The sequence below is a fragment of the Lycium barbarum genome, chromosome 7, assembly GCF_019175385.1.
Source record: "Lycium barbarum isolate Lr01 chromosome 7, ASM1917538v2, whole genome shotgun sequence".
Classification (NCBI taxonomy): Eukaryota; Viridiplantae; Streptophyta; class Magnoliopsida; order Solanales; family Solanaceae; genus Lycium; species Lycium barbarum.
In genome coordinates, this window is record NC_083343.1 from 5,505,830 (window position 1) to 5,566,777 (window position 60,948).

General features: G+C 36.0%; 3 long non-coding RNA genes and 1 other non-coding gene across 15 annotated transcripts; all 4 read right to left on the reverse strand.

The window, feature by feature from the left end:
- Nucleotides 1-23,648: 23,648 nt before the first annotated feature.
- Nucleotides 23,649-23,751, reverse strand: LOC132604677 (U6 spliceosomal RNA). Its single transcript, XR_009568792.1, has one exon. It is a non-coding gene; the product is annotated as a U6 spliceosomal RNA (small nuclear RNA).
- Nucleotides 23,752-27,606: 3,855 nt separating this feature from the next.
- Nucleotides 27,607-46,623, reverse strand: LOC132602994 (uncharacterized). Of its 12 annotated transcripts, none has more exons than XR_009567930.1 (6): nucleotides 43,353-46,623; nucleotides 33,308-40,977; nucleotides 31,608-31,707; nucleotides 31,278-31,347; nucleotides 28,060-31,141; nucleotides 27,607-27,960 (listed from the first exon to the last, which is right to left on the reverse strand). It is a non-coding gene; the product is annotated as an uncharacterized LOC132602994 (long non-coding RNA). The 12 variants fall into 12 exon arrangements; XR_009567931.1 differs by having other exon boundaries at nucleotides 28,060-28,644; nucleotides 30,035-30,099; nucleotides 30,799-31,707; XR_009567923.1 differs by having other exon boundaries at nucleotides 28,060-31,707; nucleotides 33,308-35,199; nucleotides 35,837-40,977.
- A 3,783-nt stretch (nucleotides 46,624-50,406) lies between these two features.
- On the reverse strand, nucleotides 50,407-53,477 carry LOC132602996 (uncharacterized). Its single transcript, XR_009567932.1, has 2 exons — nucleotides 52,985-53,477; nucleotides 50,407-50,762 (listed from the first exon to the last, which is right to left on the reverse strand). It is a non-coding gene; the product is annotated as an uncharacterized LOC132602996 (long non-coding RNA).
- A 2,238-nt stretch (nucleotides 53,478-55,715) lies between these two features.
- LOC132602997 (uncharacterized) lies at nucleotides 55,716-59,591 on the reverse strand. The gene is made up of 2 exons (XR_009567933.1): nucleotides 57,196-59,591; nucleotides 55,716-56,379 (listed from the first exon to the last, which is right to left on the reverse strand). It is a non-coding gene; the product is annotated as an uncharacterized LOC132602997 (long non-coding RNA).
- Between the last annotated feature and the right edge of the window lie 1,357 nt (nucleotides 59,592-60,948).

Genomic DNA, 60,948 nt, shown 5'->3' on the forward strand with positions numbered 1-60,948 from the left:
CAGATTCGAATGGAGTTCAAATTGGAATTCAACTCACAGAAATGGAGAATTATACATTGTGGAGTAGAGCTATGAAGCTGGTTTTGTTGACTAAGAACAAAATTGGCTTCATCGATGGATCAATTACTCGAGAAACGTATGGATCAGATTTTGTGAATTATTGGGAGCAAAGCAATGCAATGGTTATCTCTTGGATAATGAGCAATGTGAATAAAGGATTACTAAGTGGAATTTTGTTCCGATCAGATGCGAAGGCTGTTTGGGAAGATTTGCGAGAAAGATTTGATAAAGTTAATTTTTCGCAGATCTATCATCTTCATAAAGAAATTGCTACTTTGGTTCAAGGTGTGCAACCTGTCTCAGTGTATTACTCCAAGCTGAAAGATCTCTGGGATGAGTTTGACTCCATAATTCCACATTCATGTTGCGATTGTCCAAAATCTAAGGAATACACTGATCATCTTCAAAAGCAAAGGTTGCTCCAATTCCTAATGGGATTGAATGATGGATATAGCCATGCTAGAAGTCAAATACTCATGAAGACCACATCACCAAATGTGAATCAGGCTTATGCTTTAATTGTTCAGGATGAGAGTCAAAAATCTATATCATCAGGAGGTTATAATCTGGGAGGTAAAAGTGCAGATCCAACAACACTATTCACTGCTAAAGGAGGAATACAGAAGGGCAGAAAGTTTCCTTCTTATCTGTTCTGTGACCATTGCCAAATAAAAGGACACACCAGGGACAACTGCTATAAGCTGATGTTGTGTGAATTCTGCAATCAGAAGGGTCACATAAATGAGACATGCTTCAAGCTTAAGGGCTATCCAGCTGATTACAAAGGAAAGAAGAAAGTGAGTGCTTTGGCTGGCAATGTAGCATAAGTTAGGGGACATACTGAACTGCCCCAAGGTAGCAATCCTATGCAGTTTTTCACAATTGAACAATACAATCAGATCTTGCAGTTACTGAAGCAAGGCAAAATTGGAGAATCAAGTGGACACAGAACAGGACCTAGTGTGAACATGGCAGGTAATGCATTGTACATTGATAAACCTGATTGCACCTGGATCATAGACACAGGTGCAACCAATCACATGGTTGGAAATGAAAACTTACTAGCACATGTTACTAAAGTAGGTAATGAAGCTGGTTCAGTGCAACTCCCTACTGGAGAAACTGCAAAAGTGTCAAAAATTGGTGATTGTGAGTTGGAAGGAGGTGCACTCATCCAACATGTTCTTTGTATACCAACATTCAAATTTAATCTCTTGTCTGTCTCTAAGATCACAAAAGCTCTGAATTGTTGTGTTTTGTTTTTCCCTGATTTTTGCATATTTCAGGATCTCCAATCTGGGAGAATCAGGGGATTGGTAGAAAGTTGGAAGGGTTGTATGTTCTGCTAGACATGAAACAAGATATTCCCAAAATAAGCAAATCCTTGGTGGCACATAATGCTCCTGATGGACACTTGTGGCATAAAAGGATGGGTCATGTCCCAATGAAAGTTTTAAGGAAGTTAGGTTGTTTCAAAAATAAGTCTCAGTTTTATCTAGCTGATTGTGAAATATGTCCCTTAGCTAGACAAACTAGAGTACCATTTCCTGTTAGTACTAGCAGATCCTCTACTGTTTTCCATTTAATTCATATGGATGTTTGGGGTCCCTATGGGACCCCTACTCATGATGGAATGAAGTACTTTCTTACTTTGGTGGATGATCACACAAGATGGACATGGATTTTCCTTTTGAGGTTAAAGTCTGATGTAGTTATGCTTCTCAAGAATTTTATCAATATGATTCATACACAATTTGACAGTAAAATCAAGTGTTTTAGGTCTGACAATGGTTCAGAGTTTGTCAATCATGCTTGTGTTGATCTGTTCAAGTCATATGACATTATTCATCAGCTGTCTTGCCCATATACCCCCAACAAAATGGGGTGGTAGAGAGGAGACATAGGCACATTTTAGAAACTGCTAGAGCCATAAAATTTCAAGGTAGTTTACCTACTCAGTTCTGGGGTGAGTGCATAGAGAGTGTTGTCTATGTTTTGAACAGAATTCCTTCAAGTGTTTTGAACAATAAATCCCCATATGAGATGATGTATCATAAGGAACCTGATATTTCTCACTTCAGGGTAATTGGTTGTGAGTGTTTTGCCACTGCTTTACCTAAAAGGGACAAGTTTAGTCCCGGAGCTATTAGATCTGTATTGTTGGGATATAGTCCACACCAGAAGGGTTACAAGTTGTTTGATCTGACTAATGAGACCATTTTTATTAGCAGGGATGTTCATTTTAATGAGCATATTTTTCCATTTCACAAACCTGGTTTGGTGCAGGATCTATTTTTCAAGGATAATTTACTGGTTCATGTTGATGAACCAATTGTGGATACGACTTCCATTCCTTATACTTCTGAATCAGATGATATTAATTTTTCAAACATACATGATCATGTTGTTGCTGATGGCCATGATGATATTCCAGCAGCACCAGCAGATGTTACATACATTCCTGTTGATGTTCCCACTGTACCAGGATCATCATCTCTTGAAGCTTTGCTTGACCCTACCCCTTATTCTAAATCTGAGAGGGCCATTAAACCCCCCCATTTGGATGAAGGACTATGTACAGTCTAAGCATCCTATAGAAGCCAATCAATGCACGTATCCCATCTCTAATGCCATTTTCTATGATCATTTACTTGCTCACTATCAGGGGTTTACCTCTAAGCTTTCATCAGACACTGAACCACAATCATACAGTGCAGCAACTCAGGATCCTAGATGGGTATTCGCTATGCAAGATGAAATTGATGCACTAGTTCTCAACAATACTTGGACCATTATGCCCTTTCCTAAAGGGAAGAAAGCCATAGGATGCAAATGGGTCTACAAAATCAAGTATAAGGCAAGTGGAGAGGTTGACAAATTCAAGGCTCGGTTGGTTGCCAAAGGTTATAATCAAAAGGAAGGCTTGGATTATCAAGAAACATTTTCACCTGTGGTGAAAATGGTTACAGTCAGATCTGTCATATCTGTTGCTGCTGCTAAGGGGTGGACCATCTATCAAATGGATGTGAACAACGCCTTTTTACAAGGCAATTTAAATGAGGAGGTGTATATGAAAATTCCTCCAGGTTTCAGTAATTCTGGTGACAAGAACAAGGTGTGCAAGCTGCTCAAGTCCCTATATGGACTCAAGCAAGCTTCACGGCAGTGGAACATTAAACTCACCTCAGCACTGCTCAGCTCTGGTTTTTCTCAGAGTCCTTATGACTACTCACTGTTCATCAAAAGAATGCATGGTCAAATGGTTTTGGTTCTAGTTTATGTGGATGACCTGCTTCTCACTGGTGATGATCGTACACTCATTCAGGAAACCAAGTCTATTCTGCAGCAGAATTTTAAGATCAAAGATTTGGGCACCTTGCGATACTTCCTTGGCATAGAATTTGCCAGGAGTTCTGAGGGCATCTTAATGCATCAGCGGAAGTATGTTTTAGAATTGATTGCTGATTTGGGCTTAGCTGGCTCTAAACCTGTTGCATCTCCCATGGAACTCAATGTCAAGTTCACTAGTGTTGCTTTTGATAAGTACATTGGAGTCTCTTCTGATAAAATTCTTCCTGATCCTACTTCCTATCAAAGACTTATAGGGAGACTCCTTTATCTAACAGTTACTCGAGTTGATATTGCTTTTGTTGTCCAATGCTTTAGTCAGTTTATGCAAAGTCCAAAACAGTCACATATGGAGGCTGCTCTTAGGGTGGTTAGATATCTTAAACACTGTCCTGGTCTTGGCATCATGCTTCATGCTTCTTTCAATCTACATCTTGAGGTGTTTTGCGACGCTGATTGGGCTGCTTGCCCCAACACCCGCAGGTCCGTTACAGGTTATTTGGCCAAGTTTGGTGGTTCCTTAATCTCTTGGAAATCCAAGAAGCAGGTCACCATCTCCAGAAGCTCTGCTGAAGCAGAATACAGGAGCCTGGCATCCGCTGTTGCTGAAATTGTTTGGCTTGTTGGGCTGTTAAGTGATTTGGTTATTTCATTACATCAGCCTGTTCCAGTTTTTTGTGACAGCAAATCTGCCATACAAATAGCTGCTAACCCCGTTTTTCATGAGCGCACCAAACATATCGACATTGATTGTCATTTCATTCGAGAGAAGATTCAACAGGGCTTGCTTACTCCTTATTGTTTAGCTTCCTCAGATCAACAAGTCGATATTTTGACTAAGGGACTTAGCAGGGTTCAACACAACTACCTTTTGTCTAAGCTAGGCTTGAAGAATATCTTCACTATGCCTAGCTTGAAGGGGGGTGAAGAGATCCTTGATGACAACTCAGCAGCTGCCAGCTCATGACAGCTCAGTTACTTGAGTTAGATATTTTAGAGTTAGTTGTACAGCTGTTAGAATTAGTTAGAATTGAGTCGGTTAGCAGTAAGAGCAGTTAGTCTATATAAGTTGATTGTATCTCATTTTTTATTCCTGAGCCTGATAATCAATAGAAAACAGATTTCTTCCTCTACAAGTTGTTATTCTCACTTGCTTCTAAATCAGTTTGATAGATTGTTTAAGTTCCCTGTGTGGAACTTATTACTTATGACCACCCCAACCTAGATTAGGAGATTGTTAGATCGGAACACATATTTGTAATAAGAATTGTGATACAAATATTAATAATATAGTAATAAATAAAATCTGACTTGGAAAAGGATACTGTTCGTATCGATTTGCTTATGAGTTGCATCAATGACCACGATTGTTGTAGCCTATCAATTGGTGATGTTGGCTATTATCTATTGATTTGCACTTATTTTAATGACAATTTCTGAGTATTCATTATCAACTAGTGAGTTGCCTCTTTTACTTAACTTTTAACACCAAATATCGCACACAACAACAAATGTTCCAAATTTTAACACCATCTATTGAGTGTTAAATTTATATGTTCACAGCACTCATTACCCAATGTCAGAGAGTATTTGACATGCATATTCACATTTAAAAAGAAGAAGTCTATGTGTTATTCTTTGGCTAATCTAGCCTGCTCTGTCCCTCGGGACTAAATAGGGGCAGGCTATTATAGATGCAAATTATAATAGCCTCTATAATTGCAGGGAAGAGTCTAGAGGGGTTATGTGGCACATTTTAAAAAATTTAAATGGTATATTTTTAAAAAAATAACCAGCTGAATCGTCTCATTCGCACCTCCTAATTGCAGGGAAGAGTCTAGGGGGTTATGTGGCACATTTTGAGCAAAATAAGTCTTTGATTGTGTGTGGGTTTGGATTCAAGTGATGGTCTGATATTCAGAAACAGTGAACAGCACGTGGGAACATGTTCCCCATTTATTTTCTTGTGATACTTTTGAGGTAAATTGTAATTTACGAGGTAACATTTCACTAGGAATATACTCTCTTTCTATCGTAATTTACGTGTCACTTTTCACTTTTTGAGATTCAAAAATTACATAAATTTTAATAAATATTTTAAGTTATATTTTATAATAAATTGATATGAAAAAAATTATAACTTACATTACCTTTCATGTAATTTTTAAATATATAAATTTTAATATTAAAATATTAAATTAATCTAATTTAACTTAAAAATTTCCTCAAATTCACTCTAAAAAAGCAAAAAGTGTTGCATAAATTAAAACGGAGCGAGTATATTTTTCTAGTTGGCAGGTCCTTTTCTTTTCTAAATAGCACAGTAAAAGTGGTATTTGAGGCTTTAAATGATACAAGTCTTGATTAAAGGGTTTAAGTAGAATACACGAACAAGTTTGAAGAATTTGTCGACGACTTCACCGTAGTTTGATTGACCAAATACTTTTGAAGAGTACTAATCAGTGTTTAGTTAATTAATTTGAAAAATACATGTCTCAATATTAGAGCATCAATTTGAATCCAGCATAGGTTCCAAACTACTTCCCAAAAAAAGTTTTTTCAATCTGGAAAATATTTTTTACTACTATTCAAAACACTTTACTTTTCCCTTAAAATTTGATTTAACACTTTAATTTTTGTAATATATATATATATATATATGTATTAAAAGTTTTTTTAACTTCTCAAAAGCTTGACCAAATAAACTATTAATATAGTTTGAACTCAAATAATTAACATATTACAACTTTATTGTTTATTTATTATAACTACTTTCTTGAAAATAACGTGTCTAATTTTGTGAAATAATACAGTAGTAGACAACTTGATCTTCATATTCAAGGGAACATGACCCACATCACCACATGTGATTTTTGAAACATAAGAAAGTACCATAAATGGAAAATACAACAACTAATGAAACGCGTCCTTTCTCTCTCTTTGTTTTAACAGGCTTTGGGCCATTTGGTTCAAAGAAACTTATTCAAAATTGGAGTTTTGATTGAGAACCCGTTTGGATTGACTTATAAGTTGCTTATAAGCTGTTTTTAGCTTTTTTGAGTGTTTGACTGACCAGCTTAAAGTTATTTTGTGCTTAAAATAAGCTCAAAAAAAATAATTGGGCTCATTTGACTTAGCTTATCTAAAGCAGCTGGCTTATCAGCTGAAAACAACTTATAAATAAAAAAAAATAAAAAATTAGACTATCCTAACTTATTTTTTTTAGCTTATAAGCTGTTTGCAACTTATAGACATAAGCCCATCCAAACAGGCTCTCAATAGTGAAGTGCGTTTTCAGCCGCCTAAATCTTTACTAAGCGTGGGAGTTCGAAATTTAAAAATCAGATAAAAGTGTTATCTATTTTATCGATGTGAGACTCATTGACCACCCCCAACCTAGGTTAGGAAATTGTTATATCACAACACATATTTGTAATGAGAATTGTGATACAAATATTAATAATATATATATATATATATAAACATCTGAATTGGAAAAGGATACTATTCGTATCGATTTGCTTATTAGTTGCTTCAATGACCATGATTGTCGTAGACTATCAATTAGTCATGTTGGCTATTATCTATTAACGAGATGGCTTATGTCCGTGTTGCGCACCGACCTAACACTTCAGATTATAGTGTATTTATGTATATGTAATTGTGTTTAGATAGTGATAATATATATATATATATATATATATATATATATATATATATATATACTATGTATAAAATACGATTAATATAGCATTGTAGTTTGTGCTCCGTATCTAAAACTATATTTTATTCGTGTTTGCTACGAAAATTTATTAATATTTTTTAAAAGAGAAGACTTGTTTAAAAGAAAACTATTTTCCTCTCTTTGAGATAAAATAATAGCAATATTTAAGCATCAGTTGATACTTTCAATTTTAATTCGATTAATTTAAAAGTGTAAAATACTTATTATTTTTTATCAAATTTTGATTTGGAAAATTCTAATTTAAATTATTAAATTAATTTTACATGTTTGAAACGAAACAAAGTAGAAATTAATTTTCTATTTAAACGAAGAAATGCTATTTTTTAATTTTTGGTAAATATTCTCGGTTTAACTCATTTTACTTGTCATGTTGTCTTTTGCATGGTTTTTTAAGGAAACGTGAATTAGAATTATAATTTGACTAATTTACCTTATTCATTATTTGATCTTCATTTGATATTAATCTCTTTTCACATTTATCAGAGTAAGAATAAAAATAAAAAAGTAATTAAATTGTATCTTATTTTTTAAATATATATATTATAAGTATATTTATTTTAGTAAACATAACAAATAAATGACATGGCGGAATAGCAAATACAACAATTAAATATTTTGAAGAAAAGTAATAATATGAGGTCCATATTTTTCGCTGTGTAATAATTTCATTTGCTCTCACTAATGGGTAAATATGCATGTGACAATGAATTCACTATTATTGATTTGATGGGGATACTTTGGGAATTACATGAATATTGTTTGATTTTTTAGTATATGGGGTGCACGTGGTTTTTTTTTTTTTTTTTACGTTGCCTTTTTTTTTTGCTGCACAATAATTTCATTTGCTCCCACTAATGGGTTGATACGCATGTGACAATGAATCCATCATTATTGATTTAATTGTTTGATTTTCTAAGCACTTTTTTTTAACATTGTTTTTTTTTTTAATATGTGATTCATTTTTTTTTTATTAATATTGCTTGATTTTGTTAATATGGGATTCACTTTTTTTTTCGCGTGAGTTTGGATGTGTGGTGGGTTCCACTTTTTTTTTCTTTTTTTCTTTTTTTTTTTAATATTGGTTGGTGTTTAATATGGGGCCATGAAGAACTTCTATTTTTTAATTTTTAGTAAATATTTTTTGTTTAACTCATTTTACTTGTCATGTTGTTTTTTACACAGTTTTTTAAGGAAACGTCAATTAGAATTATAATTTCGCTAATTTAGCTTATTAATTATTTGATCTCCATTTAATATGATTTTTTCTTTTATGACATTAATCTCTTTTCACATTTATTAGAGTAAGGAAAAAATGAAAAAGTAATTAAATTCTATCTTATTTCAATATATAAATATTTTAAGTATGTTGCTATACAATAATTTCATTTGCTCGCACTAATGGGTTGATACGCATGTGCCAATGAGTCTATCATTATTGATTTAATTGTTTGATTTTCTAAGCATTTGTTTTTTAACATTGTTTGTTTTATTAATATGGGATTCACTTTTTTTTTTAAAATATTGTTGATTCTGTTAATATGGGGTCCACTTTTTTTCCCGTGAGTTTGGATGTGGTGGGTTCCACTTTTTTTTCTTCTATTTTTTTTTAATACTGGTTGGTGTTTAATATGGGGCTCACATTTTTTTTAACATTGTTTGTTTTTTTAATATGGATTTACTTTTTTTTTTTTTTAATATTGCTTGATTTTGTTAATATGGGGTCCACTTTTTTTTCCCGTGAGTTTGGATGTGGTGGGTTCCACTTTTTTTTTTTTTAATACTGGTTGGTGTTTAATATGGGGCCGACAATTTTTTTTTAATATTAGTTGTTGTTTAATATATACGGGGCCCACAATTTTTTTTTGCTTGATTCTGTTAATATGGGATTCACTTTTTTTTTCTCGTGAGTTTGGATGTGGTGGGTTCAACTTTTATTTCTTTTTTTTTTTTTTTAATACTGGTTGGTGTTTAATATGGGGCCCATAATTTTTTTTTTAACATTGTTTGTTTTTTTAATATGGGATTCACTTTTCACTTTTTTTTTAATATTACTTGATTTTGTTAATATGGGGTCCACCTTTTTTTCCCGTGAGTTTGGATGTGGTGGGTCCCACTTTTTTTTTAATACTGGTTGGTGTTTAATATGGGGCCTACAATTATTTTTTTAATATTAGATGTTGTTTAATATATATGGGGTTCACTTTTTTTTTTACCGTGAGTTTGGATGTGGTGGGTTCAACTTTTTATTGTTCTCCTTTTTTTTTTAAGACTGGTTAGTGTTTACTATGGGGCCCACAATTTTTATTTTTTTTAACATTGTTTGTTTTTTAATATGAGATTCACTTTTTTTTTTTTTAATATTGCTTGATTTTGTTAATATGGGATCCACTTTTTTTTTCCTGTGAGTTTGGATGTGGTGGTTTCCATTTTTTTTTAAATTTTAAATACTGGTTGGTGTTTAATATGGGGCCCACAATTTTTTTTTAAAATATTAGTTGTTGTTTAATATATATGGGGCTCACAATTTTTTTTTACATTTTTTTTATGGGCCTGTTTAATATGGGGCCCAAAGTTTTTTTTAAGGGCCCACAACGGATGACGAAAAAGGACCACAACAGATGACCAAAAAAGGCCCGAACTGGTGCTTCTATATAGTAGTAATTTGAACCTCTTTTAATGACAATTTCTAAGTATTTTATTATCAACTAGTGAGTTGCTGGTATAAAATAAAGACTAACTTAATTCATAAAATACAAAAGGTACTAAATGATGAAATAGGCAAGACAGTACGTAACTATTGCTTTGTATTAATATTACTTATACTCCACTTAACATTGCATATGTGCTTCCTATTTATAGGAGCAACATACAAAGGATAAGTCACCAAGTAGACTTGGTGACTAATCCATAAAACTTACATGTATGAATTCCAAGATGAGCACAAGATAGTTAATGCACATCCACTACTTGGGATATTTACAACACTCCCCCTTGGATGTCCATTAATAGATGATGTACCTCGTTAAAACCTTATTGGAAAAAAACCTCGTGGGAAAAAGTCCCAAGGGAGGGAAAAAAAGAGTACACATATCTAGTAATACGCTTTGCGGGCTGCCTCATTAAAAACCTTGCCAAGAAAACCCAATGGGACAAAAACCTTGGCGTAGGGGAAAAGAGTGCAGCGCGTATTCTACTCCCCCTGATCAAGACCACGATTCAGATGTTGGAGTCTTCGCATTCCAATCTTGAATATCATCTTCTCAAGAGTTGAAGTTGGCAAAGATTTGGTGAACAAATCTGCAGGATTGTCACTTGAACGGATTTGTTGTACATCAATATCACCATTCTTCTGGAGATCATGTGTGAAGAATAACTTTGGTGAAATGTGTTTCGTTCTATCTCCTTTTATGAAGCCCCTTTTTAGTTGAGCTATGCATGCAGCATTGTCTTCATATAATATCGTGGATATTTTGGTATCACATTTCAAGCCACATCTTTCTCTGATGAAATGTATCACTGATCGTAACCACACACATTCTCTGCTTGCTTCATGTATAGCTATTATCTCAGCATGATTTGATGAAGTAACTACAATAGACTGCTTTGTAGATCACCACGATATGGCAGTACCTCCGCACGTAAACAGATAGCCCGTTTGAGATCGAGCTTTATGTGGATCAGATAAATAACCTGCATCTGCATAACCAACTAGATATGTACTACTATTGTTAGCATAAAACAGACCCATATCGCTAGTTCCTTTCAGATATCGCAATATATGCTTAATCCCGTTCCAATGTCTCCGTGTAGGAGAAGAGCTATATCTTGCTAGCAAATTAACATAAAACGCTATGTCAGGTCTTGTAGCATTAGCAAGATACATAAGTGCACCTATTGCACTAAGATATGGTACTTCAGGACCAAGTAGCTCTTCGTTTTCTTCCTGAGGTCGGAACGGATCTTTGCTCACTTCAAGTGAGCGAACAACCATAGGAGTACTTAAAGGATGCGCATTGTCCATGTAAAACCGTTTTAAAACTTTCTCAGTATAGGCAGATTGATGGATAAAGATCCCTTTTGCGAAATGTTCAATTTGTAGACCAAGACAGAGTTTTGTCTTTCCGAGATCTTTCATCTCAAATTCTTCCTTCAAATATTCAATCGCCTTTTGGAGCTCTTCTGGTGTTCCAATGAGATTTATGTCATCAACATAAACAGCAAGTATAATGAATCCTGATTTTGTTTTCTTAATAAAAACACATGGACAAATGGCATCATTTATCAAGTACTCATTAAGGCGATTATACCACATGCGCCCTGATTGTTTTAAACCATATAATGATCTTTGTAATCTGATTGAATACATTTCCCGAGACTTTAAACCAAATGCTTCAGGCATTTTATATCCTTCAGGAATTTTCATATAAATTTCATTATCAAGTGAGCCATAAAGATAAGCTGTAACAACATCCATCAGATGTATTTCAAGGGTTTCATATACAGCTAAACCGATGAGGTATCGAAATGTTATAGCATCCATAACTGGAGAATACGTTTCTTCATAGTCGACGCCGGGTCTTTGAGAGAATCCTTGTGCAACAAGACGTGCTTTGTATCGCACAATTTCATTTCTCTCATTTCTTTTCCGTACAAAGACTCATTTGTGGCCAACTAGTTTTACACCATTAGGCGTTTGGACTACAGGTCCAAAAACCTCACGTTTAGCAAGTGAATTCAATTCTGATTGAACTGCTTCTTACCATTTTGGCCAATCATATCTTCGTCGACATTCTTCAACAGATTGAGATTCCTGATCCTCACTGCCTTTCATAATATTTAGTGCAACATTATATGCAAAAACACTATTCACCACAATTTTCGAACGATTCAAATTGACCTCATCACCAGTAAAACTTAATGATAGTTCTTTACTCATTGGAGTCTCGGGTTTGCTGATTTCTTCAGGAATATCAGGATTAATCAGGATTAATCAGATCTTGAATCTCTTCATGAGATCCTTTCATAGTGTCATTCTGATCATTGTATGTATTTCTTTTTCTAGGATTTTTATCCTTGGAGCCCAATGGCCTACCACGCTTCAGGCGTGGATGAGATTCAGAGGCTATGACACTAGTAGATTGTCCCTTTGGAATATCAATTCGAATAGGCACATTCTCTGCAGGGATATGCGACTTAGTTATTCTTTTCAAATCAGTAAATCCGTCTGGCATTTGATTTGCTATTTTCTGCAAGTGGATGATCTTCTGGATCTGCTGCTCACATATAGGGGCACGTGGATCAAAATGAGATAGTGATGAAACTTTCCACGCAATTTCTATTTTGGTTTCTTGTTTTCTCTCTCCCCCTAATTGTGGGAAATTTGTTTCATCAAATCGACAATCTGCAAATCGTGCAGTGAATAAATCTCCCGTTAATGGTTCAAGGTAGCGAATAATAGAGGGTGATTCAAACCCAACATATATTCCTAACCTTCTTTTGGGGCCCATCTTAGTGCGTTGTGGTGGTGCTACTGGCACATACACAGCACAACCAAAGATTCGGAGATGAGCAATATTTGGTTCATGACCAAATACTAATTGTGACGGGGAGTATTTATTATAATGAGTCGGTCTGAGGCGAATAAGGGATGCTGCATGTAAGATAGCATGACCCCAAACGGTAGTAGGCAACCGTGTTTTCATAAGTAATGGTCTTGCTATCAATTGCAAACACTTAATAAATGACTCAGCAAGACCATTTTGGGTATGAACATAAGCTACAGGATGTTCAACCTTTATCCCAACTGATAAACAATAATCATCAAAAGCTTGGGATGTAAATTCTCCAGCATTATCAAGACGTATAGCCTTAATAGGATAATCTGGGAACTGTGCCCTTAAGCGTATTATTTGTGCCAATAATTTCGCAAACGCCAGGTTGCGAGACGATATGAGGCATACATGAGACCACCTCGAAGACGCATCTATTAGAGCCATAAAATATCTGAATGACCCACAAGATGGGTGAATAGGTCCACATATATCCCCATGTATACGCTCTAGAAAAGCAGGGGGTTCAACGTCAACTTTCTATTGTGATGGCCTAATAATCAATTTGCCCTGATGACAAGCGACACATGAAAATTCACTACTTTTAAGAATCTTTAGGTTCTTAAGTGGATGCCCATTTGAATTTTCAATAATTCGTCTCATCATTATTGATCCAGGATGACCCATTCGGTCGTGCCAAAGCACAAAAGTTCCTGAATCGTTAAACTTCTGGTTTACGATTGAGTGTGCTTCAATTGTACTAATTTCTGCATAGTACAGGCCAGAAGACAAAGTTGGTAATTTCTCCAAAACATATTTCTGGCCGGAGACATTGTTTGTAATAATAAGATATTCATCATTTGTTTCATTTAATGTCTCGACGTGATACCCATTACGGCGAATATCTTTGAAACTCAACAAATTTCTTGGAGATCTAGAAGAGAATAATGCATCTTCTATAACAAGTTTCGTCCCCTTAGGTAAAAATATAGTAGCTCTTCCGGAGCCTTCAATTAATTTTGAATTTCCAGAAATTGTACTAACATTTCCCCTTTTCTTAAGCAAGTGAGAAAAGTATTTCTCATCTTTGAATATGGCATGCGTTGTCCCACTATCAATCACACAAATATCTTCACGATTGGTCATTGATCCAAATAATATTTGAGGATTTTCCATATATTCTTCAAAACGAAAGAATAGATAAAGTAAACATCGAAGTAGATATTATGATTAGGCAAAGCATTACACATACTTTATTACATATATTACTATTAAACAAAGCATTACACACACTTCATTTACATAACTATGGAAACATAACCACATTAGCTAATAGAAACGACATGTATGAAATATCTAAGTTATTACAGATCCATCACCGATCAGATGATCTATTTTCCCTTCAGGCTGTTCAAAGAAATCTGCCACATCTAGATGCATGAGTTCAACATTATCTTCAGAAATGAAATTTGCTTCGGCATTCTTTTCGGCCTTTTTGAGGGAGGCCTAATATAGCTCAACTAGGTGCTTTGGCGTACGACAGGTACGTGACCAGTGCCCCTTTTGTTACACTTCGGAAAAATCCTCCATTGTTGTCCAAGTGAATGGACCCGCGAGGAGTACGAGTATCCGATGTTTTCATGAGTAAGAAATAACGTTTGACGACCCTAAGTAAGATTTCAAAGGCAATTGCAATGAAAGGTAGGTTATGCTCCACAATGACTAATTATAGGTTTTGAAAATGTGAAAAGTTGCAGGTTTGCATTTTGGCCATTTGGTCGTAAAATGAAATACGGACCGTAAAGTGGTATACGGTCCGTAAACTGCCATGTCGTATTTCAGCTTCCAAAAACTTCAAATTTCTGCCAAATGATCAAATGGTTAAATACGACCTGAAATACGGACTGTAAAGTGGTTTACGGCCCGTAAACTGTGTCCGTAAATCACCACGTCTCAGCTTGAGTTTCTGGTTCTCTTATGATTAAACACGACCACAAAGGACGGACCGTAAATCGGAATATGGACCGTAAACCAAATTTACGACCACTGTGTTGTTCACTCCAGACCAGATTTTAAGTCATTAAATAAGGGATCCAAGTTTATTATTTCATTTCCACATTTCATCCCTTCTCTCTAAAACATCTCTCTACATTTATTCCACAAGATTTCAAGGATTATTATTCATCAACAACACAAATCAAGTGAATCAAGTGTAAGGAAACCCATTAAGATTATTCAAGTCAAGAAAATCTTATTGAAGGAAAACTAGGGTTTTTGCTCAAGTGAAGTATTTCGACCAAGGCTCGTTCCTACAACCTCTAAGGTAAGATTTATGGTATTTATATGTGGTTCAAGGTAGTTGAGAGTTAAAATGCTTGGACATTAGATGAGTATAGAAATATGGGTTATGGATGATGAATAGTGACATTTTGAGAGATAGTTTGAATTGAACCATGATTCTTGTTGTGTTGTGATATGAATGTGTTATAAATGATGTTAAGATCATGAAAATGGGCATTGTATATGAATGAACGAATTCAGGTGATATGACCATGAATATGGGTGAATTGGGGGCGAATTAAGAAATCTAGATAATGTGGTTAATGTAAATGATTAATGGCCATTGTTATGGTATTGTGAATGTATTGTTGACGTTTGGGAGTTGATATACGTTATGGAGGAATGTAGTATAAATAAAGGAGATGTTGTCCGATTTTCTCTAGCTTTAGTCATATATGCTAGCTATCGATTCTAATGATAGTATGACTTCAATGAAGATAGAAACTCTAGCATTGGAGGAGAACGCGCAAGTGTAGAGTAGTTGAACGGAAAAGGTATGTAAGGCTAACCCTTCTTTCATAAGGCATGTTTCTTTGGCCGAACGCCTAAATCTTCTATAAGTCTATGATGTCTTTCAAATGATTTGATCTTCCGAGCTAGTAAGCTCACGATTCTTGATACGCTACGATCGTACTAGTTTCTCGTATAACGAGTAAGCCTATAAAGACAGATGTGACGAATGACGATAACAGTGATAATGATATCGATGACGATGATGCTTATGAGCTAGTATGTGTATGTATCTATGTATGAATATTATGGAACCCCGAGCTTATGAGGCCGGGTATGATATGTAAATAAGTATGTATACGATTACGAAACGCGCGCACACCTCTGCAGATGGTACGGACAACCCTGACGCCTTGGTAGGGCCAGGTAGATGTAACCCTGAGGCCTTGGTAGGGCCAGGTATGAGTAACCTTGAGCCTTGGTTGTCCAAGTATGTATGAAACATCGATCCTACGTGGTCGGGTATGCTATGTAAATGCTATGTACATGATATGAATACGAATATGATATGGCTATGTATATAAATGTGAATGAGGGGCATGTATGCGAATACGAGCACAAATATGGTACGGGTACTATTATGAATACGGATAATGATGTATGTACACAAACACGTATTAGAAATGGAAAGTTCCTAAGAAAGGCAAGTAAGTGCATATAACGATGATATTGTCATCTCCCATTCTATGTTATTTCTTATGTTGCTATCTATGCTTCTATATTGATATTGATCATGCTTTACATACTCAGTACATTCTTCGTAATGACGTCGTTTTGTTTATGGACGCTGCGTCATGCCCGCAGGTGCACAGGGAGACAGGCTTGATCCATAGCCGTTTTCTCAGAGATTACATAGCAGAGCTCCATTTCATTCAGAGCCATAACTTTTGGGTACTTATTCTTTTGTGTACATAATTATGGGCATAGCGGGGTCCTGTCCCGCTTATGTGATATGTTATACTCTTCTTAGAGGCTCGTAGACATGTGTGTGTGGTTAGATGTGTTTGGCCTTGTCGGCCTATATTTTGTATACCATTTTGTTAGCCTCGTCGGCCCGTGTATATTGATGTGGCATAGATGCCTGTGATGATATAAAGAGGTTGTTGTCCAAAGGGGACTAGTATGATTGATGGATAGAAATGTATGTTTTTACTATGTGGCTCCCCTAGATGTTATGTGAAAGTATGTCAAGGGGTGCCCGGGTGGGATAGCACCGGGTGCTCGTCGCGGCCCCCTAGTCGGGTCGTGACACCTTTCCTCCACATCGGAAGCATTTATTTTCTGAATTTTTCTTTTGCACAGCTTCATGCTTTTCATCCTTCATTTTACACTGCTGGTGGTGAAGGGTATTATTTGGTGCAAGACGAGAATCATGATTAAAATTCCTTCCTCGACCACGACCATGACCACGACTGGGGCTACGACCTCTTCCACGCCTAGAATGACAAAAATTTGCCTCATTCACTTCAGGGAATGGGGCAGTACCAGTGGGTCGACTTTCATGATTTTTCATTAATAATTCGTTATGTTGTTCAGCAACTAAAAGATGTGCAATGAGTTTACAATATTTCTTGAACCTCATTTCTCGGTACTGCTGCTGCAGGAGCATACTCGAGGCAGGAAAAGTGGAGAATGTTTTCTCCAGCATATCATGCTTAGTAACATTTTGACCACATAATTTTAACTGAGAAATAATTTTAAACATTGCAGAGTTATATGCCTTAATAGATTTAAGATCTTGTAGCCTTAAATGGAGCCAATCATAATTTGCTTGCGGTAGTATGACCATCTTCAGGTGATCATATCTATCTCTCAGATCATTCCATAGCGTAAGAGGATCTTTAACCGTGAGATATTCCATTTTCAAATTCTCATCAAGATGATGGCGGAAGAATATCATTGCCTTGACACGGTCTTGGTTTGATGTCTCATTTTTATCTTTGATGGTGTTTGCCAGACCCATCGCATTAAGGTGAATCTCGGCATCAAGAATCCAAGACATATCTATTGCCGGATATATCTAAGGCTACAAATTCACGTTTAGTAAGATTTGCTATTAGTAAAGGGAAAAAGAAAGTCAATACCTTCGAGACCTTTAAAGTATTTGCTCGAGATAACAGAGTCTCGTGCTGATAACGTTGTATAAAATAAAGACTAAGTTAATTCATAAAGTACAAAAGGTACTAAATGATGAAATAGGTAAGATAGTACGTAACTATTGCTTTGTATTAATATTACTTCTGTCACACCCCATTTTAACCCGGTTGGATTTAAGGAGTATGACGTATTGGTGATTCCTGTTTATTTGTGTTAAGGAGTCGCCACCTAATTAATTTAACGGTGAATTAGGACACCTAGATATTAGCTAAGGCAAAGTTAGAACTAAACCTCAATTAATAGTCTGCTAAACCAGTGTGATTCTAGGTAAGGGCTCTATATTATCCTAAAGGGAAGGGGTTAGGCATTCTTTAGAATCCGTTAACTTACGGTTATCCGACCAAACTTAGATTAATTAATTAGGGCTAAAGATGCAAATATAATATTTAAGAAAATAATTTGGTAAGTTATTGCTAATGTTTAGGAAGATAAAATGTAATAATGTTATTTAAAATAATGCTTATAGATATTACTAAGGTTTAAAATGAGAAATATTAGCTAGAATAAGACGAATAGAAAATATGTTAATTTATAGAGGAAGGAAATTTCAAATGACGTTTGGCAAAAGAAGGTTTGAAATGTTAAGTAACACTTAAAAAATATGTTGATATAATTTTAGATACTAATACCGTTTAAAATAAAACTTGTAAAAGATAATTTGCATATGAGTAATAGTTTTAATAGAAGATTTCGCAAATTTAAACTTTGAATAAGATAGTGTGATATGAATATGTAGAAAAATCTAGACTATTCTTTAAATGAAAAAGCAAAAGGAAGTGAGTTTTCTTTCTCTTTCAAACATTATTTAATTATGCCTGGTTAAAATATATAATTGGGCGAACCTTGAAACCAATATTCATAAAATATGCTTGAGTTTATTATGTGTATTAGTGACGTTTTGAAATGTATGTGATAGTAAGCATAAATTGTGGTTCCTTTGGCCAAATGATGTAGTCATGCTATTTCGAAAATCAATTACTCAAATAAATATTATAGATACAATGAATAGTTTTAAACATAGAAGTGAATGTGATTTGTGAAATTAACTACCCATTACTAGACTAAAACCCCTAATGTCTAAAGTTTCTCTTAATTAACAAGCACAAATGTTAGTCATACAATATAAGTTAAGTGCACGTAGAAATAAATAAGAAAATAGAATAGGTATAAGATAAATGGGCTTGGCCCATTTGGATTGCAGTGATCCGTTTGCACTGGGCTCCAGCCCAATAATAATGTTTGTTGTCGCGGTACTGTTGTTGTTCACATTTATTGGGCTTAAGCCCAAATTTTATTTCCTGGTTTGGCTGCGGATTGGCTGACTCAAGAAGAGAAATTGCGTTGAGCTTTTAACCCAACATCAAACGTGAAGGAGGACGAGTCCCGAATTGGGACTCCATTTCTCGATGTGTACATGTAAAGAAAAAAATGAAGATCAGTGACCAGGAAATGCATGCAAATAACGAACTCTAAAAAAAAGAGACAAAGAAAGATATGCACTGTTGCGTGGCAGATCTGTTATAAGCTAATGGATCCTTAATATGACTTCAAAAGTAAAAGAGAAAACACAGGGGGCACACGACTAATGTCCAGACTAAGAAGTATAAAAATTAGGCAACTATCACTAATAGTACACTGAAATTGAACCCATAACATCATAAACCGGATTAGCATTCAAATTGGTGGAAATTTAAAGAAAAGCAACCTTAAAAGAAAGAAAAGACCTGGATAGCTAATTACTTCGACTACAAGTTCAGTTCCAAACAAGCATACGTGACACGAGACAAATACTAACGACCGAAGCAGGATATTACATTCAATTAGGGTGGGGGCTGGAAACAGAGGAATCACGCAGGGGTTCTCAGCCTCAAATACAGTAATTAGGCTCAGAATGAAGTAGAAATTTAGTTCCAAATCCGGACAGAAATTACATTTTTTAAAAAAAGTGCAGCAGTTCACGGCCCAAAGTGTACAATAAAATGACTAAGATTACAGCAGTTCGAGGCCGTGAATAAAGAAAAAAACAAACAGTTAAAAGGCAATACTTCCTGGCTCAAAACGAAGCAGCAAAGTGATTAACATGCAGCAGCAGTTTCGACACCAAAAGGGTAGCGGCAAAGTAACTAGTGTGCACCAACAATTCTAGGATATTATTGAACGTCTAAAGGAGCATTATGTTTTACAATGAGCCGAACAGTTTTAACATAAGAGGCGAAATGGACCAGCAAACACATGATGCATTATGTGCGCATAACAACGTTGCAAACATGATTTTCAGAATAATCTAGACGAATATGGAAAACTTGGTTCCTAGTATTTTAAGAAATACATAGCCTCATCTCTACTTAGAATTGTAGAGGTTAATACTATGGATTCATTACACTAATCTGAACATCAGCGTCTAGCCCAAACCAAAACTTTAAAACAAGACTTCTAAAATTAGTATTTCACAAAGAAAGAGATAGAGTGGGATAAGAGATCGACAATCACATCATAAACTTAGCCATATCGATTCATTCAACATTATGGCTTAAACCGAAAGGACAAAGAGTAGGCTGATTACAGAAATGAATTTCGATCGCTTAAGTTAGTTAGTTTTGAAGTCGTCATAACAAAAGGAATTCTGCAAGTGGAATCCCAACTACACATGTATTAAGATTTGAGAATCATATTAGCAGCAACTATGTTATCGATCATTGAACCACTATTAGCTAAATACAAAATATATGCGAATCCTATCAAGCTGCTAATTAAAACTAGATTAATTAACAACAGAATACACACAATCGACTTGACTGGAATGACAGATACGCATGAACATATGAGCATTTATAAACTGAAATCAAAGCAGACCACATTAACACATAAACATGTAAGACTGTTAACTACTAGACTGGAAAAACTAAACTGAAACGTGAGCGTATGAACATTATTAAAACCGAAGTTAAACTGATTAAAACATGAATTAAAAATAGCTTTAAATAATCCTCTGAACATTATCAGATTTACAAAGTGAGCATATAATCTCCAAAACAGGACCAAAATACTTAACGTACATTAAACAATGTTTAATTTACATAATCAAGCTAAAAAGAAGAAGATAAGCTGCTTAGCAAAATCATAATCCAAGCATAATCGCATTATGTAGTTTCCCTCAAACTGATAAATGCATACTAGTCACATAATTAACATCATGCTAATCACATAATTAACAGAAAAAGCAACTCAAACAGCAGATGCTATAAAGTATAAGAGAAAAAGGATTATGGGATAGAGGACAGGCTACTATTTTTTGTACATATTTATTAAACGGCCAGGTAACAGCTAATTCACATTTTTTTTTATCTTAAACAAACACTCTAATCACATTTGATATAATTTGGTAACAGCTAACTCACAAACATGTTTTGAACTAGACTAGGGCATAATGAAGGCAAACCAGCCCCAAACAATCAAAAAATGAAAACAACAAACCACATCATATTGGCATTTTAAGCATACCCTAACGACAATTAAACTAAAACAGCATAAAGCGCACAAACATATTATGTGCAAGAACTGAAAATAAATGAAAGGAATTGAGTTTTCTGACCTTCTTCAGGTGCAGCGAAATGAGGCGCGGAGTCTCGATTTATCCTCGAACACCACTAAATCCGAACTTGCACGCGCTCGAATTCAAACAAATATTAAAGCAAAACAGAAGAGAATTTAATGTTCGAGACAATGTCTAGAAAATGAAAAAAAAACTGATATTTTACAGGGGACCTCGTACGATTAGGGACTGGTATTTTAGAGGTATTCGAAGCCGAAGAATTCAATATTTTGGGAATTTTTGTAACTGAAAAAGAAGACCTAGTTCTTGAGGGATCGAAAAATATTCCAGTTTCTTTGGGGCTTTCATCGATCCAAAATCGATTCTTGGGGATTTACCAAAAAAAGAACCTCAGATCCTAGGGGGTTTCGCCTCTCCCCAGCCTCCCCAAATGGAACCTAAAATTGAGTATTTATAAGAACAATTAGGGTTTGCTACGAAAAAAAAATGAGTGAGGAAAGAGAGAAGAGCGGGGGGACAAGGTTGAGTGGGATGTCGGAGAGGCATGGGTGTAGCAGTGGCGTGATGGTGTCAGACGCATGGTGTAGTGGAGGCGTCGTGGGGGAGACGATGACGATGAAAGAGAGAAGTGGGGAACGACAAGGTGAAGTGGAGGACAGAGGTAATCGTGGGAGTGACAGTAGCGAGTGGAGATGATGATGGTGGAGACAGGTGTGGTGCGGCGTGGGGTGTGTCAGAGGTGTCGGTGATGAAGTGGGAGTCACGAAGGGGGTATGGGTGTGGTGGAGATGGCGGTGATGGAAGAGGGAAAAGGAGGGGCGGCGTTAGGGTTTTTTGGGGGGAAGAGGAAGAGAGGCGGAAGGAAGAAGGAGGCGGGTGAAAATGTGGGGAAGCCCTGAGGGTTTCCCCCTTTTTTGGACGAAAATGGGTCGGACCCAGTCCATAAATGGACTGGGTCAATTTTTTAGACTGGGTATTAAGAGAATAGGCTAATAAATTAAAACACGGATTATTCTAAAAATTGAGATAAGAGATACGGACTAGTCCAAAAATATTAGGGGTTAATCGGACTTTGGTTTGGGGTCCGATAAGTCAAAATACGGACTGAGTGCAAGAAATAGTTCGGCTTCTAAATTTGAATAAGAGACCTATTTAAATAACTTGTGTTAAAATATTGATCGACATGAAATGCGCAAACATTAATGCTCAGATAAAAAATGGCGTTGTAATAGCCGTGTAATAATATTCCGAAAATCCACAGTAAGATAAATACTATTATTTAATTATACAAAGATAAATGCGATGCGTGCGCGTAAGCTGGTAAAATGCCGAAATGATAAAAAATTATGAATTTATAATAATAGTAATAAATAATAATGATAATAATAATAATACTAATAATAATAATAATAAAAATGCGGTAATAGTAATAAGAATAATTAATAGAATAATGCAATAGCGATATTGATAAGAGGCTAATAATTATAGTAAACATAATATATATATTTTTATTTTTTCCAAAAATATTAGAAGCGCGAAATAGGTATTTCGGAGGAGAGGCGGGACAAAATTGGGTGTCAACAACTTCTACTCCACTCAACATTGCATATGTGCTTCCTATTTATAGGAGCAACATACGAAGAATATTTACAACAGTTGCCTCTTTTACTTTAATTTTTAATACCACCACATGCACAACAACAACAAATGTTGTTCCAAATTTTAACACTATCTATTAAATGTTAAATTCATATGTTCACGGCACTCATTACCCAATGTCCGAGAGTATTTGACATGCATATTCACATAATAAAATTTAAGAAGAAGAAGCTTATGGGTTATCTTTCTACTAATCTAACCTCCAACGTCTCTCGGGATCAACAAGGGACATGTTGTTATAGAGGCAAATAATTTTTTGGGTGTTAATAGAGAGATTGAATCGAAAGCGGACATGCTAAGCTCATTAACTAGATCGGCCTGTATGTACCTGTGCTAACTCTTCTATCTGTAATGATGCTTGAAAGAGGAAATTCTCTGAATTATTATCATATTAGTAGGTGCAGAAAGCAAATTTTAATATATACTTATTGAAAAACTCAAAGAGATTGCTTAAATAAATCACATATATGATATAGAACCGAAATATTATAGAACAGGTCGAGTAAAAAAGCAAAACCCAAAAAAATGATTGGGAAATTTTTTTGTCTTTTGGGTGTTAAGAGAGATATTGAATCGAAAGCGGACATACTAAGCTCACTGACTAGATCGGGCTGTCTGTACCTATGCTAACTCTTTTACCCGTAACGATGCTTGAAAGAGAAAAATCTCTAAATTATCATCATATTAGTAGGCGCAAAAAAGCAAAACCCAAAAAAATGATTGGGAAAAAAATTTGGACCATTTCTCGATTTGTGCGTGTCATCCTTACGCAGGGGCCATGCTAATCTTCTCTGTATCGTTCCAATTTTATCGGATGTCCCCGAAGGGACAAGTACAGGTGTTAATGTTCTGCCATATAAACTCAGCTAAGAAGCTTTCTCATTCGATGTGGGAGAAATAGCTTGCTATGGCATGGGCCTGAACGAAGCCCAGTTGTGCCTGGACTTAATCATAATGGGCCGTCCTCTTTCTTATCTCTTTCACTGGACAAATTACCTTGCTAAAGCTGGGTTATAATTTGGAAGGGAATTTTTGGTCTTCCCCTTGACCATTGAGAGAGAAAAAAAAGAAAGATATACAATAGCATTTTTGATTGGACAAGCGTACTTTTATAATTAATCTTTTTACTAGGTATTTAAAATATAATGTATATATAAGACATATTAATATTGATTTGTAATTAAGTATTTAAAATACATACTTCATAAAAATACACATAAAGCACCCAACTCAGTTCTTTTATTAATCGGTTCAATGCATTTGATATATTGGGTTATATAATTCATTACAATTGCCTTCTTCTCAAATTGAATAAAATATCAAGCACAAGTATCTGTACTTTTCATTTATCTTTCTTTTTCTTTGATTTCTATACCCAAAAATGAATATTAGCACGGAAAATTCTCAAGCAGAATTTTTGCAAATTAAAAGGCTTAATATCGCCCTCATAATTCCATTTTCATCTTATATGAAGAATTTCATTATGACTCCATCTATTTGTTTTCTTATGTATTTATCATTTGCCCGTATGATTTTAAGTTTGTAAATATTTACACTCAAGAGTTTAGAAACTATTTTTATTAGAGTACTTGATTTTAGACTTTTAGCATACACTAAGCCCCGTTTGACCATAAGAATTATTCACTTTTTTTTAATTTTTTTTCCACTTTTTTCGAAACCAGCATTTGATCGAGAATTTCAAATACAAAATTATATTCCAAAATATCAAAAACTTCAAAAATTTATTTTTAAAAAAATTTCACTTTTTTACATTTACATTTCATCAAAAACTATAATTTTAAAAATTATGACCAAACACAGACACAACTCCAACTCCAAAATTTCAAAAACAAGTGATTTTTTTTTTTTTATTATATCTATGACAAACAGGGCCAAGCTGTTGGAAAAATATAAATCAAGAATACAAAAATGAAGGCTGAAAAACAAGCATAGCTTTGAAATACTTTCTTAAAACGATATTTAACTCTTTCTCTTTCTTCTATTACAAGATATAGTTATAAATTAACAAATAATAAACAAAATAGATATGAAAAAAAAAATAAACAAAATTTCATGTGTTCAACACCAATGTTGTAAGATCTTGTTACACTAATTGACAATTATAGCAGGTTATTTACTGTACTTTGAGCTTACTCCCGCCGTCTCAATTTATGTTGTATATAGTTTGACTATGTAAGAAAAAAAAAAGAAGATTTTTTAAAAAATTTGTAATCTAAAATAAGCGATAGATATATACGTGACAGTAACTCATTTCATTTAAAGATAAAAAATAAATTTTAAATTAAATTATTTTAAATATACTCCCTCTGCCCCGTGACACACATTTTTTTCCGTCTCAAAAATAATATCATTTTTTATAAAAATAATTTAATTTTATGAGATGATTTTGCCCACAAACTTAAAATCTTTCATTTCTTTCTAAAATATCATGCCTAGTCACGCGGTACCACCTAAATTGAAACGGAGGGAGTAGAAATGAATTATTCAATTTTGAGACAGATTAAAAAGAATAGTGTATTACATAAATCAATATAAGGGGAGCTTAAATTAAGATAAACTATTGAGTAACATGTGAAAAAAAAAAAAAAAAAAAGAAGTAGCATACCAAAGTAGAGTGAAGACACTGAAGCTTAAGCTGAAACTTTGTTGGAGCAAAAAGTAATTAAAATTTTGAAAGAACAATAAGTTTTAGTTTGTGTGTTTTTCAGTAATTAGAGGCTCAGATGTGCAAAGAGATCGGACGAAGGAGAGGCGACCACGCCATGGCTGCAGATTTGCCAAGCCAAGATACGGGTCGGATAGTCTCCATGCCCGACCCGGTTAGCCCAGAATTAATCCGAATAAAACATCATTATCATCACTGCCTCTATTATTAGCATTGAATCAAGAAGGAGATAAACAACCAACAAAGACCAAGAAACAGAGACATTAAAAACAGCATATGGATGTAGTTTTTGAGTAATATAGTAGTATTGCATGTACAATGATCCAGTAATTACCAGGAAATTAAAATGAATCCAAGGGTTGTTGGTTTATGATTTTTTTTGTTTTTGAAAAATCATAGGGTAAACAGAGAGGGGCAACCACCCTTGTAAAGTAAATCCCATAACTCTCTGTTTTTGCCTCATTTTCTTACTGAGCTAACCTTTCTTTGCTAGGGAAATTTTTGGTTTGTCACCAAATAGTTTCCCATATTTCACTTTTGAGGTTTTGGTGTTATGTATATACATAAACACTGTTGCATGGAAGAATCTAGAGGGGTTATGTGGCACATTTTATTTTATTTTTTTGAGGAAGATAAGTCTTTGGTTGATTGTGTTGTTGGATTAAATTTCAAGTCATTGTCTGACTCAGAAACAGTGATCAGCACGTGGGACATGGGAACATGTACCCCATTTATGTTCTTGTGATGCTTTTGAGGTAAATGGTAATTTACGAGGTAACATTTCACTAGGGATATACTTCATTTTTATCTCAATTTATGTAACCTTTTTACTTTTTGAAATTCAAAAATTTTATAAGTCTTCATAATTTTTTGAAGTTTTATTTTTTAATAAATTGATATGAGAAAAATTACAACTTACTCTCTTCGTTTCATAATAAGTGTCACCTTAACAAAAAAAAATTATCACATAATAAATGTCACCTTAGGAAATCAAGACATAAATTGATTAGTTTTTTTCAATTCTAACCTTAGACAAAAATGACAAGTTAAAGTAATATCTAAATGATAATTGGATAAGTCACATAGTAACTTGATATTGTTGAATTCCCAATGTCAAAAGAGTTAATACTTGTGCATGCTCTAATAAATAAAAAAATTATTATATAGGGGTAGTTTAGTAAACAACATTACATTATTGATTTCTTAATATGCGTATTTTTAACTAAAATGACACTTATTATGAAACAGAGAGAGTATAATACTTTTTATGTAATTTTTAAATATAAATTCTAATGTTAAAATATTAAAATAAGTTAATCCATTTTAGCTTTAAAATTTTATCAAATTGGCCTTCAAAAAGTAAGAAGTGTCATGTAAAATGAGAGGACTACATTTTTTCTGATTGGCAGGTCCTCTTTTTTCCTTCTTTTTCTTGTCAGGTTCATAGAAGATACGAAAATACCGGAGGGAAGGCAAAAACATTGGTGGATTTCTATCTATCGAAATTTTGGTGGATAAAATTAATTGGTATTTGTGATGGTAAGAGACTATTGAGATTTCGTGAAATTAATTGAGATATACACCCAAAACTGCGGTTCTAGAAAAACAAATGTACTAAATGTTCACATTACAAATTGAGGGTAAATTGAACGTACAAATGAACGGCAAACTCATTATAATGAAATTAAACACGAAAAGACTTTGGTCTCTTCATCTAAAAGGTTGGCTCAAATCTTCTAAAGCGCAAACAGTTCATTTTGCCCTTAGCCTTATGGTTATTCACAACTTGAACCTATAACCTAACCTATCTAAGGTAAGTTCAAGGGTGTACTTTGGCTACAATATGTAACAAGTGAAATGTGCAGATAACATGGTCAATAGCATAAGAACTGGATGTAAAAACTGGAGACATGCACCCCTCTACCAAAATTGAATCATTAGTTTCAGTTTTGCTATGTATAAAGATGATACAAAAAGAAAATCAAAATTGCTAAGCAAGTGAATAAAGACAGTAGCCACTATTTAGTTATAAATAGTAAACTAGGAGATACATGATAAAAGATGAATTTTGACATCCAAAGCTAGCAGGTCATGCCTATTTCTGAAAATCAAGGTGAAACAGCTAAAGAAAGGTGAGATCAATTACATATTTTTCATGAATATCACCAGTAAGAAATGGGAGCTTCAATTATCTGGTAAGTTATGAGAGGAGCTTCAATGCCTAGGTTTCAGATCGATGCTTGTTGAAAACACAGCCACGCAGGAACAAGTTCAACAAGCATGGTGAAACTTTAGGAGTGCAAAATCCTTTTTTCTTCTCGGTAACCTGAAGCTCGCATTCTCGATCATAACCCTGCATTGAACCAAGAAAAGGGTTTGGTTTTTAGAACCAGGCAAAGAGAGAGCCCACAAGCCATGGCTGCAAAAAACCAGTTGCATGTGAGAGAGAAACCTTAACACAGGCCACACTGAGTTGCCAAGCCAAGATACAGGTCTGGTCGTCATGCTCATTAATTAGAAGGTACTAGAAGTATCATCACATCCCCTTTTACATGTACTCCAGCAAATGCTGTTTAAACATCTTCTACCGCTTCTAAGGAACAATCTAAAAGCCAAGGCAACAAAGAACAAGAAAATAGAAGATATGCACAAAGGGAATCAAAGCCATAGGAAAAAAATAAAGTAATAGACAGTACCATTCAGCCATGATTCTTCCAACTTCAAGCTAATTATCGCATGGAAGAGGAAAGCTAAAAACTAAGAACAACCTATCTTAAGAAGAATTCTCATACTTCCTTATCTTTCCTCATTCTTTTATTTGAATACTGAAGATTAAGCAAAAAGTTTGGCGCAATATGTGTGCTTTGGATAAAAAATTGCAGGTGCCAAAGAATTGTGAGGCTCAGATCTGCAGAAAAGATCAGGCAATGAGAAGGTACCATGGCTGCAAAAACACGAGTTGCATGTGAAAGAGAACAACTGAAATCACTGGCTAATCCAGTTATTTGCCAAGCCAGCATATGAGTTATATACCATCCTATCACCCAAAAAACAACACACAAGAGGAAAGGCAGACATGTAGATTAGTATTAGGAGGAACTATCAGTTTATAGTAGTTAAACTCTTTCCATAAATAAGGGAAGCTTATAATTGTATAATCACAGAGAAGTGAGGAGTTACTACAGGAAGAGATGGAGATAAACAAGTTAGTGGGCAGAGTAGGGTTGACAAGAATTTCAGGCAGAAAATTGGAGTCCATTTGTTTGGGTTTTACACAGAAACAATATATCCTTTAGCACGTATTCATAATTGTGGGGGAAATGAACACAGAAGCTGGCATAACAGCCCGAAAAAAAAAGGAAAGGAAAGGAAAAGCAAACTCATGGCTCACCGGAGGAGGGCAACCACCGTTACAAAAATCACACATTTGACTCTATATTCTTGAGCTATTGCTGATAAAAAAAAAAAAGTGGCGATATATTATGAGTGAAAAGCATTATACTTGCAATCAAAAGGGTGTGGGTTCGGAATCTCTCACATCCAATTAAGGAAATGTTTTCTTTAAAAAATTGAGGCTCAGACCTGGCATTATGATAAGGCGAAAGAGAAGCCAACCATGCCATGGCTGCAAAACACCGATTGCATGTGAAGGAGGAGTCTCAATCACAAGCCATACCGAGTTGCCACGCCAAGATACGGGCAGGATAGTCTCCATGCCCTAATTAGTTAGCCCAGATATACAAAACATCATCATCACTGCCTCTTTAAATAGTTCTCAAAGCCATGACGATCTGACAGACTGAAGATCTGAAGGTCACGTATTTGTAGAAAAGTTGTGCTTTTAGGTTTTGAGCGTAATTGCTCCCCCGCATTTACACCCAAATCCAATTACAAGATGTCTTTCCAAACAGGCTTTAAGGGTGCAAAAAAGCAAAGAAACCAGAAACTGAAGTGTGGTCTTTCTTTCTAGCTAAATCTTTGAGGGTGTTGGTTTGTTGAAAAGGAAGAATCATAGACAAAACAGAGAGGGGCAACCGCCCTTGAAAGAAATCCCTTAATCTCTGGTACCTCATTATTTCCACATCTGGCCTTAATCCAACAAAAGTAGCTTACATGGAGATAATATAGCGAATTTTCCACTGACTCATGTGAACAATACCCTGATCCTCAAACCTCAATCAAGAGCTACTATTAGCTTGTACAATCACAAATAAGTTCAGATTTTACAACAAACGAGATGGAGACAATCAAGTTAGTAGCAGAGCAGAGTTGGCAAGAATTTAAGGCAGAAAGTTGAAGTTCATTTGCTTGGTTTTCACACAGAAAAACATTTATATATTGCACATCTTCATAACTGCGAGGAAATACAATCGTGGTAACTGAAATAAAAGCAAGCGGGAAAAAAAAAACGGAAATCATATGCTTACCAGAGAAGAAAGGGAACCACCGCTACGAAAAAACCCACATTTCACTCCAATGCCTCATTCTTGAGCTGTTACAGACAAAAAATTGGTGATACATTACGAGGGAAAAGCAATATAACTTGTACTCAAAAGGTCGTGGGTTCGATATATTCCCTATCCAAGCATCGAAAAGACAATACTTTCTTTAGCAAATTGAGGCTCAGATATGTATTATGATAAGGCAAAAGAGAAGCCAACCACGCCATGGCTGCAACACACGATTGCATGTGTTAGATATGCATCTCAATCACAGGCCATACCGGGTTGCCACGCCAAGATACAGGTCAGGTAATCTCCATGCCCGAATTAGTTAGCCCAGAAACAGAAAAAATCATCATCACTGCCTCTTTGATAATTATCAAGCCATGACGGAGAAAGAGACTGAAGATTGCGTAGTAGTTGTATAGTTGTGTGTATTGGTTTTTGAGCATACATTAAGGGTGCAAAAATGCAACGAAACTCAGAAAGTGAAGTAGGTTTTTTCTGTTTCTTTCTTTTTTAGGGGCTGTTGGTTGGTTAAAAAATGGAGAATCATAGGCAAAGCAGAGAGGGCAACCACCCTTGAAAGAAATCCCATACTCTCTGCAGCCTCATTCTCGCTATTTCTGGGCTAACCTAAAAAAGGGAAGTTGCTTATATGAAAGAGCTTTTAACCGAAGAGACCTCAATAGTCTGCATCTAAGAGAATTCTCAGCTTCAACTCAAATGTTATCCAAACGCCTACTTACGTTCTTCAGCAAATTGAGGCTCAGATGCATATAATGATAAGGCAAAAGAGAAGCCAGCCACGCCATGGCTGCAAAAACCGATTGCCACGCCAAGATACGGGTCAGGTCAGTTCAATGCTCAATGATCATCCCAGAAATAGAAAGATATATAAGCATTATCATAGCCCCTTTAGAGCAGATTGTGAATAACCATCAGAGCGCTAGCTAAGCATGAAAGAGGGCTGCTGCTTTGACAGTAGGAGAACACAGGCATCACAGGCATGCAGATGGGAGGCAACACCCTTAGAAACTTTTCATCTCCCATGCAGCCTCATTCTTGTTCTTGAGTTTAGGATTCCAGTTTCTGTTTATGATGCAGAAATAAGGCCAGAGCATCCATCAACAAAAGAAACAAAAACAAGAAGAGGATCAAACAAGATGAAAGGGTGAGGATAAAAAGCAAAATCTCAAATGTCATTTAAGATATCTAAGTACATTACCGCCGAGCCTGGTAACGTGGGCTTGTAACCAAGTAGGGCATTAAAGTGGTTTGGATGTTGATAAATGGGCCTAGTAATGTGGAATTCATTTGGCCTCAGTACCCTCGGCAAAATTGTGCACGCACAAAAAAAATTAGTACATTACCTTTTCTAGAACTAATTGTCATATCATATACTTTTTCTATAAGATTATTTCTTATCACATACTTTTTTATATAATTCGATTATTTCTGGTTATTTCATATTAAATAATTTTGTCTTAAGAGCAAGATATTTACTATTCGAATTAAATGTACCTACATATAAGCAGAATAGATACAGACGACTTACATAGCCAGTCCCAACTGACTTGGAAATGAGGCACAGCTGATTGGCTTTGAGGCTCAAATCTACGTTATCATCAGGCAAAGACAAGCCACCCACGACACGGCTGCAAAACAATGCTGACATATGAGAAGAGTCTAAATCGCACGCCATAATAGGATGCCAAGTCAAGATACGGGAAGGCAATTTCCATGTTCATTAATTAAGCACAGAAAAGAAAGAACCGGTGCGTGAGGCGAGGCGTATTACCTGATACGGGGCGAGGCGTAAGCCTCAAGGTGTTGGACGTAAGCCCCATGGATATTTAATTTTTAATATTTTTAAAATTAATATACTAGTATAAACAAATAAAAAAAAATATAACATAATTATAGAAATTTCGAGAAAATATAAAATAAGTGGAAATGTATATAGAACTGCTTCATCTTAAAATGTTACTCAGAATCAGCAATTGACTAAAAACCTAATCAGAACTGCTTCATCTAATAAAAGTAATCAGACTGTTTATGTTTTCTTGATCAAAACAAAAAGTAATCAGACTTTTTAAGAAAATTGAGTAGAAATTTATAGACTAACTTGAAAAGTATGGAAAGCGAAGAAGGATCCTACAATCAGAAGCATCGAACCCGAGCAAGTGATGAAGAATGATGAGTTTTTGCTTTGTAGTTTGCACATTGATCATTTTTTCCCCTTTACCCCGTGAAAGACGAGGGGAAAGAATAAAAATCTTTTGATTTTTAAGTTTTTTAACTTCTTAAAATTTAATAACAAGCCAAATTTTGTGTTTTTTGGTATTAAATTAAGGATTTGTTTAGTAATTAGGAGAATTTTCTGGGCTTATGCCCCAAAACGAAAATCACCCAGCGCCTAAGTGTACGTCTAGACAGATGGGGCTTACGCCTTAGGATACATTCGGCCCCCCAGATCGCCCCGGTATGTTTTTACTATGCCCCGCCCAGGGGCTCACATCAAAACGCCTTTAAAACACTGGAAAGAACTAGGAAGTATCATTACAAGTTTACAACCTCTTTCACCTGATCATCACATTTTTTTAGCATCAGCCGCATTACCCAATAGCTTCTAAGGAAGAATCTCAAAGCCAAGGCGACAAAGAACAAGAAAACAGCATAAATGAACAAGGAACCATTAGATCGGTAGACATAACCAAAGTCACAGATGGAACCCCCAGAAATTGATTTTATTTTCTTTCTTTGTCTCTATAAAGGCTAATGATTTTTGGAACATGGAGAATCATCGCTGAAGCAGAGATAGGCAACAACCTCTGATATCTTATTCTCTCCTTTTTTTTAAGCTATTCTACAGGCCTACAACAGTGGCTTCCCATTTCAAGACTCGGGCAAGTTTTTCTTTTTTGGTAATTAATAAATTAAGATTCTCAGAAAATTGATAACACTATTTAACACTAACTAGTATACCATCACAAAACATCCAGCTATTATCACATGGGAAGCATAAAAGACCTTATACAAAGAAGTGAGGATTTCGCCAGCAAATGAGATGGAAACAAACAAGTTAGCAGCAGAGTAGGTGTTTGGCAAGAATTTAAGGCAGAAACTTGGAGTCCATTTGTTTGGTATTCAAACCGATAAACATAATATCCTTTAGCACGTTCATAATGCTAGGAAAATAGGAACATGGTAGCTAGCATAAAAGCAAAACTTAAAACAAAAAAAAATGTGGCTTACCGGAGAAGGGAGGCAATCACCCCTTAGAAATCCCACATTTCACTCTAATGCCTCATTCTTGAGCTGTTACTTATCAAAAAATGGTGAAAAGCATTATAACTGGTAATCAAAAAGGCATGGGTTCGATATCTCCCACATGAATCACGGAAAACACATTGCCCCTTTTTGCACCAAATCTGACCCTTTTCCCTATTTCTTAAGCAAATTGAGGCTCAGATGTATGTTATGATAAGGCAAAAGAGAAGCCAACGCCATGGCTGCAAAACACCGATTGCATGTGTGAGAGAAACTTCTCAATCACAGGCCATACCGGGTCGGCATGCCAGGATACGGGTCAGGTAATCTCCATGCCCGAATTAGTTAGCCCAGAAAATAGAAAAAAAATCATTATCACTGCCTCTTTGATAATTTTCAAAGCCATGATGGAGACAGACTTGAAGATCTGAAGGTCGCATAGTTGTTGTAGTTTAGTTGTGTGTATACATTAAGGATGCAAAAATGCAAAGAAACTGAAATGTACTCTCTCTGTCTCTTTCATATGTAAGGGCTGTTGGTTTGTTAAAAAATGGAGAATCATAGGCAAAGCCTAGAGAGGGGCAACCACCCTTGAAAGAAATACCATATTCTCTCTGCTGCCTCATTCTCACCATTCCTGGGATATATAATAAAGGGAATTGCCAGTAATTACATACAATTTGAGGCTCAGATCTGTGATAAAATCAGGGAAAAGGAGACAAACAACCTCCATGGCTGCAGACCTCGGTTGCAAAAACACGGATATGCCTTCCAGGTCGCCCCGCCAAGATACAGGCAGCTCCGATGCCCGACCCAACTCTAGACACCATTTATCATCACAGCCTCATATCCGTGATTAAAAGCAAGCCATAGTCACGAGGAAGAGGTCAACAAGAAGTGAAGCAGAAGCAGAAGTAGTTTAAGGGGCAACCTATGTATTTGACCATTTTCAACAATGGTGGTTTATTGTTATGAAAATGGAAAAGGAAATCACCGGCGAACAGAGAGGGGGCAACCACCATTACAGACTCCCCAATGCCTCTCCATAGCCTCATTCTTTCCGTCTAGAGTTGCATATACTTTTCGTCTTTGCAGGTAATCTATATATATATATATATATATATATAATAAAGCTAGGTATAGAAGAAGTGAAGTGGCACATCTCTATGGCCAACAATTCTATTTCTTTAGCAAATTGAGGCTCAGATTTGTGTTATGATAAAAGGCAAAATAGAAGCCAACCACGCCATGGCTGCAAAACACCGATTGCATGTGTGAGATATGCGTCTTAATCACAGGCCATACCGGGCTGCCACGCCAAGATACGGGTCAGGTAATCTCCATGCCCGAATTAGTTAGCCCAGAAATAGAAAAAATCATCAACGCTGCCACTTCAAGATCCGAAGGTCGCGTAGTTGTTGTAGTATAGTTGTGAGTATACGTTAAGGGTGCAAAAATGCAAAGAAACTGAAATGTACTCTCTCTGTCTCTTCGTTTTTAAGGGCTGTTGATTTGTTAAAAAATGGAGAATCATAAGCAAAGCACAGAGAGGGGCAACCACCCTTGAAAGAAATCCCATACTCTCTGTGCTGCCTCATTCTGGACCAATCTAACAAAAAGGAATTCACAGGTAATTACTTGCGAAAAGGAAATGGGGCTTTTTCTGAATGGTCTTCTCGCCCGATTCTTTTCTTGAGGCTCAGATCTGTGATAAAATCAGGGCCAAGGGAGACAAGCAACCGCCATGGCTGCAGACCTCGATTGCAAAACAACGGACATGCCTTTCCGCGTCGCACCGCCAAGATACAGGCAGCTCCAATGCCTGACCGAACTCTAGACACCATTTATCATCACAGCCTCGTATCCGTGATTAAAAGCTAGCCATAGCGAAGAGGAAGAGGTCAAAAAGAAGTGAAGAAGCAGAAGTAGCTTAAGGGGCAATCTATGTATCTGACCATTTTCAACAATGGTGGTTTATTGTTACTTTTTTTTTTTTTTATTGTGAAATGGAAAAGGAAATTGGCAAGAACAAGAGAGGGGGCAACCACCATTACAGATTCCCCAACGCCTGTCCTTTGACTCATATCTTTCTGTCAAAAGTTGCAGAACACGAGTTCAGAACCAAAGTGAGGTGTTCTCAAAATACTGCCTTAAATATGCACTATACAATTTTGCTCCTTCAAGTTTGATAAAAGTTAAACACTTCTATGAGTCTCCGTCAAATATTTAGCGGACTCTTGTCTATCAAATCATTTGACGGGAACTATGAAAAAAAAAGGAAATTAGCAAGAACTTATACAGTAGGGTTGGCAAGAATACAAGGCAGAAATTTGGAGTCCATATGTTTGGTTTTCAAACTGAGAAACATAATTTTTTTTATTTTTTATTTTTTTTGAAACTGGTAACTGTAAACTGAGAAACATAATATCCTTCAACAATTATTCATAATTCTAAGAAATATGAACATGCTAGCTAGCATAAAAGCAAAACTTTAAAAAAATAACAGGGGCTTACCCCTTAGATATCCCACATTTCACTCGAATGCCTCCTTCTTGACCTGTTACTTATCAAAGATGGCGATACATTATGAGTACAACAACATACCCAGTTGAATCCCACAATGTGGGGTCTGGGGAGGATAAAGTGTACGCAGACCTTACCCCCACCTTGGAAGGTAGGGAGGCTGTTTCCGAAAAACCCTCGGCTCAAAAGAAAACTAGGAAAATAAGGGAAAAGAGTCAGATACGGACAAGCAAATCAAAACAATGCGAAAATGAGAAATAGCAAGAGCAAGAAAGTCATGATAAACAGCAAAGAGAGACAAGACCCAACACATAGAAGCAGGGTAAAAATACTCCTAATACAAGAAAGGAAACCTCGTGGCCCCCCACTAGACCTCCACCTTGATACTCAACCTCACCCCTCCTATCACAGATCATGTCCTCGGTAAGCTGAAGTAGCGCCATGTCCTGCCAAATCACCTCTCCCCAAGCCTTCTTTGGCCTACCCCTCCCTCTCTTCAGGCCCACCACTGCCATCCTCTCACACCTCCTCACTGGCGCATCAGCGCATCTCCGCTGCACATGGCCGAACCACCTCAATCTCCCTTCCCGCATCTTAGCCACCACAGGGGCCACACCCACCTTATCCCGAATCACTTCATTCCGAATCCTATCTCTCCTGGTATGCCCGCACATCCATCTCAGCTACCTTCATCTTCTAGACATGAGCTTTCTTAACTGGCCAGCATTCCGTCCCATACAACATAGTCGGTCTAACCACCGCTTTGTAGAACTTTCCCTTTAGAATAGGCGGCACCTTCTTATCGCACAACAACCCCGATGCAAGCTTCCATTTCATCCATCCCGCTCCAATACGATGTGTGACATCATCGTCAATCTCGCCAGTCCCTTGTGAGTGAAAAGCATTATTACGGATAATCAAAAAGGTGTGGGTTCGATATCTCCCACATGAATCATGGAAAAGATACTGCCCCTTTTTGCAAAGTAGAAGGACAAATTTGACCTTTCTCCCTATTTTCTTTAGCAAATTGAGGCTCAGATATGTGTTATGATTAAGGCAAAAGAGAAGCCAGCCACGCCATGGCTGCAAAATTCCGACTGCATGTGTGAGATATGTGTCTCAATCACAGGCCATACCGGTTGCCACGCCAAGATACGGTTCGGGTAATCTCCATGCCCGAATTAGTTAGCCCAGAAATAAAATAAAAAATCATCATCACTGCCTCTTTAATAATATTTAAAGCCATGATGGAGACACAGAGTTAAAGATCAGATGGTCGTGTAGTTGTTGTAGTATAGTTCTGTGTATACGTTAAGGATGCAAAAATGCAAAGAAACTGAAATGTACTCTCTGTCTCTTTCGTTTTTAAGGGCTGTTGGTTTGTTAAAAAATGTTGAATCATAGGCAAAGCATAGAGAGGGGCAACCACCCTTGAAAGAAATCCCATATTCTCTCTGCTGCCTCATTCTCACCATTCCTGGGCTAATCTAACAAAGGGAATTGCCAATTCATAATTACATACAATTTGAGGCTCAGATCTGTGATAAAACCAGGGCAAAGGGAGACAAGCAACAGCCACGGCTGCAGACCTCGGTTGCAAAAACACAGACATGCCTTCCGGGTCGCCCGAGAAGATACGGGCAGCTCCGATGCTCGACCCAACTCTAGACACCATTTCTCATCACAGCCTCGTATCCGTATTAAAAGCAAGCCATAGTGAAGAGGAAGAGGTCAAAAAGAAGTGAAGAAGCAGAAGTAGTTTAAGGGGCAATCTATGTATTTGACCATTTTCAACATTGGTGGTTTATTGTTATGAAAATGGAAAAGGAAATCATCGGCGAACAGAGAGCACCATTACAGACTCCCCATGCCTCTCCATCGCCTCATTCTTTCCGTCTAGAGTTGCATGATACTATTGTCTTTGCAGGTAATCTATATATATATATATATATATATAATAAAGCTAGGCATAGAAGAGATGAGGTGGCTCTATGGCCAGCAATTCTATTTTCTTGAGCAAATTGAGGCTCAGATTTGTGTAATGACGAGGCAAAAGAGAATCCAACCACGCCATGGCTGCAAAACACCGATTGCATATGTGAAAGAAGCTTTCTCAATCACAGGGCATACCGGATTGCCAGGCCAAGATACGGGTCAGGTCATTGCCATGCCAGAATTAGTTAGCCCAGAAATAGAAAGAAAAAAAATCATTATCACTGCCTCTTTAATAATTTTCAAAGCCACAACGGAGTAAGTGGACACTTATTATGAACCAAAGGGAGTACTATATCTCTTTTTCTCTTTCTTTTTTAAGGGCTGTTGGTTTGTTAAAAAATGGAGAATCATAGGCAAAGCACTTGAGAGACTTTTGCAACTTCAATTGAATATTGTTATAACCAGGGATAGCTCAGTTGGGAGAGCGTCACACTGAAGATCTGAAGGTCGCGTGTTCGATCCACCTTCACCGCATTTCCAGACCCCACTTGTGGGATTACACTGGGTATGTTGTTGTAACTGAAATGATGTCCAAACGCCTACTTATGTTCTTCAGCAAATTGAGGCTCAGATGCGTAATGATATGGCAAAAGAGAAGCTAGCCTCGCCATAGCTGCAAACACCGATTGCATGAGACGGAGAGGAGATTTCAATCACAGGCCATACCAGGTTGCCACGCCAATATACGGGTCGGTTCATCTCAATGCTTCATGATCGGCACAGAACTAGAAAGATATAAGCATCATCATAGCCCCTTTCTGTAGCAGAATGCATCATAATGGAACACTTTCCAGTTTCCACTAACAATTAGTGTAAATGGGAAGATACGCAAAGGAGCAAGAGGAGACAGACTGAAGATCTGAAGCCAGCATGACAGTTGTGGTATACTTGTATATTGGGGAAATTTCATGAATGGTCATCCAGAAAACCAGAAACTGAAGTACATGTTGATCTTTCTTTCTCTTAAGGGCTGTTGGTTTGTTGAGAAGGGAGAATCATAGGCAAAGCAGACAGGGGCAACCACCCCTGAAAGAAATCCCATACTCTCTGCAGCCTCATTCTCGCTATTTCTGGGCTAACCTAATAAAGTGAATTCGCTTATATGAGAGCTTTTAACTGAAGAGACCTCACAAGTCAGCATTTAAGAGAATTTCTCAGCTTCAACTCAAAGTTGTCCAAACGCCTAGTTATGATCTTCAGCAAATTGAGGCTCAGATGCATGTAACGATATGGCAAAAGAGATGCCAGCCTCGCCATGGCTGCAAAACACCAATTGCATGAGAAGAAGAGGGGCTTTCAATCAGAGGCCATACCAGGTTGCCACGCCAAGATACGGGTCAGTTCATCTCAATGCTCCATGATCAGCACAGATATAGAAAGACAAATAAACATCATCATAGCCACTTTCTGTAGCAGAATGCATCATAATGCAACACTTTCCAGTTTCCACTAACAATGAGAGTAAACGGGGAGAAACACGCAAAGGGCCAAGAGGAGACAGACTGAAGATCTGAATGTGGCGCAGTAGTTGTGGTATACTTGTATATTGGGGAAAACTCATGAATGGTCATCCAGTAAACCAGAAACTGAAATGCATATTTCTCTTTCTTTCTCTTAAGGGCTGTTTGTTTGTTGAGAAGGGGAGAATCATAGGCAAAGCAGAGAGGGGCAACCACCTTTGAAAGAAATCCCATACTCTACTGCAGCCTCATTCTAGCTATTTCTGGGCTAACCTGATAAAGGAAATTCTCTTATATGAGAGCTTATAACCAAAGAGACCGCGCAAGTTCGCATTTAAGAGAATTTCTCAGCTTCAACTCAAATATCGTCCAAACGCCTACATATGTTCTTCAGCAAATTGAGTCTCAGATGCGTATCATGATAAGGCAAAATAGAAGCCAGCCATGCCATGGCTGCAAAACACCGGTTGCCACACCAAGATATGGGTCAGGTCATCTCAATGCTCAATGATCATCTCGGAAATAGAAAGACCTATAAGCATCATCATAGCCCGTTTAGAGCAGATTGTGAATAACCATTAGAGCGCCAGCTAAGCATGAAAGAAGGGCTGCTGCTTTGACAGTAGCAGAACACAGAAATCACAGGCATGCAGATGGGAGGCAACACCCTTGAAAACTTTTCATCCCTATGCAGCCTCATTCTTGTTCTTGAGTTTAGGATTCCAGTTTCTGTTATGATGTAGAAATAAGGCAAGAGCATCCGTCAATAGAAGAAACAAAAACAAGAAAGAGGAACAACCAAGATGAAAGGGTGAGGATATAAAGGCAAAACCTCAAATGTCATTTAAGATAACTAAGTTAGGACATTACCTTTTCTAGAATTAGTTTTTTCTTATCATGAACCTTTTTTAATAAGGTTATTTCTTATACACTTTTTTATATATTTCTTATTATTTGACATTATATATTTTTGTCTTAAAAGACAGATATTTACCTCATTCTCTCCTGCCTGTTACCTCATTCTCTCTTTTTTCAAGCTATACTACAGACCTTCAGTTAACAGTGGCCTCCCATTACAAGACTCAAGAAAGTTTTTCATTTTTTGCTAATTAATCAGTTAAAATTCTCAGAAAGTTGATAACAATGCTTAACACTAACTAGTATACCATCACAAAACATCCACCTATTATCACAAAGGAAGCATAAAACAACTTATATTAGCCTGTATAATCACAAAGAACTGAGGATTTTGCCAGCAAAAGAGATGGAAACTAAACAAGTTAGCAGCAGAGTAGGGTTGGCAAGAATTTAAGACAGAAAATTGGAGTCCATTTGTTTGGTTTTATAACTGAGAAACATAATATCCTTCAGCACATATTCATGATTCTAGGAAAATACATACATGGTAGCTAGAGCATAAAAGCAAAACTTAAATAAAAAAATAAAAATAAAAAAAGGGTAATAATAACGATAAGGGCGTGGATTCAATATCTCCCACATGAATCATGGAAAAGATACTACCCCTTTTTGCATACTAGAAGGATAAATTTGACCCTTTTCCCTATTTTCTTTAGCAAATTGAGGCTCAGATTTGTGTTATGCTAAGGCAAAAGAGAAGCCAACCACACTGGATATGTTGTTGTTATTGTTGTAAAAGAGAAGCCAACCACGCCATGGCTGCAAAACACCAATTGCATGTGTGAGATATGCGTCTCAATTGCAAAAGATATGCATGTTTATCGAACCTTTTTTTTTTTTTTTGTGAAAATGGAATAGGAAATCATCGGCAAAAGAACTGAGAGGGGGCAACCACCATTACAAACTCCCCAACGCCTCTCAGTTGCCTCATTTCTTTCCGTCTAAGTTGCACGATACTATTGTTTTTGCAGGTTATCTATATATAGCAACGCTAGGCATAGAAGAGGTGAGGTGGCACATCTCTTAGGCTAGCATTTGAATTACTCCTTCTGTTCAAAATAGGTGTCCACTTAACCTCTCTATGGCCAGCAATTCTATTTTTTAGATAAATTGAGGCTCAGATTTGTGTAAAGATAAGGCAAAAGAGAGGCCCACCACACTATGGCTGCAAAACACCGATTGCATGTGTGAGAGAAGCTTCTCAATCACAAGCCATACCGGGTTGCCAAAACAGATACGGGTCAGGTAATCTCCATGCCCAAATTAGTTAGCCCAGAAATAGGAAAAAAAATCATCATCACTGCCTCTTAGCCACAACGGAACAACACTTATTATAAACCGGAGGGAACACTATATATCTCTTTTTCTCTATCTTTTTAAGGGCTGTTGGTGTGTTAAAAAAAATGGAGAATCATAGGCAAAGCACAGAGAAGGCCAACCACCCCAAAAAGAAATCCCATAGTCTCTATGTTGCCTCATTTTCGATTCCTGAGTTAATCTAACAAAGGGAATTGCCCATTCGCCAATATTTACTTATATTTTGAGGCTCAGATCTGTGATAAAATCGGGCAAAAGGAGACAAAAACAACCGCCATGGATGCATACCTCGGTTGCAAATGCCTTACTGGGTCGCCCGGCCAAGATACGGGCAGCTCCGATACCCGACCCAACTCTAGACAACATCATTTATCATCATCACAGCCTCATATCCGGTAATTATAAAGCTAGCCATAGTGAAGAGGAAGGAAGTGAAGAAGCAGAAGAAAGTTTAAGGGGCAATCTATGTATTTGACCATTCCTCAATAATGGTGGTTTATTGTTGGGAAAATTGGAAAAGGAAATCCTCGGCGCACAGAGAGGGGCAACCACCATTACAGACTCCCCTATGCCTCTCCGTTACCTCATTCTTTCCGTCTAGAGTTGCACGATACTATTGTCTTAGCAGGTTATCTATATATATAATAAAGCTAGGCACAGATGGTAAAGTGCTCACTTAAAGCTAGGCACGGAAGAGGTGAGGTGGCACCTCTCTATGGCCAGCAATTCTATTTTCTTTAGCAAACTGAGGCTCAGATTTGTATTATGACAAGGCAAAAGAGAAGCCAACCACGCCATGGCTGCAAAACACTGAATGCATGTGTGAGAGAAGCTTCTCAATCACAGGCCACACCGGGTTGCCATGCCAAGATACGGGTTGGGTAATCTCCATGCCCGAATTAGTTAGCCCAGAAATAGAAAAAAAAAAATCATCATCACTGCCTCTTTAATAATTCTCATAATGGGAACACAGAGTTGCAGATCTGAAGGTCTTGTTGTAGTATAGTTGTGTGTATACTGTATACGTTAAGGAGCAAAAATGAACACCTTTTTTTATACGTTAACAGCCCTTTTTACCACTGTTAAATTTAGGGCAAAGGACCAAAATTTACACCTTTTGTTATACAATAAGGACCATTTTGATCATTTTCTATGCAAAAATGTAAAGAAACTGAAGTACTATATATCTCTATTTCTCTTTCTTTTTTAAGGGCTGTTGGATTGTTAAAAAAATGGAGAAGCATAGGCAAAGCATAGACAAGGGCAACCACCCTTAAAAAAAATCCCATATTCTCTGCTTCCTCATTCTCGACATTTCTGGGCTAATCTAACAAAGGAATTGCTAATTCACCAGTAATTACTTATAACTTGAGGCTCAGATCTGTGATAAAAGCAGGGCAACGGAAACATGCAACCGCCATGGCTGCAGACCTCGGTTGCAAAAAACCGAGATGCCTTACCGGGTCGCCCCGCCAACATACAGGCAGCTCCAATGCCCGAGCAGACTCAAGACAACACCATTAATCATCATCACTGCCTCTTTAATAATTTTCAAAGCCACAACCGAGTAAGTGGACACTTATTATGAACCGGAGGGAGTACTATATATCTCTCTTTCTCTTTCTTTTTTAAGGGCTGTTAGTTTTTTTTAAAAAAAAAAGAGGGGGGGGGGGGGGGGGGGGGGGGACAATCATAGGCAAAGCAGAGAGAAGGGCAACCACCCTTGAAAGAAATCCCTTACTCTCTCTGCTGCCTCATTCTCGCCATTTCTGGCTAACCTAACAAAGGGAATTTCCAATTCGCCAGAACTTACTTACAATTTGAGGCTCAGATCTGTGATAAATTTGACCCTTTTCCCTATTTTCTTTAGCAAATTGAGGCTCAGATATGTGTTATGATAAGGCAAAAGAGAAGCCAGCCACGCCATGGCTGCAAAACACCTAATGCATGTGTGAGAGATATGCGTAGCAATCATACACCATACCGGGTTGCCATGCCAAGATACGGATCGGGTAATCTCCATGCCCGAATTAGTTAGCCCAGAAATAGGGGAAAAAATCATCATCACTGCCTCCTTAATAATTTTCAAAGCCACAATGGAAACACAGGGTTGAAGATCACTGAAGGTCAAGTAGTTGTTGTAGTATAGTTGTGTGTGTATTGTGTTTTGAACATAAAAAATGTTATTAAACCACAACAGACGACACAGTCTATCCAAACATTGTATCCATTAATACAATAAAATACAATACAAAACGATACTATACAATACAATATTGTACATTATGAAACCATGGGTAACGACCATCCAAACTTAGCATAAGGGTGCAAAAATGCAATGAAACCCAGAAATTGATGTGCTATATATATATATATATCTCTGTCTCTTTTTTTTTAAGGGCTGTTGATTTGTTAAAAAAAATGAAGAATCATAAGCAAAACATAGAGAAGGGCAAGCACCCTTAAAAGAAATCCCATACTCTCTCTGTTGCCTCATTCACGCTATTTCCGGGCTAATCTAACAAAGGGAATTGCCAATTCACCAGTAATTAATTACAATTCACCGCTAAATGTCCATTATTTCACCATCTTAGTCCAATTATTCACTGGGAATTTTAACTTAACCGAGAAAATTCCTTCAAACAAATCTATTCACCTTTATTTATTATTAAGAAAATAAAAGTGTTTAAAGTATTGTGTAACCATCCAAGTGACTGGAAAAAAGGTACTGTATATTTTGTAAATATAATTACTTAAATAACTACCTGTACAGAAATCTCAAAACAGGAGAGTCAGTAACTTCATTAAAGGAATTTTGAAATTATTTTATATTAAGCATAAATAGTAGCCTTCAATTTGTTTTGGAATTTTTTGATAAAACCTTTTGTGTATGAAAAATCACTTACAATTTGGGCTAATAAAATTGTACTTTTTTTTGGTATTAAGCATTCTCGCCAGTAATTACTTACGATTTGAGGCTCAGATGGGAGGGCAAAGGGAGACAAAGCTACCACCATGGTTGCAGACCTTATCCAGGTCGCCCCGCCAAGATACAGGCAAGGAAAGTGAGAGTACAAAGGCTATTCAGACCATTTTCCCAAGTTTAAGGGAGCAATATATATGCATTTGAACATTCTCAACAATGGCGGTTTATTGTTTGGAAAAGGAAATCGTAGGCGAAAAGAGAGAGGGCAACCACCATTAAAGACTCCCCAATGCCTCTCCATTGCCTCATTTCTTTCCGTCTAGACTTTCACAACACTGTCTTTCGCAGGTTATTTTATACTACAATAGTGGTATCTTGGTTTTACAATAAATAAATTAAGGCTTAATGCATATGCGCTCCCTAAACACTAGACGAAAGATACGGGCAGCTCCAATGCCCGACCTAACTCTAGACGAACACCATTTTTCATCATCACAGCCTCATATCCAGTGATTAAAAATGCTAGCCATGGTGAAGAGGAAGGAAGTGAGAGTACTAGGGCTAATCTGACCATTTTCCAAAGTTTAAGGGGCAATATATATGAGGCTCAGATGTATGATATGATAAGGCAAAAGAGAAGCCAACCACGCCATGGCTGCAAAACACCGGTTGCATGTGTGAGAGAAGCTTCTCAATCACAAGCCATACCGCGTTGCCACACCAAGATACAGGTCGGGTCATCTCCATGCCCGAATTAGATAGCCCAGAAATAGGAAAAAAGATCATCATCACTGCCTCTTTAATAATTTTCAAAGCCACAACAGAGTAAGTAGACACTTATTATGAACCGGAGGGAGTACTATATATCTCTTTTTCTCTTTCTTTTTAAAGGGCGGTTGGTTAGTTTAAAAATGGAGAATCATAGGCAAAGCATAGAGAAGGGCAACCACCCTTCAAAGAAAGGGATTTTTACAACAAAAAACAAAATATATACAATCCAACATAATATATTACACCTACATAGAGCCCGTTTGGATTGACTTATAAGTTGCTTATAAGCTGTTTTCAGCTTTTTTGAGTGTTTGGCTAGCCAGCTTAAAGTCATTTTGTGCTTAAAATAAGCTCAAAAAAATAATTGAGCCCATTTGACTTAGCTTATCTAAAGCAGCTTATAAGCTAAAAAAAATAAGTTGGGCTACCCCAACTTATTTTTTTTTAGCTTATAAGTTGCACAGCTTATAGGCATAAGCCCATCCAAACAGGCTCATAACCATATTTTCAATTTAATCAACTTCTTCTTTTCTCGTACCAGTGCTTATACACACGGTATACAACATTACACAAACACTATACCCTTACGGTAAACAATGTGTCACCTTGTATAAAATAGCATAAAGTATAAGATGTGTTTTTAAGGAAAATCAGGGCTAAACCGGGTAATTTAGAAAAAACTCGGCTAAATCGGGTAAATATTCTTTCCAGCAGACATAGAGCGTAATTTTGGCTAAGGACAATTTTCAAAAATATACAGGCCAACATAAAATATTACGTAACATAGCCCAATATACAATACGGGCTACGTAGCGTAAATATTTTCTCCCAATAGGCATAGAGCGTAAATTTATAATTTTCCCAAGGAAATCCCATACTCTCTCCATTTGTGAGCTGATTTAACAAATGGACTTGCCAATTAGCCAGTAATTACTTACAATTTGAGGCTCAGATGTGTAATAAAATGAGGGGCAAAAAGGAGACAAAGCAACCGCCATGGCTGCAGACCCCTTACCGGGTCGCCCCGCCAAGATACGGGCTGCTCCGATTACCCGACCCAAATCTAGACGAACAATATTTATCATCATCATAGCCTCATACATCCGGTGATTATAATAAGAGCCTGTTTGGATTAGCTTAAAAAAGGTGACTAAATAAGCTAGGTATAGTGAAGAGGTAGGAAAGTGAGAGTACAAGGGGTAAATGTGACCAATTTTCCCAAGTTTAAGGGGGCAATATATGCATTTTGTCAACAATGGTGGTTTAATTGTTTGGAAAAGGAAATCAACGGCGAAAAGAGAGGGGGCAACCACCATTAAAGACTCCCCAATGCCTCTCCATTGCCTCATTCTTTTCGTCTAGAGTTGCACTATACTCTCTTCCGCAGGTTATTTTATACACTGTAAGCACTCCATTGTATACTTCTCAAATATTTATCATTTTATTTAACCAACAAAAAATTAAGTAGTTTTTCCCATTTACCCTTATATTAATTACAAATGTTACTTGGCTCGTGCTAAGCTCGGACCCAAATTGACATTAAAAATTCAATTTATAGATATTTTTTAAAAAAAAATTTGCTCTTAGTTCTTTATTGTTGTAACATCAGTTTGACGTTTTTGAAAGACTTCTAAAATATTAAAGTATAAAAACGCATGTTAACGGAAAATATTTTTCTTAGTTTATATATTAGATTTTTTTTAGGAAAAAAATCAATAATTGAAAGCTCTTCTAATTAATTTTTTGAGAGTAAGTCCTCGATGATCCAAATTGAGCTTTTCATATGTTAAATTAATTTCGTTTGAGTTCTTTGAATTGAACTCATATTGGCTAACTTATTTTTTACTAAAAATATTTTGTAAAATACCGGATAATTAATATGTTATACTCCCTCCGTCCCAAACATTTTTAGAATATGTATAATAAAAATAATATAGTTCCTCTTTTAATATAGTAATTTATTAGATAATTTTATGTTAAAAGTGCGTGCACGTAAAATTTGATTAATTAATTACCATACTTCGGATTTCATTTTTTTTTATTGAAATGGAAGGGCTATTAGTTACATTTTTGATAAATTTTAAAAGTATTTAACAATGATATATTGAAAAAAGTTCAATAATATTTTCACATAAAAAACTCAAATATGTGTGAGTATGTTTTGTGGGGGCCATTATAACACTTTCCATGACATCATCTTTTTTCGTAACATAAAAAAAGCCCTACAATTTCTTAAAATGTGTGACAATTTATAAAGTCATAAAAAATTCAAGTAAGGGTAAAAAGGGATAAAAAAAATCGTGTGAGAACTACAAAAAATGGGATTCTCCCTTTTATATAGTAGTAACATTAATAGACTGATTTTATAAGTTCACATACTAATATTTAAAAGGTTTCATCATTAGAGTAACTATTTATTGAGGAAAGATAACATGATGAAATATGTTAAAAGAAGTGTAATGAAAAATGCAATAAATATTTGAGACAGACGGAATAGCTTATAGTAAGCTCCCCTTTACTTTTATGCCCTTGGTTTTACGTGATATCAGGGCAATTATGTCATTTTGAGCTCAATCCTTATCCGTCGAATTTTTTAGGAATTTTTGCTTTTTAGGCTAAATTGTCTAAATAATAATTTTAAATGGTCAGTCAACTCGATTGATTTATGTAATCGTTCATTCTATTTGTCGTCCTTACTAAAAATAGATTGTCCAAATAGTTATCATTTTAAAAAATTAAACCTTCCATCCAAAAAATAATGTCACCTTAGCAAATGTATCCTCCTTTTTACTTTTATGTCCTTGCAAATGTTGAGAAATGGAGTATCGAGAGAGGACGAGGACATGATATACAAGGGCAAATAAGTCAATACCCAATTTTTATCCATAACACATATTTTTAGGCTTTTTGCTTTTTGGTTTAAAAAAATTTCTTTTTCATGTTTTTTGATCTCTCTAAGTTGCCTCCGTTTCTCAAAATTAACAAATGAACGTGAAGAAGATTGGGTTGATATCACTTCGAGGTTACAAATTGATACCACTTTGAGGTTACAAAACCTAGTTAATAGGTCTCTTCGCTTCTGACTTAAAACAACTTTTATTATTAACTGTCAACTTATACTACAATCTTCATGTTTTCGAGCTTGAGACTAGCAATATGAGCAAGTTCATGTGACTTGAATTAAAACAACTTTTACAAAAGAAAAAGAAAAGCAAAGAACACTAGCCACATCAAACTATCAAGGATGCCGACTTCCAAATTATAAATATTTATACAAATTCTTATACTGACGTCTAAAAGCTAATAAAAAATCAGGTACTGCAAATAAAAATATGAACCCCATATGTCTCAACTCTCAAGTATACCTCTCCTGTTTCGACTAGCATACAAGTATGTAATCAATTCAGCTATTTGCTACACATCTTTCACACATAAAAGATGCAAAAATAAGATCTCTTGGCCTCTTACAATTTAAATAAAAGAAAATGTCTTTTTCAGATCTATTATGTTTTTTTCCAGATCTCTTATGTGAAAATGTAATCTGCTCATAAACATCTACAAAACATAAACGGTAGACAGGGGCGGCTTAAGCATAAGGCCATTAAGGCCTTTGGCTTAGCCCCCCCCCCCCCCCCCCCGGCCTCATATTTTATTGAGATTGATTTTTTCTTTTTAAAATAAACACTTTAAATGAAGAATTACAAAAAAAATTTAAAAATATTATTTTTTAATTATGAGATCAATGGTTGAGTATTATAATAGTCTTCTAGGTATAAGGGAAGGTTTGAAGTTTGAGGGAATTGGGGGAATAAGGGAATCTTATGGATTTTTATTTAGTTGAGTCTGGTTTAAATGATGGAGCGGGTTTAAAAAATAATTTTGGATTATTTTGGGGGATAATTTTCATCAAGATGGGGGTATATTTGAAAACTTTAAAGGTGAGAGGGATAATTTTGACCCAAAATAAGTTCAGAGGATTTTTTAGCCCTTTTTTCAAAGTAAAGAGATATTTTTAACCCTTTTTCCTTTATAGTTTTTTAAGAGGCGTGTCAAGTCAATGAGTAAAAATGGACCGAAAAAGTATGGTAAGCCCGTGGTATCCTCCTTTTACTTTTATCAGTTTATGTCCTTGCAAATGTGGAGAAATGGAGTATCGAGATTGGATGAGGCCATGACATAAGGGCAATTCAGTCATTCTATAGTCATCTCTATCATCTTTAGGTTTTTTTTTTTTTTTTTTTCTTTGGTTTAAATAAATTTATTTTTGGCCGAGTACATTTGTCGATAAAGAAGATTTCACATATTTTATGTGATACAATGGGTGCTTCAAAACACACGCAATTCTTTTTCCAAATTTGAGTCGAGAAAGCGATTAATATTTTCATACGTTCAAGTATCAGTTAAATTAGACTATAATTTCAATATTCAAATGACATTTACTAGCAAAATTAAAAGGCGGTTCATGTATTCAACCTTTATTTGTCAAATTTCAGATTCACTTTTGTGTTGAGAAATTTGGCTTCTGCTACTTGCTTCCGTTTTTTAAAATTAGCAAATGAACGTGAAGAATGGATGGATGTCACTTTGAGGTTACAAAACCTAGTTATTAGGCTTCTTCGTTTCTGAATTACAACAATACACCCTTCAATTCCAAGTTGGGATAAATTGACTTTTAACTTACTACAACCTTTACTACAACCTTCGTGTATTCGAGCTTGAGATTAGCAATATGAGCAAGTTTGCGTGGCTGAGTTTGAATTAAAACGACTTTTATAAAAGGAAAATTATCAAAGAACAGTAGTCATATCAAGGATGCCGACTTCCAAATTACAAATATATAAATCCTTTAGGGGTCGTTTGGTACACGGTATTAGCTGAGATATCGCAGCACTAACTGTGAGATTAATTTTGTATCATGTTTAGTAGAAGATATAAATTTATCCTGAAATAAATTTATACCTTGTACCAAACAAATTATAAAGTGCATCCCAAACTTAAAAATGAGATATCCCATTAATCCTGGGATATTTTATCTCATAAGAGATGGGATAAATTAGTCCCAGAATTATAATCCTGGTATATTTTATACGTACCAAAGACCCCTTACAGTAATACTGATGTCTAAAAGCTGAAAAAAAGGGTGCTGCGGATAACAAATATGAACACCACAGATCTAGTGTACTAATCTTGCTTCGGAGAAGCATAATAGTATGTAAGCAATTCAGCTATTTGCCACAAGTCTTTCACACATTAAAGATGGCGAGATGAACAAACAAAGAGAAGGGAAAGATTTTCGGCTCATGAACATCTAGAAAACACATGTCGTACAGCAATGATTTCTACAATCTAACAGAGCAAAGTAGAAGCTCCATTTGACATTTGCATGATACCATCACAAAAAATTGCCTAGATTAATCTAAAAGCTTCACATCACTTCAGTTGTTTTTCACATTGCTTGCAAACTTGTGCTTCACATTGTAAGAATCCTTTTTGAGCTTGGCCACTTCTCTCCCGACAGTATAAGCTTTACCTGAATCAAACATGTCAATGGGAATTTGAGTTCCATTCTTTCACCATTTAGAGCCCGTTTGGATTGGCTTATAAGCTGTTTTTAATTTTTTTGAGTGTTTAGCTGGCCAGCTTAAAGTCATTTTGTGCTTAAAATAAGCTCAAAAAAATAATTGGACCCATTTGACTTAGCTTATCTAAAGCAGCTTATAAGCTGAAAACAGCTTATAAGCCAAAAAAAATAAGTTAGACTGCCCCAACTTATTTTTTTTAGCTTATAAGCTGCAAACAGCTTATAGGCATAAGCCCATCCAAACAGGCTCTTGGTCAATTGCTTTTGGCCTTTCACGCACGAATTTTGTGCGTGAATGGGGTTAAGGAGCAGACTACTCTATTCATGCTTCTTTCAAGAGAGTCAGACATAATGATGGGCAGGGAAAAAAGGAACATTAGTAGTCACGCACGAATTTTGTGCGTTAATGTTTTTTTTTTTTTTTTTTGTACTAGTTTGGTTCAACTTTTTTTTTTTTGTGCTATTTAAGTCGCGGATTCATTATGCCTCAATACTAAACCAAGCAGGAGGTTTAGACCAAAAAAAAAAACACAGCAAGTGGGAGGTGTATAAATCATGAATACCGATATCACTCCATTTGGACCCAACCGTATAAATCATTAATATTGATATCACTCCATTTGGACCTGTTTCAATCTAATACACATAAATCTATGCTTATAAGAGATCAAAAACAATAAACTCAAGAAGCTTTATCATCCCATCCTACACATAAGCATCGGTAATACTGCTCTTTTTTTATTATGACAAGGGAACCCGCAGACGCTACCCTTTGGGTGCGCAGAAGGTAAAATCCGCTCCTGTATAATAGCCCCCGCAAACCACACAAGAGAGATAACCCGCACTAGGCAAGCCCTGTGCGACAAGCTCGACCCAGAAGGCAAATCCCCTGTTGTCGTAGGCAGGGGATTTCGAACCTAATACTGCTCTTATGATTGTGATTTTGAAAGAGAAAGGATTATGACCAATAAAGCAGAGACAGAAAATACAACAACACAGCAGACTATTCAGGAGTATTTTACTTATTTTTCACTCTGACAGACTATTATTGGTCGAGTACATAACTAGGCTCAGATATGTCACAAAATCAGGTAAAGGAAAGGGACACCGCAATGGCTGCAAACCAGAATAAGCATACAACAACAACAACATCAATCACTATAGGGTTTAGGGTTTAGGACCTATTTCATTCCAATACTCGTTGCTCACTTACAACACATTTTGGTTTGCCCTGCCAAGATACGGTTCCACTTGACCAAAACCCGATAAATCAATAAGCTTATATCATCACAGCCTACAAATAAGCATCAGTAATGATGCTCACAATGATTCTGATTTGCGAAAGGAAAAACATAATAACTAAGAAACCAGTAAGGAAAAAGTGCAAGAAACACATACCCCAATTGTGGGATCACACTATTTATACATGGTTAAATATTTTTTTTAATGTATATATAGTTGAACCCCTTCGACTTTTTTGTATGCTTACATTTTTATATTTTGAACCCCTTATTGAAAATCCTTACTCAACCGCTAAAAGCAGAGAAAATAGAAATCATTTGCAAGCAGATTTATTTTATGTCAAAACCAAAAATCTAAAATGGAAGGGGAAAAAAAAAAAACAGTAGAGTCAGCAAAACAATAAGAAAAGCAAATGCGACTTTCATTAAAGGAAATATGGAATTTCTCAATCATAAATAATAATAAGTTTTAGCCCTTAAAAAAAAAAATCAAAAGTTTTCGATAAATACTTTTTTGTTTTGGGGTATTTTGAGGCTCAGAAGTGTAAAATGAGGGGGCAAAAGAGACAATGTACCCGCCATGGCTGCAGACCCTCGGTTTGCACTACCAACAACAAAGTAGGCCTTACCCGGGTCGCCCCGCCAAGATACGGGACCCGCTCCACTTGCCCCATTATGAACTCTAGACAACTATTTAATCATCATAGCCTCTCAGCCTTTACAATAATAATATAATAATAATAATAATAATAACAATAACAACGTTATTATTATTGTGGTGGGGGGTGGGGGTGGCGGAGATGAGGATGATGAGGAAAAAGAAGAAGAAGCAAAAGGGTTAGATCTTAAACTCTAAACCCTTCAACCTGCTTGCTTTTATATATATATAGAGAGAGAGAGATGTTTTTGTGTGTGTGTATGTATACATACTGTAGAAACTTGCAATTTTCATCGAAAGTTTCAGAACAACAGCTTAACCAAACAGACTCTTCAATGGCGGTTTATTATTTCGTTTTCTTCTGAGCAAAATGGGAAAAGGGAAATCATAGGCAAAGAGAGAGAGGGCAACCACCATTAAAGACTCCCCAAATACCTCTCTCTTTGCCTCGTTCTTTCCGTCTAAGAGTTCATGAGATTTTCTTTTCAGCACAATTAGGTTATTTTGTAGTACCCTATTGTGTGTCCTCGTTTTACGTTTGTGTCCTTGTATTTACTCGCTATTTCCAAAAATTGTACGAGAAAATGACAGAAATGGTTCATTATTTTTAGTAGGGGAAATAGCATTTTTGGTCCCTGTGTTATTGCTTAATTCCGATTTTAGTCCTTAAGTTATTCCAACTTAGCAATTTCAACCTTCAATTAATATATTTTGTGTGATTTTAGTCCCTACAAAGACAGAAGCTTAACAGTGTTAGTTTCAGCAAAGGGCAAATTTGGTTTCTTATATTACATCTGTTAAGAATTTGAGAAAACGTAAAAATCCAGCCGCACCTTCCAGTACGGCTACCTTGTTACCATTGGCGGAGCCAGAATCCACATTAAGGGGGTTCAAAAATATAAATTAGTTAACAAACGAAGAAGTCAAGGGGGTTCAATATGTACTATATATACATAAAAAATAATTTTAATATTGTATATACAAGGTAATATTTCGCCGAAGGGGGTTCGGCTGAACCCCCTAGCCACTGCCTGCATCCGCCCCTGCTTGTTACGACTTCACTCTAGTCATTAGCCCTGCCTTTGGAATACCCCTCCTTGCGGTTAAGGTAACGACTTCGGGCATGGCCAGCTCCCATAGTGTGACGGGCAGTGTGTACAAGGCCCGGGAACGACACCTATAAGAATCGGAACAGACCAATTACCAGATCCACCTATCATCGCCGGCATAACCATAAAAAAGATCATTAAAAAAGTGGATGAAAGTTGTAACCCTTTGAAATACCTTTCCAACGATATATTATGGAGGTCAACCGGATATCTCTACAAAAAGTTATGGCCGTTTTACTAAGAGCAGTTCGGGCTCGCTAAAATCCTTGTGGGGCGAGGAAGGCAGACGAGGCGAGAAAGTCAGGTTCACCAAAATCCTCGCCTTTGACCTCACTTTACTGGTTTGTGGCGCCCCCAGATGGCCTGGCGCGTCTAAAATTCTCGCGAAGCAAGGCCGGGGGACGAGCTAGGCTTGTATAAATACAATACTTAGCTTCTAAAAAATTAGTTTTTCACATTCTTCAAGCCCTAGTACGAAGTTCTTCTCTCCCTACCATTAGAATACACCAAGGTAAGTCTATTATAATCATTCCAAATGAATTCCAACATATATTCATGAATATTAAATGAGAAATCATTGTTCTTAACCTAGGGTTTTCAAGAAAATCCATATTCAAGTTTTGAGACATAAGCTTTTGGGATTCTTCTCAAAGTTCAGACTTTTATTGTGGTTTGTGAAGCAGTTAAGGTATGTGAGGCTAACTATCTACGTTAGGAAACGTTTATGATTCTCCCTATGTCTCATTCTACATGTTTATCAGTAATTTGACTCAGAATACAGTTTAGCCCTAGTTTCTTGAATAGTTGTAGAACTGCTATCTTTTAGGGTTATGGTTTCATAATTCGTTCATGGTGATCATTTTGAATATCATGAACTCCATACGTAATCATTATAGACTTGTGTATTGACATCACATGAGTCTCAGTCAGTATATAATCAGTTATTTGTTTAAGTTCCATAATCAGAAACAGTTATCATGCTATCAGCTATAGCCAGTCTCAGTCTTTGTAAATTGTTTAATGTTGAACATTGTATCTGTATTTTTAGGCCCTAGGCCACAGTTTATGCATACGTATTGCTTGGCCTGAGGTCACAGTTTTTGTGCACATTATTTGGGCCCTGGGCCACTGTTTATATTTACAGTTTTACAGGTGATTCTTCATTCAGAACAAGGAGTATTTCAGACTCTTGCTTTCCTGTTTAGTTCAGTTTCAGTTTCAGTTTCGTTACTTATTTTTCTTCTTTCAGTTGTTTTACATACCAGTACAATTAAAATGTACTGATGTTCCTTTTTATTGCTTGGGGGCCTGCATCTTGCGATGCAGGTAACGACTTACAGGTTGATGATCCAGCTAGCTAGGATTGCTTGTATTAGCTGTTTGGTGAGCCCCAGTTCCTCCGGGGCATTACACTGCTTTCAGTCTTTCCAATTTTAGACAGTTATCTTTTCAGTATTCGTAGAGGCTTCATAGACATAGTTCGGTCAGTCAGATATTAGCAGACTTTGATGTATTAGCCTTGTTGGCTATTTATTCAGATGTTTCAGACTTAAACAGTAAATTCCGCATTTAATATAATTTAGTAAGACTTTTTAATAGATCAATATGTGTTAGTCTTATTTCCTTATTCTTGTATGTTTTGATATCCCATGTTAATTCAGCCAGCCTATGAGTTCGCTCGGTCACATGCAATTAGGCACCGAGTGCCGTGTTACGCCTAGACCATGATTCGAGGCGTGACAAAATCACTAGTCCAATTTTTTCTCGATTTATCGGTTTGTTACGGTTTACCGATTTTTCTTTGTATACCCCTTTAGGCAATTTGTCTTCTGCGACTTGCATGCGTTTTTCAAAATTAGCAAATGAACGTGAAGAAGTTTGGATGGATATCACATTAAGATTATAAAACCTAGTCATTAGGCTTCTTCGTTTCTGGATTAAAACAACATGCCACATTGAGAATGCTCACATAGATGGGTTGAATTAAAACCTTCATTTGTTCAAGCTGTGACTAACACTATGAGCTCACAGTAGATGAGTTGAATTAATACCTTCATTTGTTCGAGCTTGAGACTGGCAATATGAAATAAAACAACTTTTCTAGAAATTTATTTTAAAAAAAAAAAAGTCATATCAAGGATGCCGACTTCCAAATAACAAATATTTCCCCTGCTGACTAGCATAAAAACTTAGCTATTTGCCATAATACAACAAGAAAAGGAAAAGGTTTTCTGCTCATGAACATCACTAGAAAACGTAAGTCATAGAGCAATACTTTCTACAATCTGCAGCAGAGTGCTTGATTCAACATTCCATTCCAAAAAGCTTTTCATCACTCCAGTTGTTTTTTTACATTCCTTGCAAATTGTGCTTCACATTGTAAGAATCCTTTTTCAGCTTGGCCACTTTTCTTCAGACAGCATATACTTGCTTTGATCAAGAATGTCCACAAACATAATCCTTATTGGAAACCTTGGTCACTGCCTTCAAACCATCACACACTCAATCTCAATGTGAAAATGAGTTCTATTGCTTCACCATTTTAGTCCACTGGTTGCCTTCAACAACATCAAACCATTTACAATTGTCAAGAACTGTGAACTTCTCTTTGATAGCATATTAAAGATAGCCAATTGAGCTGAAGTTTGTACTGATGAAAAGCACCTGAATCGGTAAACTTTAGCTAGAGGAGAGCAACTTCAAGGTTATATCTACCCAAAAGCCATTTACATTTCTAAGCCAAGATACAACTTGGTTCTTCTTTCCATTGGAAAATAAACTTATCTTAACAGCCCAAACGCAACTATATATTCATAAAGTGACAGGTGAGCACATATATAGGCTCATATCAGACACAAAATTGGGTAAGGAAGGAGCGCTGCCATGACCTCAAACCATGATAAAAACAACTACTAAACCTCAATATCAAACCAATTGGGAACATAACTGTATAAATCATTAATATCGATATTAATAATATCAATATGGTTATAATTCATCCTGGTATGTGGTTCCGCACACCCTACCAAGACACAGGTCCTGTTGACCCAAACCAAATAAACCCGAGAAGCTTTATCATCACATCCTATACATAGCTCTTACAATTGTGATCTTTGTAAGGCATTATGACCAATAAAGCAGAGACAGAAAATACAAGAACACTGCAGACCATTCTCAAGTGTTTTACTTATTTTGTCACTCTGACGGACTATTCTTGGTCGAGTACATAAGTAGGCTCAGATCCAGGGGCGGAGCTAGCATATGTCCAGGGGGTTCATCCCTCGGCGAAAAATTACAGTGTATTTTCAAAGTTAAAATTATTTTATTATGTATATATAATAGATGTTGAACCCCTGACTTCTTCGTATATTTACCTTTTAGAATTTTTGAACCCCCTGGATGAAAATCCTGGCTCCGCCACTGCTCAGATCAATCACAAAATCGGGTAAAGGAAAGGGACACCGCCATGGCTGCAAACCAGAATAGCATACAACAACAACAACAACAACAACAACATCAATCACTGTAGGGTTTAGGACCTATGTCATTCCAACACTCGTTACTCCACTTACAAGACATTTTGGTTTGCCCTGCCAAGATAAGGTTCCACTTGACCAAAACCCGATTAACTCAATAAGCTTATATCATCACAGCCTACAAATAAGCATCAGTAATGATGCTCACAATGATTCTGATTTGCCAAAGGAAAAACATAATGACTAAGAAACCAGTAAGGAAAAAGTGCAAGAAACACAGCTCATAGTGAATATCCATAACATAGTCACATAAAAATCATTTGCAATCAGAAAGGATTTAAAATTAATAATTTCTAAATAAATTTATTTTATGTTAAAACCAAAGGTAAAAGGATATGAAGGATTATACAAATTCTACTAGAACCACAATTTTTCTTCCTTAATCAGTAGTATAGATTATGCAATTATGAAATTCATAATTTACAAATTAATACGTACTACTCCCTCCGTCCCAAAAAAATTATCTTAGTTTAACTCAGTACGAAATCTAAGAAAGAAAGGAAGAATTTTGAATTGTATGGGCCAAAACAAGCCTTACATATTTGTATAGTTGTACATCTTCTTATAAAGTTAAAATTATTTCTAAATAAGACAATCTTTTTGGGACGGAAGGAACAACAATTTTACAGATTATACACCCATGAATGTCATATTTTCTTTTTAACAACAGGTAGCCATCGTTTATTTTTCTCTATTATTTTTCTCGTTTCTAATTTCCTTTTATAAACTCAAAAAATATCGTTAAATGTCACTTAAAAGAAAAAGTTCCTTCAATAAAATTTAATAAGTATAATGACTTCAAAAAAGACATGTACACAAATCTCTAAACAGTATAGAGTCAGCAAAACAATAAGAAAAGCAAATGTGACTTTCATTAAAGGAAATATCGAATTTCTCAATCATAAATAATAGTAGTAAGTTTTAGCCTTTGAAAAAAAAAATCAAAAGTTTTCGATTATACTATATTGTTTTGGGGGAATTTTGAGGCTCAGATGTGTAAAATGAGGGGCAAAAGAGACAATGCACCCGCCATGGCTGCAGACCCTGGGTTTGCACTACCAACAACAAAGTAGGCCTTACCCGGGTCGCCCCGCCAAGATACGGGCCCCCGCTCCACTTGCCCCATTATGAACTCTAGACAACTATTTAATCATCATAGCCTCTCAGCCTTTACAATAATAATAATAATAGCCATAATGTTGTTGTGTTGAAGATGACAATGAGGAGGAAAAAGAAGAAGAAAAAAAAGAAGCAAAAGGGTTAGATCTTAAAACCCTAAACCCTTCAACCTGCTTGCTTTTATATATATATAGATGTGTGTGTATGTATACATACTGTAGAAACTTGCGATTTTCATCGAAAGTTTCAGAACAACAGCTTAACCAAACAGACTCTTCAATGGCGGTTTATTATTTCGTTTTCTTCTTAGCAAAATGGGAAAAGGAAATCAACGGCAAAGAGAGAGAGGGCAACCACCATTAAAGACTCCCCAAATACCTCTCTCTTTGCCTCATTTCTTTAAAGTCTAGAGTTCATGAGAATTTCTTTTCGGCACAGTTAAGGTTATTTTATAGTACCCTATTGTGTGTCCTCGTTTTACGTTTGTGTCCTTGTATTTACTCGCTATTTCCAAAAATTGTACGAGAAAATGACAGAAATGGTTCCTTATTTTTAGTAGTAGGATCAAAGTAGCTTGGTCCTTTTAAGTGAGTATTTTTTATCTCCGTTAAATATTTATCAAATTTTGATTATTTTATTTAATCAGAATTATGAAAATAGAAAATATCTAACCGGAACGCGTATCTGAAAGTACAATTTTGTAGTTTATGTTATTTTTTGTTTATTATAATAGTTTGATGCAAGTTTATGAAGAGTTTAGTGCAAGTTTTTGAGGTTTAATTTTTTTTTTTTTTTTTTTTATATATATATTGTGGCTTCTGGGATTTTGGCGCAAATTTCTGGTTTTTCTAGCAGTAGATCTTTTTTCTTACAGTTCTTATTAAATTTGACAATTAAAGTTTGATAAATTCTGATAGAGATTAAAAGTGCTCCTTTTTTACAAAATTAAAGGAACAAACTGCTCAAGTAATAATTAAAGGACTACTTTGAACTTGCTACTAAATATTAGAGACCATTTTGTCATTTTCTCAAAATTGTACACCGAATGAATACAATCTTCAAGGTTAATTTAGTCATTCTATGCTCAAGCTCATCCTTATAAAAATGAGAGAATAACACTTTGGTCCTTCGGTTTTCAATAAATTTGATATTGATCCTTATGACAAGTAACTCAATACATCTTGACATTCAAATAATTACAATTTGTGTTTTTTATCCCGTCATGTAAGAAATATATTCTATTTGAACTACTTTTATAAGTATATTACTCTCAAAATAGAGTAACAATATTAGTTCAACATAAAACTGATAACTAAAAGGTGAAATGGTTACAATTTTGAAAATTTATGAATATTCATAGGCAAAAGGAATCAAAAGTGCATATATCGTGTAATTGAAAATTAAATATGCTTAATTAGATATTACAAAAACTAAAATTAAAAGTTACCAATAATTGGAAAGCCAAAAATGCTATTAACCCTAAAACAATTAAGGCTTTTTCATTTTCTTGTTTAGATTTAGTTTTCCATCTCTGCTAGTTCTTATATTTCTTGCTTTGGACGATTTTATCCATTTAACATATATATCACTATCTGTTCGTGTTGTTACACATTTTTTGAAAATGAAATTTAATATTTTTAGCCATTTTCTTGATCACTCCCCGCTCCAAAACAAAATTTGTACACCAATTAACCATTATGACACATCCAGTGTAGTTTGTCTTCTTAAGGAAAATTTTTGATAGACAATTCTTGATATATGTTCGGTTATTGTTGCATAGATGTGAATTGATTATGATGTTCAATCGTCGCGATAAGATTCGAAAAAAAAAAAAGATTTTGAAGATGACTGAAACTATATGCAAAATTTTCATATGGTCAAGTTCCTCAATTGTATCTAAGAAAGTATCTTAGAAGAAAGTCTATTTTTCTCAAGTTGATATAGGCTTAAATGTTATCAACTAATACATGTAGATAAGCCAAAAGACTTTCTTGCGACGAAAACGGGAGGTGTAACATTCTCCTCCCCTTAGAAACATTCGTCCTCGAATGTTCATACAAGTCATGCTATAAAAATTTCGGCAAAATCTCCCCTGTAATTATACCAATCCCACCTGCACACAACAACCCAAAATAATGCCACACAGGGCCACATGCTAAAATATACAACACCATAGTCTCACACGACCAATCACGATAACTATGATTGGTATATTTATGATTGTGATTTTGAAAAGGAAAGGATTATGACCAATAAAGCAGAGACAGAAAATACAAGACAGTAGGCTCAGATCAATCACAAAATCGGGTAACAGAAAGGGACGCTGCCATGGCTGCAAACCAAAATAGCATACAACAACAACAACATCAATCACTATAGGGTTTAGGGTTTAGGGCCTATTTCATTCCAATACTCATTACTCCATTTACAACACATTTTGGTTTGCCCTGCCACGATACGGTTCCACTTGAC